Raw genomic sequence first — 67,090 nt, 5'->3', positions numbered from 1 at the left:
ATTTTTTTGCCCCTCCAGGTTTTAGCTACTGAAAGTTCGTATCGACAAGGATTCTTGGCGAATCTCAGTATGGGTGGCTACCTCTGAGGGTTTGATCCTTACCCACACTACTGTACTTTACTTAGCTCTGACGTCGCGCGTGAAATGGGTTCATTCCTGCTCACAGCGCACTCTGGTCTTTACGTACTTTTAGGTTCAAATTTATTCACATTTTCCACATCATTATACTTTATAGCTTCATCACCTTCCAGGTGTCAGCCAGCACAGGTCGACTTGGAGTCCCAGTGGACATTTCGGTTGGGGTGTGTCAAATCATCCTCCAAGGTCACTCATCTCTTCTTCAAATCCCTCATTGGTGTGGAAACTTAAAGGTTCCCCTTCTTGGGAACTTGGAGAATCCATTCAACCATCATCCTCCAAGAAATCTATGGAGCTAAGAAGTAAAGAATGAAGGCCCTCTCTCTTAGGTGATTAGTCTTTGCTTATGCAAAGAGGATTCAACAAAGGTATAATATTTCTCAACTCACGTTGTTCTTGAGTTGAGTCTTGGTTCACCACAACTACTAGGCCTTGAATTTCATGGGTAAAGTTTTATTTTTGAGTGCCTACAAGCATGATTCCACTTTTAATTGTTAATTGCATGCATAGATGTTGCTCAAATGAACTTGTTTTTCACAAATTATTTCTTCAAGTGGTATCAGAGCCTAGGTCTAGTAGTTGGTGAATCCTTTTAAGCATGTGTAGAAGTTAGTAATAGAATATTAGGATAAACTTCTTTTTTTATTTTCATAACCAGGACAAAAGCCAAGAGTACAAAGGAAACCCACAAAGAAAGTAAGCAACAAATAAACTAAGGACATAAATAAGGTAATGAAGGGGGGTACAAAGGGATAAGACGCCGCAACAAATGCTATAACGTTGCCTCCTTCACTACCGATTTCAAGGAATTAAGGAGGGCAAGGTAAACCGTCATTGTTTAGAACATGAACGAATGAAGATGGGAATCGATTAACCCTAGTGAAGTTGCACATCTCTGAATTTCTTTTCGACACTAAACGGTCCGCCGCCATGTTGGCCAATCTTAGAACCCAAGACCAACGATAAGCATGAAAAGACTTCCAAAGCAGCATGATTTTCACCAAGGTAGGAAAGGCCTCCCAACTGCCTATCATTAAACAGTCCAGCAAGCAAGAAATATTTTCCTTTAAGTCGGACTTAGCAATAATCATATCCATGCCTAGAGAAATGGCAAACTCAAGCCATATAAAATTGCTAACACCTCCGCCGTTACAACACTCGGCTCCTTAATCTTCAGCTTTCTTGCTGCAACAAATAGGCCATCATTGTTTCTTGCGAGCATGCCCAATACCAATGGTAGTAGTCCAACTTGTATCCACGTTTAATTTTGTAAAAAGGGAGCAAGGAGGAGACCAACGTACCAACGTAGAGTGCACTATTTGTTCCATCCGAGGGTTCACACTAGGTCCACAAGAGGCCTCCAAAAATGCTCTAGTCGTAGAAAAGATAGATATAAGAACTTGTTGAAGTGTTATGACCTTCTAATTGAAGATGTAATTACATCTGGCCTTTCAGATATGCCAACATGTAAAGTAGCATGTGATAGTATCCTTCTAATTTCCACATTCGAGCCAATATTAGAGCTTATGAGGAAGGACAACCAATTTGCCAAGGTGGAGATACCAGCCCGATTAATTTTGTAATTTAGAGGACCACCAAACCAAATGGTCTCCACCCACGAGCACAAGAGGAAAAGATGCTCCATGGATCCATCATGGGCATTGCAAAGAGGGCACAATAGAGAGGGAGAACACCGCCGCTTAAAGAGATCATCCATGGTTTGCCATAGCTCGATTCAAAGCCCTAAAGGAAAAATATTGACTATGTAGAGATCATTTGAGCAACGCATGCATATATTAACAATTAAAAGTAAAGCAAGAACTAAAAAACAAATCTAAATCCCATGACATTCATGGCCTAGTGAGTGGTGAACCAAGACTCTTTTCATAAAAGGTAAGATGAAAGTTTAAGCATTCATACCCTTGAAGCTCTTCCTTGTTTTCACAAGGTTATTACCCATGTGAGGACCTTCATTCCTCTTCATATGCTCCATGTATTTGGCTCATTTGCTTCTTGTGAAAAGATTCTCCAAGTTCCAAAAGAATGGAACCTCTTACTCACCACACCAATGATGGAGATGTGAAGGTGAGATGAATGACCTAGGAGAGATTTGATGCTAGTGAAATCTCTCTAACATGGCCGGCTATAAGGAGAGGAAGGGGTGATTGTTGTTCCTCTAAAATTCCTTTCTTACAACCCTAATAAGGTTTGAGTTATAACTACCCTTTTAGACCCACTCAAATTTGAGTGGCATGATGGAAATTAAAAACTTTTCCCTTGTTTGCCGGGCCATCTAAAGTCAATGGGCTATTTGCCCCATTTAGTTTAAGTTGTTACACAATCTTAAGCTTAATAGGCTATATGGATCAAAAAAATTTTGGGCCTCGAACCCTGAAACTAACTCAAAGCCCAATATGAACCTTTTGTATAATTAATTAATATTCGACTGTTATCAATTAAACTATTTAATTGCTTATCCATCTCATTGATATTTCTTCACACTTATCCTTACACGGTGTATGATCTATTAGGTTCTAATTAGCGAGGCAGTAGGTGATCGTACTCTTACTAATTGATTGTGAATTGAAACTTACTTTCAGTTCTCCCTATGATGAAGATTAGTGATTGTTAATCTTCAGGGTTTCCACAAACCATGAGTGACACCTAGCAATATGTCATGGCTACCCAAGCTAAGTAGAAGTGGTTGGAGAACCTATTCAGTTACAACTACAATACAATACAGTCATTCTCTAATCAGCCCAATAAGAAGTGCCATATACCCAGGTGACCCACACACAATTTTGCAAGCCCACAAATCTAATTCGTGCGTCAATGATGTGTTTTGAGGAGAAACAAACTTCCACCTCTAGAGGGTCATCCCACCACATGCTTAAACCACCAGCTTTCTCGATTAGGGAAACATTAAATCCCTCGAGTAAACCATACGTCATCTAACATCTTCAATTCTATGATCGTTCATTTTTGTTTCAGTGAGAAATATCATAGATGGTCTATACTTTTGAATTGGCCCATGTAAGGCCCTAATTACTGTGACCAAACCAAGACCACGGCAGTTCCACAGTAGGTGTATCATGGTGACATTGCAGCTGTTGAATGTTATCCACAACCGCACTAAGAACCTTCCTCTGTTTTCACAATCATTATTTTTTTCTCCGCCTCAGAGATCTCTTCCATGTAGTCCCAGAACTCCTGATAGGCAATAGGAACTTCATGCATCTTTTCCTTAGCATATATTGTCCTTTTAGCCTCCAGGCACCTCTCCCTCAAGCTCATATTCCGGAGTCTTGCCACTGCCTTCTTCTTGCCCTTAGAGCTACTCTCTCCCATTTTCACCTTTTTTGGGGTGATTGTGCAGCCTCATGTTCCTCCCAGACCAAGCCCATTTTAGAGTTGTAATACCTACCACCAGGTTAAGGATAAGGATTTGAAGTTTGTACAACCCCCCTTCATCCTAAGGAAATGTTCATCCAAGTATCCAATAAGTCTCTTAAAACTTATTGAAAATATAAAATGAAAAAAGGAACTATAAATCTATTTTATGTCTAAGTGAGAGTCGCGCCTTAGGCAATCGACGAGTGCTAGGTAAGTCTAGGCGGGCAAGGTGGTGCCTGGGAATGTCTAGGTGTCCTTTCTTATTTTTTTAAATGTCTAGAGATTAATTGAGGTGATGATCAACTGCCTAGCTTAGGCGGAGACTTTTAGAAGATTGGTATAAATTCAAACTCAACAAAGTCTCTTTGAAGATAAAGCCTTAGAAACAAGAACTCATAATTTTTTTTTCAAACACCCTCAATATTAATCAGAAATTAAAATAACATTTGTAGAGAAGGGAAGGAGAAAGATGAGTTGAAGTAGGGAACAGATTAATTATTGTTTCTTTTGGCTAAAAAAAAAAAAATTAGTTGAAGTAGTGCTTCCTGTTCAACCACATAACAGAAAGTACAATCGATTTTAGTCGAGGTAATGTTTAATAAATCTCATATTCGGGTTTTTAAGCTTGGTGGAGAACTTGATTGAATCAATGAGCTCAGAGTCGCTTTATGAGATTTTCTATTCGCTGACGGGGATTTCCATGCCAACGGATTTAGGGTAGTCTAATGGGATAAGAGAGCATGGGAAAGGAGAAAACAAGGGTGATGTGGATGCCATAGATGCACTTTTTAATTCGAAAACTTCATTTTAATCCTAAAAAAAAGATGAGTTTTGGATTATAACGTTGTGTAATTATATATTGATGCTTTATTTCTTTCTTTTTATTTTTTCCCCACTTTTTAATGTATTAATTACATTTCATTTATCAGAATATATTTTGATGTCTACAATTAGGTAAACTAATTATATATATATATATATATATATATATATATATATATAAAATAGGAATATACCATTAGTATAATGTTCATTTAGGTACATTAATTCATTTGATGCATTTCAGTATATCCATTGATACAAATATGTAGGTACATTAATTCAATATAATACATTTTAGTACAAACATTTCAGTACGTACATTTCGGTACATATATTTTAGTATTCGGTATTGACATTTTGGTACATACATTTAGATTCATTATAATATATGTTGGTGCAAACATTTTGGTACAACCATTTTTGTACAGTTATGTATTTACATATTTATGTGTCACTAATTTCTTTTAATATTTTCTTATTTATGGTCATTTATTATTGAAAGCACTAATCATGTGCATATAATAAATTTTCATAAAAGTACACTTTAAGGGATTAAATTGAATATATAATCTAAAGTTAGGTTTTTTTTTTTTTTTTTTTAATTTATTTATTTAAATTCTAATCTTTTGCAAGGACTAATATTCAAAAACCCCTTAATCCATGTTAGTCAGTGTTGGACGGAATTAATAGAAACAAGGAAATGAGAGCGAACTCTGCTGTCAGTATTTGTAGGGAGGAAATAGCTAGTTGTCAGGAGAATAATGTAAGCACGTACTGATCATATCAAAACATTGTGTAGAACTGAAGTTTGCTGTCTGCTATTTGTCCCCCTTCCTGCAAAATTGCACACGGGAATTAAATTTAGATGAGTGCCTATATTTTCTTTGAGTATATTAATTTAAACAAAAATGCTTCCTAGAGGCAACGCGTGGACTTTTATTTAAGAAAGACAAGACTACCCTTATTAAATGGGTAGGGCTCTTAAATATCCCCACGTGCAGCTCAGTATCCCTGGAAGTCTAAGCAACTGATTGCAACTACCCATAGCTCCCCTGTTCATGGCAATGAAAAGTCAAAAACATTAAAGATAGAGATTAATCACCAAATCACATATTTTATGCATTCCCAATTGAAAATTGACTCTATCAAGTAAGTAATCGCTATCTCAATCAATTAGGGAGACTTCCATCATTATCCCAAGATATTATTTCTTAATTAATATCTTGGGAATATTCTTTCCATACGCTTTGGCCAATAGGATGCCGCCATGTGTAGGGCAAAACCCTAACACTATGGCCGGCCCCTTCTTATCTATAAATACCTCTATCTCTACCAAATTTCAGTAAGCTTTACACTCACTCTTTTAAAAGAAACTAACTTAGGCATCATAGATTCATTGGTTTAACCTCCCCATCTTGTGGACGCATGAGGCTTAGATTTTTTTTTTATCAAATGTGCTGATTATTTTGTAGGTACATTTTCGTCAAGATCAAAGACGGCGGAATTTGCTACCACAAATTGGTATTTCTATTGAGAGCTTGATTGAAATACTTGAAAAAGAATCTCTCAATTGGTTTTTGGAAATTTCTACGTTGAATTTCTCATATGCAACATCATTTAATTTTTCTTAGAAAATTTTCTTGATCAGTCCCTAGAGAAAAGATACAATGGTTGAAAATTCCGAAACCACGATGAGCAGAACCCCATACGTTCAAGGAGTTGGACCAAAGTATGGAGATAAGGATGTGGCCCCACGACGACAATCATCGAGGCTTAACACGACGACATAAGAAGCCTAACCGCTCTAGAACACCATCATTGTTGTGGCCACTAATAGAACAAATTTTGCACTCCTCTATGAGGGCAATCGAGTACCAATCTGACCAGCCTGGAAAATAGTAAAACTACCGTTAGCAAGCCTAGGGCCATGAGGGAGGGGGTATGTGCTGGCAAAGGTTCTCCGACGGTCAAGTTAGTGAATGATTTTAGACTTAAGCAGTGTGTAAGAGAATTTTAATGTGTTACCATAGATGACCCTAAATGGGTGTATTTATATTGTAGGGAGAGAAATCTTTCAGGATAGAGTCCTCGTTCTAAGTCGGGAGAATCCTAGAAGATATCTAGAAGTAAATATTGCATCCTGTTAGGAGTTGTGATTACTTGCGGCGCATGCCAATTCCTAGATTGTAGGAACTCCAAGACTTATATAATTTGATTGTGTCTATATCTGGATAAGATCATGTGCCTTGCAGAGCAAGCATGGTTATCCAGCAAAGTCGCTAGGACTTCGGCTAGTGCCCTTGAGTTAAGTGATGATGGCACCGCTATTCTGTCTGATATAGCTCTGCCCGAAGCTGGTGAGTCCATGATCAGACTTCTAAAGTAATTGTATTTGGATAACCTTATTACGACTCTGGAAAATCATAGTCCCACAGCCACTATTGAGCAGCCCACAACAATGACGATTGCAGTAGTAGCAGCAGCCCAAGTCGAGGCTTATGCGCATGGTGCAGTAGCGGAGCATCAAGGGCAGGAGGCCCAAACTCGAGCAGATGCCTTAATAGGCCCAGGGCAGGAAGCCCATCCCACTTGCTGCAAAAGCAGCCCAAGCCTAGAAGGGGCATGCGACAGCTGAACACGTAGCACATGCCAATGGGCAACGGCTCACGCGTAAGCCTAGCAAGTCCCAGCTCACGGCCTAGCCAGCTAAGCAAGTTGGCCTGCCTCATGACCCACTCCAATGATTTACCTCGCGACCTAAACCGGTCGAAGACCATTTCAAACGATTTGGATTCTAACGACCAGACCATCATCTGAGTTATTCCATCCCAAATGGCTAACAACACTTATCCCGGCAGGTTGTTGACTTAACCAGCGCCTTCGTGCAGTAGACGACCTTGGTGAATCAGCTTATTGAGCTTATCGAGACACAACGCACCCCACACGAGGTGTCTAGAAACAGGACAAGGCCGAAAGGTCCTTACTTTTTCCATCAGCGTCCCAGCAAGTAGTCGTTCAACCCGTCACGAACCGAGTGTTCGGGTAGTGTATTATCTCAGCATAGCCCTCGGGAAAGCGTCTTATTCTGCCTTAGTGTATAGTGAAGCGTTCATTCCCCGTTTGCCCTATGAGTCAGTGTACATTCGAGGTTGAGTCCGTATTTTGACAAGCATTCCAGACATTTTCAGTGAAGCGTCCATTCGCAACTAGGCCTTTAAGGGGATCATCCTATGAAACACCAGTGTAAGTAGTAACACAACAGACAGAAAGAAACACGAAAGTAGTTCGGCTCGAGTTCAACTAGCAACCTACGCTAAGTGCAACATCGAGCAGCTCTTCACCAGCTAGAGACGAACCACATGCATTGCAACCACGGCACAGATGAACAGAACAAGCAGAAAAGTAGCACAAGCCAGTAGGTTAGCAAAGGAAAATCCAAGAGGAATTACAAAAGCTCATAGTATAGCAGCTGCACAGATTCCAGCGTTTTGAAACCACTGACGATGCGATTCGAAGAGATGTGGCAAATATAAACAGGTCACCATTCACAGATGAGATTGAGCATACAGAGCCACCACAGAAGTTTGGCCTACCATATTTCACCCTTTTCAAATGAGATGAAGATTCATATAAGCACTTGAAGCACTAACGCAATACCATGATTCTTTACGGCAACGACGACGCTCTCATGTGCAAGATTTTCACCACAAAGTTGCAGGGCGAGGCACAAGAATGGTTTCATATCCTACGGTCGTGCTCAATCCGGAACTTCCACAAACTTTTGTTGGTTTTCACTAGAGAATATTCATCCTATCGCCCGATCAAGAAGAAGTTTCACCACTTATTCAACATGAAGAAGGTTCCGAAAGAGTCGATTTGCACGTATGTCAAGAAGTTTAAGACGGAGAAGGCAAAAATCGTCAGATGTGACAATACCATGCAAGCTTAGCTTTTAGGAAGGGGCTCCCAGCAGATTACCCCTTTTTTGGAGAGCTAATCATGGGCGAGGACTTTACTCGGCAAACTTTTATGCTTTAGTAGAAAAGAACTCTGGGATGAAGCCAAGCGCGCCCAGAAGCCACCTGAACAGCCACGGAAAGACTCAAAGCCAGTTCTAGAAAAAGATGAGTGAGAAGTAGCTCAATGACAAAAGCAAGCCAAAAAGCAATGGCGACCTAAGGTGTTCACCAAGTTCTCAATCCCGATCAACTAGACCCTCTATGAACTCAATGGCGAGCCATGGTTCAAGATGTCACAACCTATGAAGAGAGATACTTCTAAGCTGGACCAGTTGAAGTATTACGCATTTCATGGGGGGTCCAGGACGCACAACCAAGGACTGCCTCACTTGGAAAAGGTATCTTGAGAGGTTGGTGAAGGAAGGTAGATGTGATAAGTATGTCAACAAGCTAGCAATATAGCCAAGGAGAGGCATAAATATCGATGCCGAACTCCCGACCAAGACAATCTAAACCAACAACATCTTTGTTGAATCTAAATATCTGGGGGCCACCAACAATTTCAAGAAGAGGAAGATCCAGCAGGTGAGATCGGTCATCCAAGTTCAAGCCATAGATGCTGTACCTGGACCGATCATTGGTTTCACTGAGCAGGACGCTGAAGGAGTAGACTTTCTTCACGAAGACGACCAGGGAGGAGTTTGTTGCAGAAGCAGGTAGTCTTTGTGTTGAAGACATTAACTGATAAGAAGCATGTTATGGAATCGCATGGGTCTATTTAGACTTGATTTCGTGTCATAATTTAGATTTTCACATAGGATTAACAAACTAAACCTTTTTTGTATTGTTGAAGCGCATACTACTCTTGATAAGGTCTCTTCTACTTGTTATAATGCTTTTTATTTTATTTATTGTAGTTTTAATGGAGTAGGTGTTGGAAAGGCTGGTGGCCTTCGTTTTTTCTGGAAATCGAATGCCTTGAATATCAATATAATCTACTCCTTTGATCGTTTTATACAGGCTATTGTGCATGATCTTGTTTGTGATACAAGTTATCTAATTACTTTAGTGTATGCTTACCCTAAAAAAGAATTACAATATGAGTTATGGAGTAAAATTCTTACACTGAACCCAAATAACAATCCTTTGTTACTCTTGGGAGATTTTAACAATATCCTAAACGCCGAAGAAAATTTGGGAGGGAATAGAACAATAACTAAGTGCATGATTGATTTCAATAATTTTACAATGGTGGTAATCTGGTCTCTATACCTGCTTCCGGAGTTCCTTTCAGTTGGACAAATGGACATAAAGATAAATCGGTAGTCTTTGAAAGGTTATACCGTGCGTTTGCTAATTTCGAGTGGCTAAATATGTTTGAACATGTTCATGTACACAACTTGCCAATATTTGGCTCGGACCTTAGTCCTACCATATTTCAATGTAATAATATTGGCCATAAAAGGAAGAACTCTTTAAAGTTTGAGGTAATGTGGCTTAATCACTCTGAATTCAACCAATTTGTTATAGACAATTGGCAATGTAATATCTCTAGACACCCAAATGATATGTTTAGAGCGTACGCTGAAAGATTTAAATTCGATGTGAAACGGTGAAGCAAAGATGTCTTTGGTAATGTGCAAAAGCAAATTAAACACTTCATGACTAAGCTTACAACATATTGTTTATTCCACACATTGATACAAATCTACTCCAAATAAATGAGGATCTATAAATCGACGGGTACTGCATCAGAATTACTGACTACAAAGGGTAATATGCAAACCACCTACTAATCATAGCAAGACACTCTTCAGGTTTGTACTCTGGAGCTGTGTGACCGGCTCCCTGCATGAAGAGAAAATTTTAGTCGGCTTTTGCTCTAGCAAACTCTAGTATCTATGAAAAATTAAGTTCATAAGGGTTCTTGGCTTCTTGCCTTTATAGTCGTAAATGTCAACTTGTAATTAGTTATGTGTGAGTACTGCACACTGTATCTAAAAGTAAAAACATTATATGTGGTAAGCATGTGATAATTGTAATCTAAATTTATAATTAAACTCAGTATGAACGGGGGAACAAAGATTATGTCTTAAGCGAAAATGTAGCACCAACCCTGCAATCTGCCCACTGACGAACCATGGCCTCCAACGACTGTCAACAGTCAAGTTAAGCGACTCTATCCAAGCAAGAGTACCCACATATGGAACTACCATATCATGATCACCACTGTTAACAGAAATTTTGAGTGCCGAAGCAACGATCATGCGATATATACGGAAACACATTGTGTCAGATTCTGTTAGAAAACTTCCCTAACGAAAGAAAATTGGACAGATATATTACCTGTAAATAAGAACTCTATAGCCTTGTTTTATGAGGTTCTCATGATATACAAGACTAGAGGAAACATCATTTATATTTGAATCTTCTAAGCTTTTATTGCATCTCACCCATTCTTCAATGCTTCCCTAATTGTCATTTAAAATCGGAAAATTAAAGTTCCCTGAAATGTCATGAGAACCTGAAATGGATTTTTTTAAATTTAACCTTTGATTACCTCCTGAACATGAAGAGCATCTTGAACAGTTCTGTCATTTGCCCAAATTTCAGAGAAGATATAATTGTAGTCCTAGATTAAAACAAGGAAGATATGATTAGAGTTCACTTGTGTTTGTTTGTGTGTGCGTACGGAGAGATATATACCCGACACCATGGCCTCAGAAGTTTAGAAGAAGTTAAGAGGATATTTAGAGAGTCCTTATCACTGAGATGGTTCGGATTCCATATTGATCCTCTTGATTTTGGCAAAGTTACTGTAGTACACGTAGATTCCAGTATCTGTTTAAGGTGTATATCTTCCGTGCACTGTGAATTCAAATGTAAAGTCAGTATAATGATTCCAGATTACATAAAAATGAGAAGTACTTGCAGAAACCAAGGACCTTATTGTGTTTCCACCCACCTCGTTGTAAATTTCAAGATCAACCACACATAATGTGTTGTATGGATCCACATTGATATAATCGCCGTTGCAATTTGTTTGAAGTGACTAGCAAAAATGTGAAAATTTGTAACTTGAGAGACGTTGTTGTTTTATTGAGAACTATACATATAACTTAAGAGCTAAGATCCAACAGTTTGATTAAAATATAGTTCAGATTAATCTGAGTAGCCACAGTCCAATCTCAACTTGAAAACAACAGGAGGCTATTTCACCTGGTACAGTTCATCTGATATAAGTGCTTTTAGGTAAGCAAATAAAATTCTGGAATTTTCATCTTTTTTTGGATCTGTCGCTGGATTGCCAAGCACATATCCCTGCATCCAACATATGGTCAGGAATTAATTAACTAAAACATAACAGCAATCATTCATATTCTAATTGAAGAAGATGTACTTTGATATTCATTGGCGGCATATTGTCATCATGATTACCTACAAAGAAACAAAGAAAACAACTGCGGATCAATACCCAATGTGTTCATCTGCCACATATTGAGCATGAAGACTTGATGAATGAAATGCTAATATATACTTGCGACACTGAATTAAGTAAAGGTTGAATGTAAGAGGAAGAACTATGCCCAATGGGGTGATGAAAATAGCTTACCATCGGATATTTCTTGAACGATAAGAGGAATAACTATCCCCGAGTAAGAATCGCCAGCAATATAGAGTGGATTGTTGAAGAACTTAGGGTGGTCCATAAGCCACTGCACCAATACACGAATGTAGCTAAAAACCTTGTATGTGCTCAGACAGATTAATGAATACATTTACCATGTTGGTAGCTAAATATATCCTCACCTTTCTTAGAAATTCATATGTTTGTGCTGCTGATAAAGTGTCACTCATATTAGCGTATCCTCTCCAAGTTTTTGCGTATGAGAATCCGGTGCCGACAGGCGCATCCACAAATATTATGTTGGCAACCTGAAATTCTTGGGTTATTGACAATATTTGTATGAAATCCAGAATAACTCAAAGCTGCAGCAATTGATCTCACATACGAAAACACAAACACTTCGAAGGCAATTGAATTAGTGTCACGCACCTTTGTCCATGAGTATGGATTCAACTTTAACTTTGGCTTGTTGCCAATGGAATCTGCATAGTCAAAGGATAGTGGACCTACAACAAAGTAAGGGTTATATAATAAAGATGGTTACAATAATTAAGTTTTGAATAAAATGACTTGCAGCAGACTACTAATGTTCATAAATTGTTCAAAATTGTTTCAATTGGAAATTTGGGAGTAATATATGTTCACTAGACACCTCGTAAAAACTTTTGAATTATAAACTCGTACTTATAGACGTCTACTACACAGTACAAGAAAATAAAATTCATCCATCAAACTCTAAAGAATTGGATTAAATAATGAAATTACACATTTCAATTGTTGAGATGGTCTGTTTTTAGAATTTTTGTTGGTAAGTTGTTGATATTTGATCCATAATTTCATCAATGTTTGATCAGCATGCCATTTTTATTTGATTTTGATCAGTTTGACATTTAGAATTTGTAAAATTCTCATTCATGTCAATTTTCCCAAACTATATGGGGCTCATAAGAGGCTTGTAAATATAACTCAGTACTACGGTCTAGTGGTATTCCTCTTCTTTTATAAGTGAGAGGTCTTAGCTTCGGTTCTCATCAAATGCGAATTTGAACCACATTATTACTAGCCAATTGTAAGACATAGCTCACTTCTTTAGTGTAGATAATATCGTTTGTTCCAAAAAAAAAAAAAAAAAAAAAAAAAGAACAACAACAACATTGAACCTTACACTAGAGATCTCATGTTTGATTTTCTTTCTCCACTATTGCTTGCAATTGAGATGTATTGCATTTAATGCCCCCTCAACCCCTCCTGAAACTATAATTCACTCTTGGATTAAAATTAACACGCATGTTCATGTTTCTTCGTGATTGTGGGATCCATTACCAAAATGTCAGCAGAAAAAAATTAACGTCACATACAACTTTAGTTTTATTTCACCAATGTATTATAATATAAATAATAGTGAGAAAAAATTGGAGAAATGGTCCTTGAGTTATGATCAAACTGTAGCTTTGGTCCTTAAACTAAAAGTTCATTAGATTAGTCCTTGAACTTAACAGAACGTGGAGCATTAGTCCCTTCATACTAACACCATGAGATTTTCTGTTAATTTGATGACGTGGTCTATGTGGGCTCCATATTTTCTGTTAACTCTCTCTCTCTCTCTCCCATCTTCCCTTCCGCCTCGCCTACTCCAAACCCCATCCACACCATTGTAGCACTCTCCCAACAACCAAAACAAAAGAAAGTTTCTAATCCAAATTTGGAACACATCTCCCCTTGCAAACGAATTCACAATGACATCCATCCACGCTGTCTAGACAGGTAAGATTCAAGAATTTGTGGGATGCGGGTTGGGGTGAAGGCGGTGGTCCGTGGGCTACAGGTTGGGGTCGGCTGGGGAGTGGGGATTAGCGATTGGGGGTTGGAAGTGCGAAGTTGGGGGGGAGTGTATCAAAGATTAAAGTTGAAGGGTGGGCTGCGAGAGTTGGTTGGGTGAGGTAGGCCTGCAATTTTTGTTTAACACTTTTCACTAACATGTAACCACGTTTAACTAAAATTTAACGGAATTGGTAACGAAGGACTTTTATTAAGTTCAAAGACCAAATAATGAATTTTTAGTTTAGGGACCAAAGCTACAATTCGATCATAGTTCAGGAACCATTTCTCTCATTTCCTCTAATAGTGAATTATATCCTCAGAAATGATGCAGACAGTGAATAAATTAGCAAGTACCAAAATCCTCTGTAAAGAAGCATAAGCTGGACTACATAAGTACCTATTTCATATATGAGTGCAGAAAACGCAGAACAACCAGGACCTCCGGCGAGCCAAAGCACAAGAGGGTCATTTTCTGGACTCCCTTCAGACTCAATGAAGTAATAAAATAGCTGCACATCATCCATGTCGCCTACTCCCACGTACCTTTTGTATAATAAATTCAAATTCATGTAATTTCATAGTCATCTTCCGTATTAAACTAGTTTTGAAAAGAAACAAGAAGTACCTACCCAGTGTCAAGTTTGAAGGGGAGGTTACCCGGAAAGCCGGGTAGGGCGGGGATGATATTTGACGTTGAAGCAACATTGGTGCTCAAAAGAACCACCAGAAGAAGTGCTTGTGGCAACATGGTGACGACGCTTTACTTGCCGCTAGTTTAATCATATATACACGATGGCATGTACTTTCTCTGTATTGTTTAACACATTTAGATGGACTTACATACAAGATTAGGTGGAACCTTTGTGATCATGAGAGAGAGAGAGAGAGAGCCTCTTTGATTCGGGTTAGTTTGAACATGCTTTTAAAATAATTGAAAGCGTTTTTAAAGAAAATGTTTTTAGGTTTCAAAATCACTTAAAAGTGCTTCCTGAAAGAAGCACATAAATGGTGCTTCTTGCAAAAAGCACTTTAAGTGCTTTTCTAGAATTTAATTGCATTTTCACTAAGGATTAGTTCTAAAAACATTTTCATCAAAAACGCTTTCGGTTATTTTAAAAATAGGGTGCTTTAGATTTTAGTCCTTACAATTCATTATTTCTAGATAAAAACCCATCTATCTTTAAAGATCCAATTTAAGCCCAAATTTAAAATTTGCAAACATATAGGAACACTATTGACCTATTAATACAATTTATTTACACTCATGCCACTCATACTTTATGGTCCCCTTTCCAAATTCCTAAATTTATGCCAAATTAAAAGTAGTAGAAAAAGTGAAATAAAATGAAAAAAGTGTTTGCATTAACCGTATCTTTGTCAAACTAGAAAAGTAGTTTTTTTTTTTTTTTTCGTGAAATATTTTGTAGCAATTTTATCCATATTAATTGGTAGGTAAATTAGTTTGTTCCAATTATTTAAAAAAAAAAAATACTACACCTATATTATATATTTTGAATCAAATAACATCCCTCTAACTTGTAGGTAAATTATTTTCTATGTATTGTTATATATGTTAGACACGTTTTGTTGTTGTATAAACATGAGTGGAATATAATATTGTTGATTTTATACATCAAACTGCATTTCTTTTGTTATAGGTAAATTATTTTCCATGTACAAGTACTTATGTTAGGCAAGTTTTGCTGTTGGTACATACAATATTTTGTATCATTGTAAAGAAAGATGTTACATTACACCCATGGTATAATTGTTGTAGGTAAATGATTGGAAATTAATTTGTAGTTAGGTAATGAACATTTTGCATCATTGGAAATGAACATTTCAAAGAGTAGGTAGGTAAATTAATTTGTTCTAATTATATAAAAAAAATTACACTGCACCTAGCTATATTTAATTTTTCCAATTATTAAAAAAATTTATACTACACCCAACCAAATAACATTTCTCTAACTTGTAGGTAAATTATTTTTCATGTATTGTTAGATATGTTAGGCACGTTTTATTGTTGTATAATTGTCACATCCCGGCCCGCGGCGGATTACTTCCCGGGCCCGCTCCACCACCTTAGCAGGATATTGTCCGTTTTGGACTTACCATTCCCTCACGGTTTTGTTTTTGGGAACTCACGAGCAACTTCCCAGTGGGTCACCCATCATGGGATTGCTCTAGCCCCCTTCTCGCTTAACTTAGGAGTTCCGATAGAACCCGAAGCCAGTGAGCTCCCAAAAGGCCTCATGCTACGTAGGGTTGGGAATATACATTTAAGGATCACTCCCCTAGGCGATGTGGGATGTCACAATCCACCCCCCTTAGGGGCCCGACGTCCTCGTCGGCACACACGCGACCAGGGTTAGGCTCTGATACCAAATTGTCACATCCTGGCCCGGGTGGGACCACTTCCCTGGCCCGCTCCACCACCATAACACGATATTGTCCGCTTTGGGCTTACCATTCCCTCACGGTTTTGTTTTTGGGAACTCACGAGCAATTTCCCAGTGGGTCACTCATCATGGGATTGCTCTAGCCCCCTTCTCGCTTAACTTAGGAGTTCCGATAGAACCCGAAGCCAGTGAGTTTCCAAAAGGCCTCATGCTAGGTAGGGATGAGAATATACATTTAAGGATCACTCCCCTGTGCGATGTGGGATGTCACAATAAACATGGGTGTAACATAGTATTTTTAATACTATACATCGAACTACATTTCTTCTTAATATAGGTAAATTATTTTCCATGTATTAGTAAATGTGTTAGGCACGTTTTGTTGTTGGTATAAACATTATTTTGCATCATTGTAAAAAAGAGATATTATATTACATGCATGGTATAATTGTTCGTAGGCAAAGTAATGTGCATGTAGATAATGAAATACAATGTTCTAATATATTAATAAAAAAGGGATAAATTCAAAAGTATTCAAGAGTAGGGTGAAAAAAAAGAATCAAATAGTTTTATGAAAATTCAAAACCTTTCTAAAAAATTAATATGCAATAAATTTTTAACATTAATGTCTTTTTTTTTTTCCTTGTTGCAAAATCATTTACTATTTCCTTACAATTAATTGTCTACATCAAGTATGTAATGGGGTATTTTAGGCATGTGAAAAATGTAAAATGTGTGAATTAATATGAAGTTAATGAATTTGCTTATGTGGATCCTAGTCATTGGGTTTTCTTTGAGTAAAAAAGTTATGTAGGGTTTTATATGAAGAAAATTGAGTTTGAAGAGCTAAAGTCGTATTTTCACTTAAAAATACATCCAAACGAGCTCTCAATTATTGCTAGTTTTATAATATTAGGTGATGATGACAATGTTTTATTTGCTGCTAGTCTCATTTCATCATACATATATAGGATGTCATTATCTGTGTGCCGTTGCACATAATAAGGTTTAGTTTGGGATTGTTGTGTTTTTTGAAAAAAATTTGATTTTGTTGTGCTGTGAATAAACTGGTGTAAAATAAAACAAGTGAGTGTTTGGTAAATTTTTTTTGTTGAAATTTTTTTTGTAGAAGTGTTTTCAACAAAAAAAAAAAAAAAAACAATGTTAAACACGTAAAAATGTACAATAATCCAATATAATCTTTTTGTTTTCCTTAAAGGGCGGATAATCTAATATAATCTTTTATTTGTAACATTTTTCTTTATCTCTACTAATTAATAAAACACTTTTTGTTAATCAAAATACTATGAAATTACTAGTTTAATTCTCTAATTAAAACAAAACATAAATAAGAAATATGAGGCATAAATGCAATTTTACACAACCAAATTTTGCTTTTTTTTTTTCAAAATTTTACCTACATGTGATCTTAACATATCTCTAATTATAAAAATAAAAATAAAATAAAAATAAAATAAAATTTGCCACTCCCACATTCTCTATCACTCTCTTCCTCTCTCCTTCTATTTCAAAAATAAAAATAAAAAAAATTTCTCACATACTATGTGTGCGCCCATGTGCTGGTAATTTTTATTATAACTTTTATTATATAAACTTTTATATATAACTTTTATATTTATAATCCTTCTATAATTTCTAGAGAAATTGATCAGCATCTTTCTTTCCTTTTCGTCCCCCTTGTTTTCTCCGTCTAACCTATCTTCTTCCTCACTGGGTTTTTCTGTCTCGTTTTCTCCGTCTAACCTCTCTTCTTTCTCAGGGAGAGGGGGAGAGAAAGAAGCGAACCTGCAATTTGAAAGGTTGGGATTCTGGAAGACTAGTTCAACAAGAATAAGAAGACAAGGATCAGATTAGTCACCTGGGCTCTCCTAATTTGCGAAATATGAAGAAGCATAGCATTTTATGTGGATCCAAATGGCCGAAGCTTCGAATTTGGGGGCAAAAACCGAATCCAAATCCAAATCCTAATCTGGTCTCGTCGGAAAATATGGTGGTGTTTCTCGGCGTGGTTTTGTCAGCGTGGGAGTGAGAGAAGATTGGAAGGATGTCGACGTCATTGAATCCGAATCCTAATCTGGTCTCGCCGGAAAATATGTTGGTGTTTCTCGACGTGGTTTTGTCGACATTGGAGTGAGAGAGGACGGAAGAGAGACCTGGGGGAGTCGGCGACGACGTCGATGTCTTTCCAGTTGGTTAATGTGTAATTTACTTAATTGTTTAAGGTCATTTTGCGTATTTGACAGAACATTAGTTGGAACCACGTGATAATCAGATAAGATGACCCTCAATAGGTCCAGTTGTCCTCTGTCCTCTAAAAGTCCAATTGTATGTTACCTGATCAGCATAACGCATGGCATAGTCAAAGTTTTACAAGGACCACGCGTTTGTGTAGCCATCAAAACATGTCACAAAATTGAACTGTTATCGGTCCCAATTAATGGTCATCAACAACCGGTTAGCCCAGGCCACTGGCTTTGCGAATACGTGTAACCAGCCTTGAGAAGTTAAGGTTAAAAAATGTAGAACTTAAAAAGCTTTTTCTTAGTTATGTTTCTTGAAACTCTATTTTGATCATATTTTGTTTTTTAAAAAATTAAAAGCCGTCACATTATTTCTTGATATTCAAAATTCGCTTCACATTGCCTTATTTCTATTAAATTCGTTTCATATCCGTTAAATTTAAATTTTTGTTTTTGACAAGCAAAGATAGATTGGCATTTCATTAATCATTTTAGAAACAATACATAAATGTCAATTGGGTACAATACTTCAATGACCAAGAAATGATCTTAAGGTGAATTTGCTCAAGCAAGACAATAATAGTAAACCCCTAGACACCTACCACATGTACCCGACTTCACACGTCACCATACAAAACTATCACAAAATGATAGATATAACAGCTTATACCAACTACAAAGGGTCACCGCCGAATGGCGAGACCATATAAAATCATCACGGGAGTGAGACCACGTAAAGTCAGATGTGACAACATAACCCATCGCTCAGAGCGAAAACCATATTCAGCCAACGTTATAGTGTGACCACAACACTCGCTAGGTGAGAACAATATGACTAAACTAATTTAAACTAACTTAAAATAAACTAAACCAAACTAAGCAAAATAACTCCGCGAAAGGAACCACAAATTAGCACATTCCGATGGAAGGATTGGACAATTTAGAGAAAACCACTGCACATGGACAGTCCTATCAGCAAGTCAAAAGCAAGGTAGCAGAGCTGCACGTTGAGCCACAGCGATGGAGATTACAGATCTGGAAAGCCGCAAGCGGCGGGACAACCAAAACAGGCGGCCCAGACAGGGCAACGCCAGATTAACCATCCAAGGCAGTGCAACTATATCGAGCATGATAGAAGGCGACGGGACCGCCAAAACAGGCGGCCTAGACGGCGCAAAAGGCGGTGCATCCACAGAGATGGGGGTTTCACAACACAGGGAAAAGACACCGGAAGTGGCTCCGACCCACCAAGCAGCCCCAATCCAAACCTAAACCCCAAATCGAACCCAAACAAAGAGAAGACCTTGAGATGGTATGACCCGGATCTGGAAAGGAGACCTGAGATCATGGAAACAACCGTGCATAAAAAGGTGGGGAAGAAGAAAAGGGGGTGGGGGAAGCTAATGGAGGGTGGAAAGAGGCGCGGGGTAGGGGCCGGCAGAGGGAGAGGGAGGGAGCGGAACGGGAAGAGAACAAAGGCGGAAAGGTTGGCAGAGGCTTAAGAGATGAAAGAGAGACTAGGAGGAGGGTGAGGAGTGGCTACCGCCGACCTCAAGCCGATGCAAGAGGCCGGTGGCTAGTGTTGTACTTAAGAGAATTCCGTTAAATTTACTTAATTGTCTTTAAAGCTGTGTATATGCCAATACGTAATTGATTACTGAAAATTTCGAGGACGAAATTTTTATAGAGGGAAAGAGTGAAATCTCATTTCTGAATTTTACATTTGTAATTTACATATTTCGTATTTGTGAGATTTTATATTATTCTCGTGAATTTGATTTAATTTAATTTAATTTGGTTAAATTTTATAATTTGTGTACTTAGTTACAAAGTTTGAGTAAAAAATAATCACTTAAAAACCGTACACCTTTCGGGGTCACAATTAATGTTTCTGAATAGATTTTCCCGAGCATATAAGCGAAAATCGTTCACGAATCATAGCGACAATGAAGAAGTTAAGAACGTTAGAACTTTGTTTAAATAGTAAAATATGGTTTTAATATATATAAAAGTTTCCATTAAAGTGGGGGAAGGGACCAATTAGGAGAGGAGAAAGTGGGCAGCTGCCCAAGTAGTAGGAGTGGGCATAGTTTGGTTTGGTACGGTTTAGAGTGAAATCGAAACTGAAACCGAAATTTTTTGCGGTTCAGTTCGGTGCGGTTTTGAAGCCAAAACCGGAATGAAACCAAACCGTTTGGTTCAGTTCGGTGTAGTTTCAAATGGTTTTGGTTTGGTTTTTAAGAAAAAATGTACAATTGCAATTTAACATATTAATAAGCATTTCTCAATAGTAATAGGAAAAAGACATTTGTTATGTAAACAATTAGCATGTTGCATGCAGTTGTGATGTTAAAACATGTTTGTGCAATAAAGGGGTGTCTTTTACAATGATTATCATAAAACAAGTTGAATAAATTTGAATTCATTAAACGTGAGCGAAACTTTCATACTAGAATATGTGATATCATGCTTCAACTGAGTGGATTTCATTAGATCATTGTTCGACCCTTGATAGCAAGATTAGTCCACCCTTGTACATATATGTGTGTGTGATGGTATAAAATAACAAAGGTCCTTCAAGTTAAAGAAGGAAAGAAAGTGATGAATGATGATATTCTAGTGTGGTTGAGTCCATACTAAGTGTATAGATTCTAACAAACAACCAATTAAAACATGAAATCTAATATGGACATTTAATTAAATATTTATTAATATTTGTGGTGCCGTTCGGCTTCGGTGCGGTTTTCAAAAGCCAAAACCGAAACCAAATTGTTTTCTATATTGCGGTTTGGTTTCAAAACTGAAATCATTTCAAAACCGCAAAACCAAACCGTTAGGTGCGGTTCGATTTGCTTCGTGTTTCGGTTTCTGTTTTCGATTCTAAGTGCCCACCCCTACCAATTAGAAGAAGAGAAAATAGGAACCCAGCAACAAAGCTGGATCCCCTCGACCCGTTTCTCTCTCATGCTAAATTGATTAACTTTTAGCTTCCACACCATTTTTTTTTAAATAATTTGTAGAGACGGATTAGGCGAGATTAGCTATTCGTCAATAGTCGTGTGCGAGGCACCAACCCTCTCCCAAAGGAGAAAGGACCGTTGCACCTAGAAACCCCCCGCCCGTCCCCTTTCTACTAGATTTTATTAAGAAGAGAAAACGAAAAGTAATACAAGCGGGGGAACTAGATCAATACCCGCTAAAAACAACTTTTGAAGCCAAACCCTAACAAGAAGTAGAAAACTGCTTGAGACACGAAAACCCAATTACAAAACAAAAATAAAAAAATAAAAAAAAATAAATAAAAAAACATGGTAAAACCCATCCGAATAAAATCAATAATTGGGTTGAAGAGAAAGATTATGATGATACGCAACAATAGCACAAGAAGGACCAGAGTCCCACCAATAAACCCCAGGATGGTCCACTCCAAAATTTGCTAAACAGTTAGCCACCTAATTCCCTTCGTGAAAATATGTGTAACTCATATGCACATCGAAGAGAGCAATGCTCTACAATTCAACCAACGAACCCTCAAATGCCAGGGAACACGATTATGAGAAGCAGAAGTGAAAAGAACAGCCAAGGATGAATTACACTCAATCCAAAGGGAACGCCAACCCTTCTCCCAAGCTAAGTTTACCGCATGAATTACAGCATGAACCAAAATGATCACGAAAGATACCGCCAGTACCAGCCAATCCTGGTGATCCATGAGTTGCACCATCGGTATTCACTTTGACCCAATGTAAAGAAGGTGGTTTTCATAAAACTTCAATAACACGAGGTGACTTAGATAAACCATTATTTGCTTAATTATACTAATCTTTGAATCATTGATCTAACCGTAATATTTCTTAAGACAAGCTAATACTTCATTCTAAGCATGTGTTGAAGTTACTAGTAGAATAATAGGTGAAACCTTTGCGATCATGAGAGAGAGAGAGAGAGATTTTGTGAGCCTAAGTATAACCAAAAAAATTTATTAATTTATGTGTGTTATAGATGAGACTTAGATCAGAAGTGGTTTCATTGGACATTAGAGAGAGCGAAAGAGACTTTGTGAGCTAAAGTAAACCATAAAATATTATTAATTTATGCGTGTTACAAAGTAGATGCGATATAGATAAGAAGTGATTTCATTGGACGTTGCTGCAAAATTAACGTTCAAAAGGATCGTCAGAAGAAGTGATTGTGGCAACATGGTGATCATCATGTATTCTATCTGCTAGTGCGATTTGCCAAAAGTTTTTCTTTGTTTCCAACTTTCGTACAAAAAATATATTGAGAAATTTGTTAGGAGAAAATTTCTGAAGCATGTGGGTACGAATACGTAGATGATGAAAACTTGCTCCAAGCCAAGTATAAATATGATATCTTTCAAATTTTATTAGCCCATACAATTAGATCATCTCTAACTGAAGGGTCCAGAAGGCCGAAAACAGCTTGAAAACCGTCTCCAATCGAGGGTTAGGTCAGAGAGCTCATGAGCCCCATGGAATCTGAAAGGGCCAAAGGGCCAACCAGCTAGCCCAATCCAGCTAGCCACCCAGCCCCGGGCTGGGCCAGAAATTTGAGTATTCATGTCGGATATAATCGACAACAATATATTATATTGTTGTTGGTTATATCTGATAGGAATCCTGGGCCAAATTTTCAAATGCAACGGCAAGCTGACGTCAGCTAGCCGTTATTTTAATTTTTAAATTTTTTTTTTACAGTTTTATTTTATTTCTATAACTTTTATTTTTAAAATTTTATTTTTTTCGATAACTTCCTATAACTTTTATTTTACAAAATTTGTTTCATATTTTTTTTAAAATTCTATTTTGTTTCGAATAACTTCTATTTTACAAAATTTGTTTTATATTTTTTTTCCTATAACTTCCTAAGCCATTATACAACATTAAATTAAATTATGTTTGACCTTTTGACCATCGGTTGGAGACAACTTTTTGTGACATGGCTAAAACGAGCCTTATGGCCCTCGGTTGGAGATGGAGGCAAAATATGATCTTGTATTGTTTATTAAAATATTAATATCTTGGAGGTCCAGAGGGCTAAAACGAGTCATCTGGTCAGCCTTCGGTTGGAGATGGCCGTAGTGTGCAAAAGAGACATGCAAATAAGTCATATGTGGTTACAATGAAGCGTGGGCTTACGCCTATTGTCTGTTAAAGTTTTGTACACTCCTAAAAAAAACTCCAAACACACGAGATAACAAGTAATACTCTAGTTTAGACAGAAAACAAAATATGCGGAAACTTGTTCTTAATGCTTTGGTTTTTCAATGAAAATGTTGATACTGTAGAACGATGTTTCTTCGGGTACCTTTATAGGATTTTGAAGGGGTAGTTAGTCCTCTTTCCTTCCAGAGTTTGCTCACTAAATATAGTGGTTCAAGTGTCCCTTTATGATTTAGTTTAAAAACATTCAAAACCATGCAACTTTTGATTTGGTCATCGAAGTTTGCCGGCCGGTCGCCCCTGTTTTATTGTTGAAAAGTATCGAACAAAATCTTGAGCAATGAAATAACTGGTCTGTAGAGACGTGGTCAGATTGACATAGAACATTAGTTGGAACCTCGTGACCATCAAACAAGATGACCCTTTCAGTTGTCCTGATCAGTATGTCGTAAGACATATAATCAAAGTTTTACAAGGACCATGCGTTTGTGTGGCCATCAAAACATGTCACAAAATTGAACTGTTATCGGATCCAACTATTGGTCATCGACAGCCAGTTAGCCCAAGCCATCGGCCTTGAGATCACGTGTAACTACCCTTCAAAAGTTAAGGTTTAAAAAGTTTTTTTCAGTTCCACTCTTTTGCTTATGTGTCTTTAAAGCTGTATATATGCCGAGATCTGTATGCTCACCAATCAATAAAACTATGCTATATATCTAGGACAACTAATTATCAATTTTTATTTTTTATTTCTTTTTTTACTCAAATCATTGTATCTTACCCCTCCTTTGTCCTATTCATTCGCATTCCTTCTCTCTCTATGGACCATTTTGTCCGTAGAAATCAAGGTTTAAAAGGAGCTAGGCGATAGTCGGGCCGCGAGCAGGGGTTCAGTGTTTAGGATTCTAGGCGGGGGCCATAACTGGTTTTCTCTAACTTTAATTAAATTTATTATATAACATATAAATAATTGTCTACTAATACTTAAAATATATATATAATTGTATTGGAATACATAAATTGGAAAATAGTTAGACATATAAATTATAAAATGCTAGAACATATTGAAAATATGAGGAACAAACATATAATGAGTGTTCATCTCTTACAATATATTGAAAATATAAAATGCAAAATAGAAATTTTCTATTTTCTATCTAAGTGAGAGTTGCGACCCGTCTTAGGGTGCCGGTGATCAGACGCCTAGAACCTAGGTGAAACTTTTAGAACACTGGTGTAGATGCAAATTTTCATCGTCTCTAGCTTTGACGAAAATGCACCTACAAACAATCAACACATTTGATCAAAGACCTAAGCCTTACGCGCCCGCGAGGTTGGTGGGGGGGGGGGGGGGGCGGGGGAGTGGTTAAGCCAATGGATCTTCGATGCCTAAGTTAGTTTCTCTGAAAAAGAGTAAGTATTTAGGGCTTTTAGGGGTAGCAACAGCTTACCAAAATTTGGTAGAATTGGGGATATATATAGGGGAGAGGCCGGCGATAGTGTGTTAGAGTTTTGCCCTACACATGGCGGTGTCCTAATGGCCAAGGTTTATGGAGAAATACTCTCAAGATATTAAATAGGAAATAATATCTTGAGATAATGGAGTAATTATCCCTAATTGATTTAAATAGGAATTACTTAATTGAATGGAGGTAATATTCAATTGGGAATGTATTAAAGATAGGATTTGGGTAATTAATCCTAATCTTTAATGCTTTGACTTTTCCTTGCCAAGGGCAAGTGAGCTGTGGGCAATCGTATTCAGTTGCAGAGACCTTCAGGGGTATGAGCTCCACGTGTGAGTATCTAAGTAGTCTGCCCATTTAATGAGGGCAATCTTGTATTTCTTGAGCAAAAGTCCACATGTTGCCTCTAGAATTTTTGGGATTATTTTTGGCTCCACAAATGCCCCCACACCTACTGTGATGGATATATGAAAAAGGCAGTAGGTGTGGAAATCCCAAGCGGCATAGGCATGTAGAGTTGTTTCCCAATTTGAACTAGATCTCTTTCCTTGATTTGGAGATAGACTTCTTTTAGGAAAAGGAAACCAATTGCTTCCAATACCTATTTAATTCTACCTTAAGTAGAGAATTAAATAAATCTGAGACCAATCATCATTCCAACAAGGAAGAGAAAAGCCAGAGGAAATTTGTTCCCCCTCCCCTAACTTTCTACTTCTCTTGCCTTTGCAAAGAGTCATCTCTCGTTGTTGTTCTTCTTTTCCGTTCCGCACCAAGGTAAGAAAAATTTGAATTTTTCCTTCTTCTTAATTTTTAGAACTTCGGGGCTTGAACACTTGGCTCGGCAAGGGGCCGAGGAGGTGTGGAAATCATGGCATTGGTGCCACGGTGTCACTGTGCATAGGTGGTGCAGCGGCTGAGCTCAACCGGAGTGGGCCGGATGCTCGGCTTTGCTTGGGCTGAGGTGATAGGTGCGTGGGGCGCAGAGAGGCTAGCTCGGGCTTGGCCTCCAAGGCTATTGCGCATAGGCCCTTGCAGGCTAGATGAAAGAGGGTGAGACCGGCGTGGGCCGTATGCTGGAGGGACCGTGGGCTTTTGGGCCATACTGCTCAAGAGAGAAATGAGGGTCCGAGTTGTAGGGCTTGGCATGGCTGCTAGGCTCATACGGCTCAAGCCTATTTTAGAGGAGATAGAGTGTGAGGAAATGACCCTCTTGTGGCCCGACCGTGTAAGTGAGCTCGGCCGTGGGGCCTAGCATATATATATATATATATATATTTTTTTTTTCTTCTCACAAGTTGCCTTCTAAATATATTTCTTTGTGCTTTTTGCAAGAATTTTGAGATGTTTTCCTCCGATTGCAAAAGTGAAAAGTATCATCCACCTTTGTACCGTTAAGGTGGTTCTTCTGGCAAGGTGGGCTACTTCAAGGATGCACATGTCAAGATTAATTCCAATTAGTTGTTTCAGGATTTTCTCAAGACGTACAAGCGTGCAATTCTGTCAGAGGCTCGCGTCAAGCGGGTGAAGGATGATAACAGCCATGAACCGTGCGGCAAGGGTGTCATTACTAAGAAGAGAGCTATCAAATTCTATTCGTATTACTTCATGTTGGGATTTACTTTTCCTTCATGTTGGGATTTACTTTTTCCATGTCGTGTCTTTTCCAGAATATGATTTGCTCCATGAAATGTACGTCTGCTTAGTGCTTCCCTAATGCAGTTCATGTGATGGTGGGGCTTTTGAACTTGAGTAGGTTCTTTAATCTTATCTTGACCATTAATGAGTTCCGGTACTTCTTTGAAATTGACCATAAGGAAGGTGTAGGGCAGTTGAGGTCTCGTCATAGGTTGTTTGATACCTCCTACAAAGGTGATCAAAAGTGGGCGAAAGATACCTTGGAGGTAAGTGGAGAGTGGAGAGTTTGACTCATTTACTGAGTTGCGTGTTCTAACTGTGTCTATTAATGGTAAGTGAACAGGCTAATTCCTGGCCTGCTTGAATTTTAGCTCATCTCCAAGAACTATGAGACTTACTCTATTTCTCCAATTGATCTGCTTAACTTCTCGTTTGAGGCTGCCTTTGGTGGAGCAGCTGAGGGTCAGTTTGTTAAGGTAGGGGCGGCTGAGGATGAGCTAATGGGAGCTTTGGCTGCTAAGAGCGATGTGGCTGCTAAAGGCGTGGTAGTCGAGGAACCAGTGGTCGCGCAGGCTACCGATGAATAGTATTTTTTCTTAAACTTAGGAATTTTCTTATTTTCCTTTTCATTCTACTTTATTTGAACTTTGTTGGCCTTCGAGCTGGTTTATCAATTTGCTAGAAATTTAATAAACAACTTTCCATGCTTTGCTTCATCCTTGTTATTTCGCCATGTCTTTTGCAAAACTTTACTGTTGAACGAGCATTTGGGTGAGTTGCTTCGATGAAGTAGTCAATCCCAAGTCGTCACATAGGTTTTATTTTTGGCTTTGAGAACCTTTCCTGCTCGAGGCAACTTGCAAAACTTTGCCATAGGATGGGCGGCTAGGTTGGCTACTTCAATGAAGCAGTCAATCCCACATCATCACTTTAAACTTTGCCATAGGATGAGCGACTTGCAAAGCTTTGTTGCTGAAGGATCTTTACCTACATGAGGAAAAATATATAATTTCTAACTTATAAAGCCAGTGCCAAATTCATGGCTTTCGTAGCAAGCAAGCAAGTTCGTGTAGCTATTACAATCGTGAATCTCGACTTTAGTGGCTTCATGAGCCTTGGCCATCCCGAGCATGTTACGAGATTTCTAACTTATAGAGCCAGCGACTGGATATATGCTTCTTGTAGAAAACAGAGGAATCTGTGTAGCTGCTATAGTTGTGAACTTTGGCCTTAACGGTTGCACAAGCCCTTGCCCTCTCCAGGTATGTTGCAAAAATTTTAACTCATAGAGCTGGCGGCCAGACACGTGTTTCTCGTAGAAAGCAGAGAAGTCTACGTAGCCATTATAGTTGTACATTTCGGCTTTAGCTCTTGCAAAACTTGAGCCATATACCATTGGTCGAAAACCCTGCTTTTGAACAAGTAGACGGGTCTGCATAGTCGTAATAGGTGTAAGTCTCGGCTTATAGATTGCCTAGGTCTGCTCACCATTGGGTCGTCAGTCGGGCGTCTTACTTATAGAAGTAAACAACCCGCGTGACCACTTTAGGTGTTGGCCCTGGCTTACAGAGGCATTTTAGGCTTAATTTGTATGCAAAATCGTGACTAAATGGCCATATCTTTCCAAGCTATTGGTCCCTTGATCTTCTAAGCTACACGCAGCTCGATATGGATATCTTGGGCATCAATTATAATTGATTCTATAGGTCCCTCGACTAGTATTGCAACATTTTAGAGCTGAGTTACATTCATAAATATTGCACGTTGTGGGTGGACCATCTAGTTAAGCAAATTTTTCATGGGTAGGGATCCTGCACTTATCGTCTCTTCCTGTTAGAGACCTAGACCTTTGCAAAATTGAATCCTTCAGTCTGCTAAGTTTTTTTTAGAAAAAAAATTATTATGGCCAATTTTGGAAGCTTTTCGGCCCAAGTAGTCGAATCATTCAGGAAAACTAAGCAGTCGAACAACTCATCCACGTCTGGATATCCTAGATCAGCTTACCCTCTCATGATGAGAGAGCACACACCATGTCTGTTAGGGTAGGGGCATTTTCTGCTTTGGCAGGGGTGGTTAGTTGGGATGTTTATGCATTCGGCCCAAGCTTGCGAATAATTCCTTCGATCTTCATTTAAAATAGAGAAATGCATTAACTCTGCTTGTAGGTAGAAATAACATAACAACTGATAATCTTCGGCATGTGAGGTCTTGTTTGTCGAGCTACTTGAATCTTCGAACTTTATTTGTCTTTAACAAGGTCTAAGGAATGGTGGTAGGTCACACGTAGCACTTTCTTAGGTTGTAGACATTCCACTGCTTTTCGATCTCTTTGTCGCTTATAGTGGTGAGGGTGTAGCTGCCATTCCCACATACTCGACTGATTTTGCATGAACCTTTCCAGATAGGAGCCATCTTTTTGGAGCCTTTCTGGCAAGAGGTTATGAATGCTTTTCTGAGGATTATTCTCATGGCTGGAACTGTTGAATCTTTGCCCTCTTGTTGTAGCTGAAGATGAGTTACTGCTGATAGGCCGCAATGCGGGCGATAACCTTTTTGCACTCTTCCTCTGCCAAGTCTAAGTTAATGGCCACATTCTGCTCGAAATTAGCAGTATAGTGCTGATGCTGGGCACCATGATGTTGGGATAACTGATCTTCTTTTAAAAAAAAACACCAAGGAGAATAAAGTTCAGTTGGTCATCATTTGGTGGTGCGATACACCCACAGAACTTCGGGGAGCGCGTCTGGCCACTTGCCATTCTTATCTGTAAGGGATTTCTTGAGGCAATCGAGAATGGTCTTGTTAGATGCTTCGGCCTGCTCATTGCCCTGCGAATATTAGGGCGTGGACATGTGCTGTTTAATGCCATATTTCTTGAAGAACTTCACCGAGTCTTTGCCCACGAATTGTGAGCCATTGTTTGTGACAATGGAATGAGTGATGCCGAAGTGACGGATGATGTTTTTCCATATGAAACACTGGTATTTGTGGTCATGGGTTCAGCTTCGACCCATTTTATGAAGTAGTCGGTCGCTACAATCATCATGCTTTTACCCTGAATGGTAGGCGGCATAGGTCCCACCAAATCAATCACCCACTGCATGAATAGCCAAGGGCTCGTATATGGGTGGAGTTCACTTGCAGGTAGTGCAAGCACGGGCTTGAAGCCCTGGCAGCTATTGCACCTTTGTACATACTACTTGGCATCTTGATCTATGGTTGGCCAGTAGTAGCATGCACTAAGAGTTTTTTGGGCCAGGAAGCAGCTCCACAGTGATTTCCATAACTCCTTCGTGGATTGAGCTAAGAATCTTCAGATCGTCGACAGGCGATAACAGTGGAGATGTGGTCTTGAAAAGAATCTACAAACGAGTATGTCATTCCACATGTAATAACGTGTTGCCTTCATTTGGAGCTTCCTAAACCCAGTCTATTTGTGGGGAATATTTCATTGATTATGTAGTCGATGATGAGATCTTGCCAACTTAGAGTTGTGTTGATCTGCGCCACCTCCACTGCTGGTTCTGCATCTACGCTTGGCTTCTCTAAGTACTCGATTGGGATGAAGTTTTTGAGCTGATGGTTTAGGGCAGAGCTTAAGCTTGCTAATGCATCTATGTGGGCATTTTTTGCTCATGAAACCTGAGCAAATGTGTATGCTTAAAAAGTCGATGGCTGCTCTCATAGCTTCTCGAGGTATCGAGCCATCCTTAAATGTTTCACAGCATACTCCCTTGAGGTTTGGTTGGTGATCGGCTAGGAATCAAAATATATCGCATGCTTCTTCACCGTCAGGCTTTTCTCTAATCGGAAACCTGTTATTAGGGCTTCATTCTCTGTTTCGTTATTTGACACTTTGAAGCTTAAAGTGATCACTTGCTCGAGCATCGAACCGCTTGACGTAGTAAGAACTAGGCTTGCTCCTTATCCTTTGTAGTTAGATGATATGTTGATGTGTAAGCGTTAGAAATCTCCTGCATATGGGACTAGTGCGGCTACGATGTGCTTGGCTGCCTCTGGGCATTTTTGTGTTAAGTTGCAGCGTTATTCAGGCTTGGGGTGAATTCTGCTATAAAGTCCGCTAATGCCTGGGCCTTTATTGCCGTGTAAGGTTGGTATGTTAACCCGTGTTAGCCAAGTTCCAACACCTACTTTATCACTCGTTGAGAAGCGTATGGACTATTCAAAACTGACCGTAGTGGGTATTGTGTCATGACGATGACCAGATATCCTTGAAAGTAAGGTCTGAGTTTCCAAGTTTTAACAACTAGCGCCAAAATTATCTTTTTAATCTTCGGGTTTCTAGTTTTTGCATCGATGAAAGCTTTGGATGTGTAGAATATAAGCAGTTGGGCCTCCAGCTCTTCTTATATAAGGGTAAATCTCATTGCTACCTCTGATACCGCCAGATATATGTATAGGTTCTTTGCTACTTCCGGCTTAGATAGTAATGAAGGCGATGTCAAGTACTACTTCAGGTCCTGAAATGCTTTCTCGTACTTGTCGTTCCATTTATCTTTATGCACCCTCTTGATTGCCTTAAAGAAGGGCTTGCATCAGTCGATGGATTAAGAAAGGAAATGATTAAGTGTAGTTGCTTGGGAAATTTCATGTATAAGATTGCTCTAATTTACCTTGGATGAGCTTTGATTCCTCGCTGGGTTACAAGGTACCCTAAGAACTAATCTGAGGAGATTCTGAATGTGTCTTTGGCTTGGTTGAGCTTCATTTTTTATTCTCGGATGATGCCAAAATTCTCTTCCAAGTTGCCAATGTGGTAGACCGTTGCTTGCCTTTCACTATGATATCGTCGATGTAAACCTCCGTGGTTAATCTAATGTAATGTGCTTCTCAAACATCATAATGAGGAGTCGTTGGTAGGTAGCTCCTGCATTCTTGAGGACAAAGGGCATGACCTTGTAACAGTATATGCCTCACTCGATCACGAATGTTATTTTGTCCTTGTTAGACTCATGCATAACAATCTGATTAGCTTAAGTATGCATCTAAGAAGCTAAGCAGTTGGTTCCCGGATGTTAAGTCAACGAATAGGTCGATTCGGGAAATTGGATAGTTGTCTTTTAGGCATACCTTTTTGAGGTATGTGTAATCCATGCATACTTTCCATTTGTCCTTTCTTTCTTTCTTTTTTTTTTTTTTTTTTTTTTTTGTCACTAGCACGACGTTGGCCAGCCATGCTAATTGGGCTACTTCCTCAATGAATCAGGCCTTTAGTAGCTTGTTGATCTCCGCCTCAATAATTGCTACTCGTTAGGGTACGAAGTGTCACTTTTTCTGGATTATAGGTTTAGCAGCAGGGTTGACATGCAGCTTGTGGCAAATTATCGCTGGATTAATGTTAGGCATGTTAAAGGGTGACCATGCGAAAATATCATGATTTTCCTTAAGGAAAGCTGTGAGTTCCTCATTCTTCATCGAGCCCAGACATGAGCCAATCCTAGCCGACTTCTCTAGCTAGTGGGGGTCTAGAATGATATACTCCGCATATTCTTCGGGTTTTCAACTTGATTCATCTACTAGGGCATTGTAACCTTGATGCCATCTTCTTGACCCGTTTGCTGTGATTGTTATTTGGTAAAGGTAGAATCGTCTTTCTGAACTTCAGCTGATATTGCTGGGGTGAAAGACTATTTCTTCGTCTCCTTAAGAACTAGTACAATACATCGTCAAGACATGGTCTAGTCGCCTTTGATCTCACCGACCGTTCCTTCCAGGATGTAAAATCGAATTTTCTGATACTCGATCGAGGTCACAGCTCTAATCTTCACAAGCTAAGGTCGGCCCAAAATCTTGTTATTGGGGGATGGGTAGTTAACGATCATAAAGGTCTACGATGAGACAATTGAAGGGCTGGTTACATCTAGCATGATTGTGCCAATGATAGTTGAGCTATGTATGTTGAATTTGGTCAAGACCTCTGCTTTGCGTTTGATTGTGCTTTCCAGGCCTATCTTCTGGATAACTAACAGTTGTAGGATATTAACTGAGCTACCATTGTCCACCATAATTAAGTCAACGATGGCATGAGTTACTTGAACAGAAATCACCAAGGCGCCATCGTGGGGAAAATCTACTTCCTCAGCTTCCTGCTCGGTGAAGCCAACGATTAATCTAGATGCTTGGATTTAGCGAAGATGTTATTAATTTGAATTGTCTTGGCTAAGGGTTTGGCATTAGCGTCTGTTTCTCGCCTCAGCCAGGCAGCTGGTCTGTCGACATACTGGTTGCATTTACCTTCTTTCACGAGCTTCTCAAGGTACCTCATCCATGTGATGCAATCATTGATTGCATGCCTTGGACCTCTGTGGAATGCGCATTACTTTTTCTAGTCCATCTTAGATGTATCTTCCTTCATGGGCTGCAACATTTTGAACTATGGCTTGTCCTTGAGGTCGCGAATGATTTGGTTGATTGAGACTGAGAACTTAGTGTACACTTTAGGTGCAGAACCTTCTTTTACTAGGGATTGGTCCCTACATATGCTTAATGTTGAAGAGGTGGTCAGACTTCTTCTTGATCGAGCGGTATGATGAATATTCCTTAATGAAAACTAGGGAAAGTTCACTGAAGTTTTGGATTAAGCATGGTGGCAGGGTGTGGAACCACTCTTGCACTTTACCTTGGAGCGTTGTGGCAAAGATTTTGCACATGAGAGCGTCATTGTTGTTGTAAAGGGTCATAGCATTTCGGTAGTACATCAGGTGCCTGTCTAGATCTTCATCTCTTTTGAACAAGGTGAATTATGGTGAGCTAAACTTCCATGGTGGCTCCATTTGCTCGATCTCATCTGCAAATGGTGACCTGCTCATGTTGGCTACGTTTATTCGAAGGACATTGTCGGTGGTCTCAATGCGCTCGAATTCACATAGCTACCCTGCTACGAGCCTTTATACTTCATCCATGATTTTTCTTTGGTAGGGCAGCGGAGTCTTCGGCCCATTGGGGTTCGATGCACGGAGTTAATTCTATACTGCTCACTGCTGCGCTTGGCGAGGGCTACCAATGAAACTCAAGCTGGACTGCTTTTGTGCTTTCCTTGGTCCTTCATATGGCTGCTTACTCTGGTGCGTCACAAGAGGATCTCCTTATAGGCTTAGCCTCACGTGGATTCTTTGCTTGGAATGTTCAGAGTGTGAACCTAACCTCAAATGTACACTGACTCCTGAGCCAAGTCAGGAATGAAAGTGTCTTTGTGCACTGAGGTGGGAGAAGACGTTTTCTCAAGGGCCCAAATAAGAGTACACATTACTTGAGCGCGCTGTTCTTCATGGAGGTTGCTTGAATGAATCAGAATCATTCGCCCTTGTTCTGCTTTAGGACACCTCATTTGGGGTGCGTTACGTTTTGATGCACTCAATGAGCTTGTTTACAAAGGTAGTCTACTGTGCGAGGGCACTGGTCAAGTCAGCGACCTACTTGGACAAGTGATGCTCGTCATTTGGATTAGAGTGGTCTAGATAGTGGGCATCTCCATGTGTGGTGGAAGTGTAGTGGACTGCAGGTACAAAACTTAGGCCTAGAGCAAGATTTCTGCATAAAAGTGCGGTGAAAATATCCCTGGGTTGATCACGATGTCGGTGGCTTGAATCAAAATCTCCAGGGGTGGCCTCGGATTATATTGGACCTCAGGCTAAGTCATCGAAGTGGGTCGCAGGGTGGGCTAACCTACCTGGGTCGTCAAAGCGTGTGCGAGCATACATTAGGCTCATGCATGTGGCGACTGACCTTGGGCTTGTGTTGTGTGTTGGGCCGACACTGACTCATCGCGGGTTTGGGCTTACCTGGTAGTGAGCTGGGCTTAGTTGACAACGAATTGGACCTAGGCTACTTGCCCATGGGCTGCTCCTACTAGTTGGGCCATCTTTGTTGGGTTCCTATGGACCTGGGCTTGGGCCTGGAGCGCCTAGTCTCGCTGGATAGCAGCTAGGGCTTTAGTAGGTTTGGCATCTAGCCCTGAGCCTGCTATGGCAGCTGCCACGTCTGGGGACTCCTACCCTTGGGCCGTGGGCTCATGTTCAATGCGGTGGGCAATTGCAACATGTAGCTGGGTTCCGGCTTGGGCAGCTACTTTGTGGTGGTCCTTACTGTGGGCTACAAATGATGGTCGCAGCAGTGGTGTGGCTCCGTGGCGATGAAGCTATTCCCGCCATCGCGTTGAGGCTTAAAGATTGCAGTCATGGGGCTATGTCCTTCCCTGTTGAGCCATCTCTCTTTGCTATTCGAAGTACTACCTTTGTCTTTGTCTCCACTTTCCTGTTCAAATCCTTGTACGTACGGGGTTTCATTCGTCGTGGTTTCTGAATTTCCTACCATTGTATCATTTCTCTAGGGATTGATCAATTAATTTTTCTAGGAAAGATTATTTGATATAATGTGTGAGAAATTCAATGTAACAGAAATTCAACAAACCAAATGTTGGAAATGTGCCCTAAAACCAATCATATGATGATACTTTACGAACATTACACATGTTAAACTAATCTAGTTTAATATAAGGGCAAAAATTATTGTTTTAAGCCATCTCATATAAATGTTATATACTTAAACAATAAGTCCAAGGAATATGCAATTGGGAGTATCCTAAACATTCCTGATCATAGGATTGCCAATTGGGCATTGACAGTCCGTTAAGATTAGTACGTGCTATGTCTTTTCTTAGGGAGAGTGACTGGTCTCGAGTCATTGGTGTGACTGAGACCAAGACAAGCATGTAGGTGCTCAATAGAGAATGAGTCCGCTAAACACGATCAACAAGGAGTTCTCATACTTATGTCACATGAGAACTCATGGTTGGGATAATGCAAAGTAGTCCTTTGACCTGAGGCATCATAGTTGTCTTATGGTTAGGTCCTTGATCTTTGACTATGTCAAAGTCACTTCATCAGAGGGTGTCCATGGCATAGTTGTGGTTAAGTCACTTAACCATAAAGGCATGTGAATGCACAACAAGGGATCTCTAACCTTCAAACCGTTTGAGGGAGAATACTCTATGATATGATTAAGAATCTATGGCCAGAGTATGAATGAGATTTAGGAAGTCGTTCCAAATCACATTCAAGGTAATCATATAAGTAAATGAATCACATTGGATAGTAGACATAAATAAACTATCAAACCAAACAACGTGGTCAGGAGTATTGTACTAGAGAAAGACCGTATTGCTTTGTAATCCTAAACTGAATAGGTTCTCCACCTCTTCTGATTAGCTTGCGTAGCCATGACATACTATTAGGTGTCATTCATGGTTTGTGGAAGCCCTAAAGGTGTATAATCACTAAAGGGAGAATTGAAAGTATGTTTCAATTTATAATCGATTTGAAGAGTTCTAGTCACCCACTGCCTTGCTAAAAGGAACCTAATGGATCATACACCATGTAAGGTAGAGATTGAAGAAACAACGGAGATGAGTAAGGATAATTAAATGGTTTAATTATTTATGGCTAGGATTAATTAATATGTTAATTAATCAAACGAATAAGTTCATTTTAGACCTCAGGTGAGTTTGGGCCTCAAGGCCCGATGGGCTTTGAACGTCAAGCCCATTGACTTAAGTTGTATGACAACTTAATGACTAATGATTCACAGAGGCCCAAACAGCCCAAAACCTTTAAGAAGGCTGGCTATATTTGGATGGAAGGGTTTTTGGTTCTTTTTGTCACTTTATTGAAGTGACTATGTAAAGGACTTTATAGCCAAAAGTCATTAGGGTTCTCTTTTGAGAAAATTAGAGAGAACACATGCTCTCCTTTTCTCTCTAAGAGGCCGTCCACCCTAGAGGAGCTTAATTAGCAATCTTCCTTCCTCTAGGTCACTCATCTCTTCATCAATGCTCTCCTTGGTGTGAAGAATACTAGAGGTTCTCTATTTTGGGAACTTGGAGAATCCATTCTATCATCATCATCCAAGAAATCCATGGAGCTAAGAAGTAAAGAATGAAGGCCCTATCTCTTGGGTGATTAGCCTTTGCTTATGCAAAGAGGAATCAACAAAGGTATAATATTTCTCAACTCACTTTGTTCTTGAGTTGAGTCTTGGCTCACCATAACTACTAGGCTTTGAATTTCATGGGTAAAGTTTTGTTTATTGAGTGCATAGAAGCATGATTCCGCCTTTTAATTGTTAATTGCATGCATAGATGTTGCTCAAATGAACTTGTTTTTCACAAATATTTTCTTCACCAAATGTATTAGGCTTCTTTGAGTATTTGAATCAGCTCTCAATGAAAGCACCAATTTGTTAATGCAAATTTCCACTGTCTCTAGCTTTGACAAAAATGCACTTGCAAAACAATCAACACCTTTGATCAAAGACCTAAGCCTCTTGCGCCCATGAGGTAGGGAAGGGGGGGAGAGGGGATTAGGTCAATGGATCTCCGATGTCTAAGTTAGTTTCTCTGAAAAAAAAAGTAAGTGTTTAGGGCTTTTAGGGGTAGCAATAGCTTACTAAAACTTGGTAGAATTGGGGATATATATAGGGGAGATGACCTACCATGGTGTTAGGGTTTTGCCCTACACATGGCGACATCCTATTGGCTAAGGTTTATGGGGAGATATTCTCAAGATCTTAAATAGGAAATAATATCTTGAGATAATGGAGTAATTATTACTAATTGATTTAAATAGGGATTACTTACTTGAATAGAGTCAATCTTCAATTGGGAATGTATTAAAGATAAGATTTGGGTAATTAATCCTAATCTTTAATGCCTTTACTTTTCCTTAGCAAGGGCAGGCGAGCTGTGGACAGTTGTATTCAGCTGCAGGTAGACTTGTAAACGGGTCGGGTTTCACCCAACTCGTTAAGTTAACATGTCACCCGAACCCAATCTGTTAATCTAACAGGTCACCTGAACCCAACCCGTTAAGCTCATTGATCACCCGTTTCATCTATTTCACCCGTTACCCATTAACAATTTTTTTGGTTTTTTGTTTAATTTGCATTCCAATTCAAATTACTCATTTTAATGTACAAACAAGATCTCACATTCAGATTTCATTTACAATAGTTGGTAATTCATTTATGTCCATCCATTTCAAGAATCCAACATGTAATGCCAATATGCAAAACCAATGGAATCAATCCATTATGAGAGTTACCTCCATTATCAATCCTTTTCGCCGTTTGACAAAGGCGTGCCATGACCTTCTTCTTCAAGTCCGAGATAGAGAAGCACTTGAATGAAGGATCCTGATCGGGCAAGCTAGAGGACGAGTTGCCGCTATTGGAGGAGAGAAGCTTGACTTGCTCTCGAGAAAGCAGCTAAGACGAAATGTCAGAGTCACCGGAGAAGTAGGAAAAGTCGACTGTAGCCATTTTGAGCTAGGAATATAATCTTGGAGCATATCAGCGACGTCCTTAAAGTGCAAAGATAGGGTTTGAGTTTGAGGGCTTCTTATTATAACTATTGAAATTACACAAAAGCCCTCAATAACGGGTGATAATGGGTGCTAACAGGTTTCGCAGGTTGATCCGAAATGACCCGTTATTTAACGAGTGATTAACGAGTTGCCTATTAACAACCTGATCCGTTAAATACTCACCCGAGTACTAATTTTAACGAGTTGGGTCAGGTCGAATTTAAAATGCCAAGTCTAGCTATAGGGACCTTCAGGGGTGTGAGCTGCGTATGAGAGTATCTGAGGAGTTTGCCCATTTAACAAGGGCAATCTTGTGTTTCTTGAGCAAAAGTTCACATGTCACCTCTAAAATTTTTGAGATTATTTTTAGCTCCATAACTAATACAAACTCAAACTCAACAAGACTCTTTGAAGTTGGAGCCCAGGAACAAGAATTCATAATTTTTTTTTTTTCAAACGCCCTCAATATTTGATCAAATGTTTAATAAATCTCAGAATCAGCTTTGGTGGAGAATTTCTTGCTTGAATCGATGAACTTGGAGTTGCTTTATGAGATTTTCGATCTGCCGATAGGGATTTCCCTGCCAATAGATTTGGGTCATCAAATTTGGGCTTCAAATTGTTACAAATTGATTGGGTAGACCTGGCATTCATGTCATGTTTTTTGTTTTCATGTCGATTTCGTGTCATACCAGATATCTTAACGGGTCGTGTTGTGTAACACCTGTTAAAATAAGCAGGTAATATGACCTAACTCGAAATCGATCTATTTATATTAATGAGTAATATGATCCACCTGTTACCTATTAAAGAAAATATATTTTAAACCAATAAATAATCAAATGAAAAACATAATACTAAATTAGTATATTACATACCCAAAATAAGAGCGTAATAAAAGAAACATTAGTTCATTACAAAATATCACAATGTTCAAAGGATTTGCAAAATGAAAGGAGTTATGTTTCAAGGTTGGGCATTCGTGGCTTTGTGTGTATGATCATGGATCGTAAGAGGAGGATAGGATGTGAGCCAAAGGTTATGACCAACACGGAACGAAGTCATCTGGTGAAGCCAAACAAGGTAATTGGTTTTGGTGAGTTTGACAAAGTGAGTGGTGTTGGGGCTGGGAAGGGAAGAGGAGGAGGTAGACATGGCAGGACAAGGAAAGAAACCGTAAACCTAGACGGTGGAGGAAGAGGAAAAGCAACCGGAGAAGGTAACGTTTCAGGAGAGAAAAAAGGGAAACCTTGGACCTAGTTAGGCGAATACCATGTAGAAATATAATTCCTTAATCAATTGTGTATACAATAGTTATAATATATAGGGTATTAGGTAACGCATATGTGGTATGAATCTACAATTTAATTATAAGAGTAAATTGTAGCAATGGTCCCTCAACTTTAATCAAATTGGAGCAATGGCCCCTCAACTAAAAATCCATTACCACTAGTCCCTCAACTCATCAAAATGTGTAGCTATGGTCATTTTTGTCAACTTCGTCAGAATTTTGACAAAATAAATTATGTTGGAAATATCATTGCTACAATTGGGGTCCCTCAATTCATCAAAACATGTAACTATGGTCCTTTTCGTCAACTTCATCACAATTTTGTCAAAATGAGTTATGTTGAAAGGATCATTGCTACAATTGGGTTAAAGTTGAGGGACCATCGCTCCGATCGGGTTAAAGTTAAAAAATCATTTCTCTAGTTGGATTAAAGTTGATGGATCATAGCTAGACGTTTTGATAAGTTGAGGGACCAATGATAATGAATCTTTTGTTAAAGAACTATTGCTACAATTTATTCTAATTATAATTGAGTTGACCTAGAATATTAGGAAACGTATATTAAAGAAAAGAAGCCGGAGATGATGATTCTTCTTTAATAGAAAGCTTCCAACTCTTAATTTTGCTTGAAACGGTATATCGGTGTTTAGGTTATTTTTAATTTGGGGTTCAGTTATTTTTGTGAGTTGTCGTAGTCGTTTCTGTTTGTATTGTTTCTACTTGTTTTGTCAAACATAAAATTCTAAGATGTTTTTTTAGGCGAAACGATAACTTTTTGTAGAAAAGAGTAGAATACGATAAGATGTGTGCAGAGATGGTATCAAAGGAATATGATCTACACATTCAATCGTTAAACGTTATAATGTGACCCAAGATAAAATATACAGTTCATTTACAAATCAAAACGAAGTGCTATCAAAGGAAAATGATTAAGACATTGAAAATGCAAAACTGAATTGAGCAACCATATCTTTTATTAGTATATAGTTCATTTACAAATCAAAACGAAGTGCTATCAAAGGAAAATAATTAAGACATTGAAAATGCAAAACTGAATTGGGCAACCATATCTTTTATTGGCATCTAAACGAATAATTTAGAACGGTACAAACCCAATTCTAGCTCATCTGACTCCTCTCTCATCTGCAGCTCTGTATTTGAAAGGCTGAGTAGCCAAGTTTAGAGAAGTCGTCAAATACTCACTATCTAAAGATCAAGAATAACCTACATTTACATTGCACATTCTATAGAAAATGAGACAAATTAACATATTTGAGATAAGTATTAAGATGCAAACATTCTCAAGATAAATTAAGCAGAAAAACGAAACGAATCCAATGACAATACAAAAGGATAAGGAATTAAAGAAAAGTTACACTTAAAATATTTCAAATTATTGATTAATCAACCAGACAATAAGTCTCAATGATCCAATAATACCAAGGACATCATACATAAATTAAAGTGAACCTCGTAAACTCTCAACTCAACTCCATGCCTCTCCAACCATTGTTTCTAATTCATCTCTCCTTCGAGCTTTTATATTACAAATTTATATACAACAAATTGAACTGTCCATTTCAAAACATACATACATAGGCAGCAAAGCAAAAACTAAACTCCCACCACATGAATTAATCAGTAACTAAACAAGGAAAAATTCTTGGAGGCCAGAACAAACCCAATTGAATTTTCATGCGAGTGATTGTAATTGAAAAAAAAAAAAACATATATTTAAGTGCCCAAAATTTAAGCTTATGTTCTTTTAACACAAACAGTTTCGCGGTCGTTAAGTAGTTTCTGTGGCTTTCTATCAATAGTTGTACTTACATAAAGAAAAAAAAAGTAAAATAGTCAAACACAAAAGAAAGAAAGACGGATCAAATTATCAATAAATCTAAGTTAGAGTTGTTAAAATTCACTTTAATCTGTACAATTTAAACTTCTACACATTTATTCACACTTTACCAATTGTCAGACCCTACTAATTGCCTATAGCAAGATAATGAATTATGTGAGCGAAAAAAATGATATGCAGCTTCAACTTACCATGCCAAATAAGCTCCATAAGAATAGTAGCTTCCTCCTTACTTCATGAATCAAAAGCATTGCAACTGTAGATTCTGAAAATTATAAAAATCCATCCAATCAAGAGGCAATGTAATAGTCGTGGGAAGGTGATTATGCAATCAAGAATCTAAGGTATACCTGACAAATTTGCGATTCCATTATAATTTCACACAAAAAAAAAGATCAAATTTTGATTCAAACAAAACAATCTCATCTATTACAGATCGAACCAACCAAAAAAAAAAAAATCTATTAACATGATCTTCAACCTAACTATAAAGAGGAGCTTTATAACATCAACATGTCAAAACAACCAAGCCCAACAAATTAACAAACTAATTTTTCTTGATCAATAATAGCATACATATTATCAAATTATCAATCAATAATTCACATTGTTAAGGTTAAACAAATAGATGAAGACTGAAAATTTACTCAATCACATCAACATCAAAGCCCTAAATTTTTATCATCCTGAACTGAAAAAAATCTGTAAAATCTAAAACTTTTGACTGAAACTTTACTCAAACATCTAATATATCATTGCATTTCTATTTGAATTCAAAGTACGTAGAAATCACATCAACAAATCAAAGCCCTAAATTTTTATTATCCTGAACTAGAAAAATCTGTAAAATCTAAAAATTTTTGTTGCATCAAAATAATTACAAATTAAACCCCCTATTCTGATAATAAAAACCAAATTAGTAAATTACTCACCTAAAAGCCTTTTTTCAAAAGGCAAGCCTGAGTCCCTAATAATCTAAAATCACGTCAAATGGAGGAAAATGTTATATCAGAATGGTTACTCATATACTAATAGAAAATTTTATCCTTAATTTGTCTAATTATAAAAATGAAAAAAAAATTAAATCAAGAAAACCAAGAGCCAGATTATGCTATTAAATCAGACAAAACTGAGATGCAATGGAACATATACAAATCTAACCAAGGATACAAACCAAAACTCTTACTTTCTGAGAGAAATTGGGAAAGAACATCGTAAAAAGAAAGCAAGAGGAGAGATATACCTGGGGCTGGTTGGAATTGTTGACAATGAATGTTTGAGAGAAAAGCTTTACCTTTCACTCGCTTTTGATTCCTATAGCCACAATAGACACTTCGCTTGTGACAGTTTCCGAAAGGAATTCCAAATTCAAAATTCAATAATCTAAACCATAATTAACTCACAATTTAGTTCCATCAACATGATAGACATACCAACTGTCAACAGACTAACAAAATAAACATACAGCCTTCCTAGAAATAGCCCAATAATAGGATTATGTAGTCTGACCGTGCTGAACTAAATAAGACATTCAAGCGATCAAAGCTAATCCAGAGCTTTCTCCGCTCCCAAACACAGCAAGAATAGTACATTTCAAGAAATTCAGAGACAGAGAGAAAGAAAGGGATAGAGTAGTACAAACCTAAGATCGACTGGCCTCGATCCTCTGGATTCGATCATTATCGTAGCAGAAATCAGACAAAAGCATATATCCACAAACTGCATAATCAAAACCAAAATTTTAAAATTTAAATTTAAATTTAAGGAAAAAATGCAGTAGAATTGTATAATGAGAAATTCTCGAACGTGGATAAATTAATCATGTGGGATGCGATCAATTGCATTGGGCTGACGGCAGGCCTCGAAAGTACCTCAAGAGGAAACAAATCAAACACACTGCATTAGCAATTTGATTTACGAAGCAGAATGACATAATTCATATACTATTACATCATTATACCGTGAGTTATTTACTACTGGTTCTCTGCAATTAAGCTTTTATATGCAACTTAAGAATATATATCGACCGAAAAAATCCCCACGAACCCCAAACAAAACAACTAAACATGCCAATCCTAAGAACACAAACCATATCAAAAACAGTTAACCACACACATAAACACAATTGTGTCTACACAGTGGCACTTAATTAAGTTATAATACGCATGAGTAAACCATAAAAACAAAAATCAAAGTTACAAACTTTGAGTACAAATCAATCCAGCATGAATTTATACCACACATTCTGGCATAAAAGAAAAAAAAAATCACAACTAATATTTGAAATTAAATTCATCAAAAGCACACAAATTCAGTGAGAAGAGAGAGAGAGAGAGAGAGAGAGAGAGAGAGAGATTACTCGGATAGTTCTTTGAAGTAAGGGACGCGTGAGCGCATAACACTCTTAATCTAGGACTGGATACCGTGCGCCTCCTTCAGAGAGAGAGAGAGAGATTACTCGGATGGCTCTCACTATCTTGCGCATCCTCCACCATTACCATGAACTCCCTCTCTCTCTCTCTCCCCCTCCCTAAAATCGGAGACTCTTTGTCCGCAAATCCCATGGATTCAAAAATCTAACCCCAAAAACTGTTATTCAGACCCTTCATGAATCACTTCCACAGTAACACACCGATCATAGTAATTTATTGATCAATTACACCAGTGCATTCATCAAATAAACATTTCCAAAATACACATTTAGCAGATAAATGTAACCTAAGGCACAAATTCACACGGATAGAGAAAATCAAGTTCCACAACCTACGAAAACAAAGTGGCAACTGAGAGATCGTTCGAGGGATTTGAGACTGAGCTTCTTCCATAAACAACATACCTAGAACTCCCCAAGTTTTCAAATGGAAATCAAACACTTAAATGACTTATAGTAATTTAACAAATTCTTTATTAGTGGAGTAAATAATTTGTGGACTAAAATTAAGATTAACTAATACATCCAATCAACTGCAACTAAACAACTTATAGTAATTTAATCTGTGTTTGTGGATATGAGAGAGAGAGAGAGAGAGAGAGAGAGAGAGAGAGAGAGAGAGTTATCTATTATAAAGCCAACCTTCTTTGAATTCACTTCTTGGCCCTCTTGTGGCTTATTACCAAAACTCTCCACTGCATTTGCAGTAATGCCCTCTGCTTCTCCTCCTGCGATAATTATCATTCCGTAAGTAAAAGGTACAAAAATATCAATTATTTAATGGTAGATATATACTTTAGACTTTTGTAGATCCAATTCATCCTGCATCTTCTCACACTCATATTCATGCTGAAGCCGCAAACCTATCAGCTCAGCTTCATGTTCACTCCTCATTGAAGTTATTTTCTATGAAAATGATAAACTGGTTTGTAACGTAAGCATATAACACTCTACTTAAATTAGCAGTTCCAACTTAATTCAAAGCTATTTATTTGAACCTCTCTCAGTTTGTTTTCAGCTTGCAGTTGGATATGCTTTAGCTCTTCACTGTGTTCAGATTTTAGACTGAGTATCACGTTCTTGGTGCTCCAACCTATAAAAATACAAAAAATATTTTACGAAATTCCAAAACAACTAATGTAATTAAAAGCTTGCATACGGTTTGCTTAATTAACAAACTAGTATTTGCCTACACACTTTGTGTGTATGAACACATTTTTTTAGAAAATGAGAAGGAGAGAGGGAGAGAGAGAGAGAGAACATGGAGGGAGTGGAAGGTTTTTTTATTTTATTTTATTTTTTTAATATTGGAGGTATTTTAACATCACCTATAGGTGAAGCTTCAATAAAAAACAGTAAAATTTGGACCTGTGAAATTACATTATTACCCATCATTTTTTTTTGTGTGATAGAAGACTAAGTAGTCTTTTCACCTTCTTTTGATTGACAAAGAAGGTTTTATTAATTAATAGAGATAATGCAGGGCAATTTTCATTTCCAACCAACTGTACGAACACAAAGATGTCTGCTTTAACTACTGCTCTATTGAACAGTAAAAAACCCAAAAACTCTAAACTAAATCAAAATAAAAAAATTGGGTACATTTAACATCACATTATATCAGTGTTTTAAAAAACTTGCCTTGGGGCGCGCCTAGGCGGCCTTGGAGGCGGGACGGCAACAATTTCACCTCTGTTTTCTGGGAGTGGGCAGAAACTCGCCTAGGCTTCGTCATAGCGCGCCTAGGAAGCCAAGGCATGCCTGAGGCATTTGATTGGGCGTTCAAGTATCCTTCATCGACCCAAATCTTAACTTGGCCCTAAACGACGCTGTTTTGGCCAAGCCTTTTAATGTTTTTAATGATTTGGCCCAAAACAACGTTATTTTGGCCAGGTCTCTCTGTTTTTTATTCTTCTTTATTTTTTTTTTATTTTTTTTTAATATAGGAACATTTGGTCCCCATATATCAGCAACAAGCAACCCAATCACAGGAGGTCTCCTCCTCCTTCCCCACCCAATACCCAGTGCACAATTTTCTCTATTTCACCCAATCCCTCGCTGTAAATTCTCAATACCAATCCTATATTAAAATTTTACTCCAATCTCATACCTCAATTTGTTTCAAAATTCTCCACACCACCAAGTAAGTTTTTTCGTATTCTAATTAATTGATCACTAGTAGTTTGGCTACTTGTTTGATTGTTGAAGTTGATTAATTTGTTTTACAAGTATTGTAATATATATATAATTTTAGGTCCCATGAGGTTTCGCCTCACACCTCACGCCTAGGAAGGGCTATCCATGGAACACCTCGTAGATTTACGAACTCGTAGAGTCATTGGTGAGTCGACTCAGTCATGTAGACTCGTCGTCCCTGCGAATTGCAAAGCTCAAGTCACCGAATCAATAGGCGCAAATATATATGGGAAGAGGCATACGTTGAAACATGTGCAACATAGATATATTAAATAAACGCAAAAACAACCATTAATACACCTACCTTTCCACAATTATCAACACGCGGCTTGAAGATCAGTGACGGAGAAAGTCAGTGGCAGCCTTGTAAATAATATCACTTGTTAAAAAAAATAATAAAAAAAAAACTCACATCTACTAGTTATCATAATCTTTAATCAAGTACGAAAAACTATGATATGGGAAAACATAATGTACCAAAATTATGAATGACGTTACGGTTAAGTAAATGTACTCGTAGTTACATAGTAATAGTCATGCTTAACTCAATCCTCTCTATCAAACGAGGCCTTAGTGTGCTAGAACAGATTAAATAGGAGAATGCCCTAGCCACCTATTGAACATATCAAAACACTCCTTAGGATTGTACTCTGGAGCTGTATGCCCTCCTCCCTGCACAATTGCAAGTTGGAATCAATTCTAAGATCAGGAATGGTTATTGATTTTAATTAGTACATTAATGTACGGATGTTATCGGACATGCCTTTATGGTGGCATATGTCAAATTATACTCTTTATTCGAATAGTAAATTGTGTATCTGCCAAATGAATCAGTGACAAAATAAATGAGAACAAAGGATCAAGAGTTAGTATTAAATATTGGAACTTGTCAACCCGAAAAATCACGAAAACAATAAAAACTGAGCTTTATAGGTATAATATACTAACCCGGCAACTTGATCATCAGAAAACCATGGTTTCCAATCATCTTCAAGTGTCAAGTTCAAGGATTCTATCCACGCCAGTGTACTTATATATGGTATGTCCATATCATGATCACCACTGTAGATAAATACATGTAACTATGCTGCCTCTTCAATTTTTTTTTTTCTTTTCTAATTGGTAAAACATGAAGAACGTATCATATTTAACAATTACCTGTAGACCAAAGCACGAAGGGACTTTTTGCTAAGGTTTCGATGATATTCAAAACTACTTGGGATATCAAATGTATAAGGTGTTGTTCTATTGCATTTAGCCCATTCACCTTTTGTTCCCTGTTTGTCGTTAATTGTAAATATTTTTGTTTGAAATTAAATGGCTGCAAGTTCGTATCTACTATTTAATTGATTAGAGATAGCATTAGGATACATATACCTCTCGAATGTTGAGAGCTTTACGGACATTTATATCATTTGCCCAAAGAACAGAGTAGCGGATCCTATCTTCCTGCAACACCTCTGTCAGTTTGTTACTACCCAATAAAATGAGTCATTTCGCAGTTAACAGAGAGGGGGTATTCGTATTTGTGACCTCTTCTAGCATTGAAAAGAAGTAAAATGCTAAACTACGAGCAAATTACCATACGATGAATATCAGAGAGAGAGAGAGCGAGAGAGATACCCGACACAACTGCAGAGGAGAGGGGAAATCTTTCAAAGTATCCTCAACAGGGAGTGAGATACCCGCCTTCCAATTCCAGTTTTTTTCTAACACTGTTAATTCGTCATAGTCGTTTGCCCTGGGGCACAAAGGTGCTAATATGTGTTCGGAATCAAGTCTTCCAGTGCACTGCATACTCAATGATCAAGTGATTTTATATAACAGAAGATTAAAACCATGCAGGGTGTTAGGATTGTGTGTGTGTACACATTTGACACTTTACATGATCAGATTGAAAATCAAGAATGTCCATAGGGTGTCAAGTTCCGGTCCACTTTTTAGATTTTCCCTTGAAGATTGTCGTTATAAAAACATGAACTAAATATGAAATTATTTAGTCATATACCTAAGAGAGAATAAATAAGACAATCCTTTATTGACAAACAATGAAATCTTGATAAACATAATCAAATGATCAACGATTTCTGATTTCTTAAAAAATTTCGCACAGATATTCTGAAATGAGTATCTACATATTAGAAAGCTTGAATCATCGAACCACACTTTGAGATGACCCCCAAAATACTTTAATTCTTTGGATATGCAACCATGGTGATACGTACCTCCTGGAAAGCTTGAAGACTGTTGAGGCATAGTTGATTGTTTGGATCTACATCTACGTATTCGCCATTGCAATTCCTTGTAGTTGACTAAAAATAAAGCAATTAAAACTGTTAATTTGTGGAGTGCAACTTGAGTGCACTACTGCATCCGAATCTTATAAGAATGTAGCGACACATTGCACTCAACATTTGTATAATTGTTATCTATGAGGGTTTATTCCTTTGCTTTTCATAAGCATATTTTTTTTATTCAAACTTTAGATGTGATATTGCCATATGCTTCTTAGAAGTTACAAAGGGAGACCTTAAAACTTAGCACTTGAAACAAAACCAACGGCGATATGCATACCTCATATATTCTATCTGATATAAGCGCCATACGATGAGCATACTCAATTCTCGAGTTAACATCCCCCTTAATGTTTGTAGCTGGATTGCCAATTATGTATCCCTGAAAATCCATTATAGATGAAATCAATTTCTAGCACAATGATGTCATGAAATTTGACAGTATAAGAAGGAATCTTTTCGGTATGTCAATTTCCTACTTTGAGATTCAAAGGTGGCTCGGTTCCTGCTTCAATATCTGCAGCACTCAACAACAGAGATACAAACACATGCGTCCTTAATCCTTAATGCTTTCGAGATACAAACACATTTTGTTATGCAGTTCTAAAATTTATGCGGAATTAATTGAATATGAGTTGGAGGACTCATTTGTCGTGTGAATAAAGTTACCATCGGTTATATGCTGAACAATGATGGGAACAATTTTTCCTGAGAAGGAATCTCCAGAAATGTAGAGAGGATTTGCAAGAAACTGGGGATGAGTCACAAGCCACTGCATAGGTGCATGATTTTAAGCAATAATGAAAATTAAATCAATATATCAACAATTATAAACAACCACCTTTTTTTTTTTTTTTTTTTTGTACTGTTGAACTAATTTCTTAATTACGAATTATTTATGCAAAATCTTGACTTACCCTTTTGAGAAACTCGTAAGCTCTTGTGGCATGCAGGGTATCACTACTGATATACCCTTCCAGAGTTGTTGAGTATGAAAATCCAGTACCAGCAGGGGCATCTAAAAATATTATGTTTGCTAGCTGAAAACAAAAGAACCACTCTCACCGCTCACCCTCAACTGGTCACGCACTCATCTGTTTTATTAACTATTGTGGAATTCCGATAACATTTTTTTCAATTATTAGAGAGAAGTATCACTAAACTGAGAGTTAGGTAGTGGTCTCATAATTATTAATGGAAGCTAAAAGTGGGGACGAAAAAATTCCACACACCTTGGTCCATGCGTATGGATTCGTAACAAGTGTTAATGGGTCCTTGTTCAAGTCTCCAAATTGGAAAGATATTGGACCTGGAATGAATCACGATTAAAGAACTTATTAAGTGTGCTTTGTATTTGTGACCTAATAAACAAAATTATTTTCAAACGTTTTCCTAAGGAGTAAGGTTTATGTGCGGCGGACCAGGTGTAACTTTTAATTTTCCAAATCAACGGAAAAAAAATGTACTGTCGAGGTTTTTTTAAAACAATATATTTTCAGGGGTTTTTGCTTATCTCTTGAAAAAAGTACTAGTTACTGTAGCAATCGGTGGAAATCAAAACTGATAATTGCCTTCAAACAATTAATGATACTAATTAGACAGTAAAAGTAATGAATTACTTAATAATTAATGATACAAATTAGTAGGATAAGTTTATGAAATACCAATTTCATAAACGAGGCCACAAAAAGAAGAACATCGAGGGCCTCCTGTTATCCAAAGAAGCAGAGGATCGTTTTCTGGACTCCTCTCTGACTCAATGAAGTAGTAGAACATTTGCAGTTCATCAAATTTGCCAACGCTCACATACCTTGGAAGTGGACACAAATTAAAACCCATAATTCAGTACTATAAAACAGATAATTAAACATAGGCTCCTATAAGAGTTCAAATTTAGATGTTAATCAAAAAATTGTAAGTACCCTGTTTCAAGCTTGAAGGGGAGGTCACCGGAAAAGCCCGGCAAGTTCTTGATGATCGACTGTGATTAGACCTGGCAATTTCTGACACGACCCGATAACCCGACACGACACGACACGAAATTAACAGGTGTTTGGGTCGACACGATAATGAATCGGGTCTTATCGGGTAACCCGATAAGCACCTGTTAAGATAACGGGTTGGGTCGGGTATACACGTGGGTAAACACGATACACGATAAGCAGAATATTATTTTTATAATTTTATAACCCTAAAAAAATACTGTAATAATTATATACATTAATTTTACAATTTTATACCCCTAAAAATTATAATAAATATATATATATATATATATATTAAATTAACTATAAAATTTATAATAATTATAATAATTATATATACTATAATAATTATACCCCCAAAATATTAAGTCTATCTATACTAATTATATATATATATATATATATTAAATTTTATAAAAACTATAATGCATATTAATTAATAATTTAATATGCATGATCATGCATTTGCCAACTTGCCGCCCTTTTTGAAAAAAAAAATGGAGGGAAAATGAAAATGTTAAGAAAAGTTGACAATAAAACAAAAAAGTGAGGGAATTAGGGAAAGATGTTGGAGGGAAAAGTGAAAATGATAAGAAAAAGTTGAAAAGGAAACAAAAAAGAGAGGGAAAAATGAAAATTAATAGAAGTGGTGAGAAATTTTTTTTTTTTTTTAAGTTATTAACTTTTTATCACACACATGACTGTCATGACATATCTCACTATTTTTATAATGAACACGTGACACGTGATGTATGTACTATTCCATGTACCAGTCAATTATAATTTATACGTACAAAATAAATAGATTTAAATCTACTTAATAAATATATATATATATACACACACACACACGGAACTTGATTGATGGCATACGAATTCTCCAAAACTAATTTCAACGATCCAAACCGTCAAAATTGTTTGTATATGCTTGGAGATCACATCAGCAAAAAATCACAAAAAAAAAAACATTCAGAGGTTAAGTAACGGGACAAAGTTTTTCAACGGTTATAAACGAAAAATCACGATTTAACGGTTATTTTAACTCCGATTTTGATGATTTTTTATAACTACACTCCTTGACCCTATATGAATACAATGAATGAATTCGATCTTCAATTTAAAATATTTACACAAGTGGATACCACAAAATCTTATGTTATACTTAATAAAAGTATAAATAAACTCTAAGTGTTAGTCAATCTACCGTTTTACGAATTCTCCAAAACTAATTTCAAAGATCCAAACCGTCAAAATTGTTTGTATATGCTTGGAGATCACATCAGCAAAAAATCACAAAAAAAAAACATTCAAAGATCAAGTAACGGGACAAAGCTTTTCAACGGTTATAAACGAAAAATCAAGATTTAACGGTTATTTTAACTCCGATTTTGATGATTTTTTATAACTACACTCCTTGACCCTATGTGAATACAATGAATGAATTCGATCTTCAATTTAAAATATTTACACAAGTGGATACCACAAAATCTTATGTTATACTTAATAAAAGTATAAATAAACTCTAAGTGTTAGTCAATCTATCGTTTTACGAATTCTCCAAAACTAATTTCAACGATCCAAACCGTCAAAATTGTTTGTATATGCTTGGAGATCACATCAGCAAAAAATCACAAAAAAAAAATATTCAAAGATCAAGTAACGGGACAAAGCTTTTCAACGGTTATAAACGAAAAATCACGATTTAACGGTTATTTTAACTCCAATTCTGATGATTTTTTATAACTACACTCCTTGACCCTATATGAATACAATGAATGAATTCGATCTTCAATTTAAAATATTTACACAAGTGGATACCACAAAATCTTATGTTATACTTAATAAAAGTATAAATAAACTCTAAGTGTTAGTCAATCTATCGTTTTACGAATTCTCCAAAACTAATTTCAACGATCCAAACCGTCAAAATTGTTTGTATATACTTGGAGATCACATCAGCAAAAAATCACAAAAAAAAAACATTCAAAGATCAAGTAACGGGACAAAGCTTTTCAACGGTTATAAACGAAAAATCACGATTTAACGGTTATTTTAACTCCGATTTTGATGATTTTTTATAACTACACTCCTTGATCCTATATGAATACAATGAATGAATTCGATCTTCAATTTAAAATATTTACACAAGTGGATACCACAAAATCTTATGTTATACTTAATAAAAGTATAAATAAACTCTAAGTGTTAGTCAATCTATCGTTTTACGAATTCTCCAAAACTAATTTCAACGATCCAAACCGTCAAAATTGTTTGTATATGCTTGGAGATCACATCAGCAAAAAATCACAAAAAAAAAACATTCAGAGATCAAGTAACGGGACAAAGCTTTTCAACGGTTATAAACGAAAAATCACGATTTAACGGTTATTTTAACTCCGATTTTGATGATTTTTTATAACTACACTCCTTGATCCTATATGAATACAATGAATGAATTCGATCTTCAATTTAAAATATTTACACAAGTGGATACCACAAAATCTTATGTTATACTTAATAAAAGTATAAATAAACTCTAAGTGTTAGTCAATCTATCGTTTTACGAATTCTCCAAAACTAATTTCAACGATCCAAACCGTCAAAATTGTTTGTATATGCTTGGAGATCACATCAGCAAAAAATCACAAAAAAAAAACATTCAGAGATCAAGTAACGGGACAAAGCTTTTCGACGGTTATAAATGAAAAATCAAGATTTAACGGTTATTTTAACTCCGATTTTGATGATTTTTTATAACTACACTCCTTGACCCTATATGAATACAATGAATGAATTCGATCTTCAATTTAAAATATTTACACAAGTGGATACCACAAAATCTTATGTTATACTTAATAAAAGTATAAATAAACTCTAAGTGTTAGTCAATCTATCGTTTTACAAATTCTCCAAAACTAATTTCAACGATCCAAATCGTCAAAATTGTTTGTATATGCTTGGAGATCACATCAGCAAAAAATCACAAAAAAAAAACATTCAGAGATCAAGTAACGGGACCAAGCTTTTCGACGGTTATAAACGAAAAATCAAGATTTAACGGTTATTTTAACTCCGATTTTGATGAATTTTAACAGCTACACTCCTTGACCCTATATGAATACAAAGAATGAATTTGATCTTCAATTTAAAATATTTACACTAGTGGAATTTCATGATGTTCGATGTAAATTGAAGATTTTGTAAATGGAGGTGTAAACTTTTAAGAAAGACTTACAATCTTAAAAACAAAAACTCTTTATCCTTGCACATTTAATATTTGTAATAGATTAGTAGTGTATGTATTATTTTTTTTATTAGGCTTTCATTTTCGAGTGTAGATATAGTACTTGAACGAGAAATGTTTTAATGTTTTCAAGTAATATTTATGTCGCAATGTGTGGTATGTGCAAATTGTAAAAAAATATATTTTTTTCTTAACGGGTCATAACGGGTCATAACGGGTCGGGTCACTTTACCCGTTGGGTAAAGTGACACGACCTGTTAAGGACCCGTTAAGATAACGGGTGTGACACGACACGACCCGTTAAGATAACAGGTGTTACACGAAAACGACACGAACATGACAGACACGACCCGTTTGCCAGGTCTAACTGTGATGCACCATTGTTGGTAAGCAGCAGCAGAAAAGATGCTTGCCACGCCCAGAATTTAGCAGATGTGCAGATGCTGGAACTGAACGTCATTTTTGCTTCTTCTGTTTCTCTTGTTGCAAATCTCTGCCAGTAATGAACTAAAGCTTGGAATTTGACCTCTTACTATTAACAGTATTATCTCAACTGCTATTGCTGGCAAAGTCCAAAATAGCCTACGTATAACATGTTATAGTCTAACACCCCACATGATTTGGATTCTTGCTAAAAAGAAAAATGAATAACTTCACTAAAAATAAAAAATTAAAGAATAAACAATAATTCTCATTTTACTATTTTGACGCAACGTGATTTTCAAACTTTAATACATTATATTTTTTTCATTCTAGTTTCATACTCGTTAGTGAGGATTGCCGGACACTTTCATACTTCTGTTAACATTTATGCTTTTTGAGTTTTTGATTAAGCTTTTGAAACATTTGATCAAGATACTCAAACTTGAACTACTTTAGATTAATTGAAATTAATTTACATTTAAATATCTGCTATATATTTTAAATAATTTCAACTATATTTAAATCTAAAAATTTAAACTTTTCGAATCTAAATGTACACCTGTTTGGACCCGATTTTACATCATCGGCCCGTGCAAATAAAGCGGTTGAGTGAGCATAACTCCCAATTGTCGGATGGAAAATGAGGATAATTTTGTTATTAAAAGATAATATTATGTTTTTATCATAGTAATTATATTTTTAATATGAATTATCTTGGCATATTCTAAAATGGGATAGATAAGATGCAAATTATATCTCTAAGCAAGCGGTACAGTTCAAGTTGAGTTGGGATGTGTGTGGACGTGTGGATATGCTGCAAAGCTGGTATTCAAGAAAGAAGGGTCAGGATGCATGCACGGATGGATGAGTTTAAAGGTGATAAGATAGGAAGCCTAGGTAGCCTAGGCTTGGTGACATTAATGGGATGAAATTATGAGATGGTGATAATTAAAAATGAATTTAATATTCATTGAGATGGGATGAAATTATCATTCAAGCATCGGTATGGCACCTTATGAGGCTCTGTATGGAAAAGTGTCTCGGATGCCGTTGTGTTGGACAGAGGTCGACGAACGGGTGTTAATGGGACCAGAGATTGTGGATACCACAAATGCTAATATCCAGCTGATTAAAAGAAATCTAAAGACAGCGCAGGATCGACAGAAAAACATTGCGGACAAACATTCCAGGGATCGTGAGTACAAGGTTGGGGATTTTGTGTTTTTGAAGTTGTCTCCCTGGAAGGTGTTGTTCGTTTTAGTAAGCGAGGAAAGCTGAGTCCTCGATATGTCAGTCCCTATCAGATTACTGAGAGAATTGGTGTAGTTGCCTACCGTTTGGAGCTACCATCGGAGTTGTCGATGATTCACACCGTTTTCCATGTTTCTATGCTTCGTAAATATGTACCAGATCCCTCACATATCATTCAATTGGAGCCGCTAGAGGTAAATCAGGACGTTAGCTACGTGGAAGAACCAGTGGCTATCCTTGACCGGCAGGATAAGGTGTTGAGGAACAAGGTTATTTCGTTGGTGAAAGTGCTCTGGAGGAACCACGCTGTTGAGGAAGCGATGTGGAAAACGAAGGATTTGATGAGAAGTCAGTATCCATTTTTATTTGCTTAAGGTTGTAAATTTCGAGGACAAAATTTTTATAAGGGGGGTAGATTGTTACACCCGCCCCTACTTATAAGTGTAATTCTGTAATTCTCCCTAAAAATTTATAGAATTATCACTTTAGTCCTTAAATTTTCACCCAATCAAGATCTGGAAAAGAGATTTGTCCCTATCCCTAAGCTGCCACGTAGCAGTACCCCAACACACCTCTCTCTTTTCTCTTTCTATCCCCTACCTGCCGTGACCCTTCTCTTTCTTTCTCTTTCTCTTTTTCTTTCTTCTCTCTTTTTCTGCACTCTTTCTTCCCTCTCTGGAAACTCTCTCGTCTCTCTCCCTCTCCTACACTGTGACCATGCACACGCATCCATAGCTGCACCTGCTCAGGGAGATCGTCATCATCATCACCATCAAACCTCATCTCTCTCTCCCTTGCTCTCGTCGCCATGAGGACGTAGGAACCGAGAACTCTCCAGCGAGTTTCCTTTGTTTTTCCGGTTTGGTAAGCTTTGATTCTTCCCTTTATCCATGTTAGTCGTTGCCTGGATGTGTTTTACTGAGTTTGAACTCGTCATTTCCAAGGTTTTAGAGTGAGATCGGCATGGGTGAAGGCGCACCCATCTCCGGCGAGTTTCGTGGTTGTCGAGGAGTTTTCCGACACCGTATGCCGTTTTACGGCGAACCAAAGGTATAAAAATACTCCTCTTGCCTAGTGCTTCATTTTGATACCTAGATCGGGGTCTAGAGTGCATGTTTGCAATTGGCCGGAGCTGTAGAAGCTCCGGTGTCCTTCTCCGGTTCGCACCAGGCCTTTCAGGCCGTTTCTCCACCCATGGGCCTTAGGCCTGTTTTAGTTTCAGCCCAAAACCCTAACCTTTTTCTTTTTTATTTTTATTTTATTTCTTTAAGACCCAAAGGCCTTAGGGCCGTATTAGCAAACCCAAAACCCTTTCTATTTGGGCCTTTGGGCCTTGTGGTTTAAACTCTAAATTAGCCCACCTAAAATCTAAACCCATTTTCCTAACCCAAACCCGGATCCAATACCCAAACCCTAAACCGGGTTGACCCATAACCCATTGACCTTGACCCGTTGACCTTTGACTGGGTCAACGGTCAGCGTTGACTTTTGACTTTGACCAGTCAATGGTCAATGTTGACTTTGACCTCGAGGTTGACTTTTTGGGTTTTCGTGCGGGACCCCTCCTAGGCTAATTTCAACGTTCTAAACCCGTTTCCGATGTCCGTTTTCCAAAATTCAATCGTTTGAGTAAAGTTTGACTGAAGGTACCATTTGTGTGAATAGGTGCGATTCATAGCAGTGTTTCCGTTATTCCTGTTTGGTATGGCTTGCACCAACGGTGCACGGTGAATGGACCCCTTCTAAAAATACATGTTTTGATAGTAGAAATGCATACATGAAAAGCATGATTTGATGATTGTGTTTTATGAAACGTTTTACGAGATAACATGCTTACTGAGGCTAGTTTGAATTAGTACTATTTTTCCTATAACCCATGTTCTTATAGAATATCTGATGGATGACGATATGATATTTAGAACATGTTTAGAACACCTCTTTATAGTATAGATGATGGATGACTTTATACTATGAAGTTGTTTTTCAATGTATGTATGTTCACTGGTTTTGCACTTACCTAGTGGTCATTTTCGCTACAGGACGTAAGGATAGATTCGGTCCATCCCGAGCGACGGTTTGGTGTTGGCATAGGGCTGAAGTGTGTTTCCTCTGGCTATTTAGCACAGGGACGGGGAGCCGGCATGGGGCCTGTAGTGTGTGTTCCTCCGACTGTCTGCTCAGAGACGGGGAGCCGGCATGGGGCCTGAAGAGTTATCGGACATTCACTAGTGTTTATTATTTATACAAATTACGATTTGAGACATTACATGGCATGTTAGATTTCGGAAAACCTATGTTTATCATTATATTTGTGTTTTCATAAAACCTGGGGGTTAGTACGTTGATAACTGTTTTATTATGTATATATATCAACTTGGTCCACTCATGTTTGTTTTGCGCCCCCTTCAGGACCTATGAACGAGGAATACGATCTTAGCTACGAGGCATTTCCCTACTAGTGATATTGTGCTATATTCACTCCATTTCGCCATCTATTGTAATAGCACTTCTCTATCTTAGTTTCTGCTTGTACTCTGTGATAGACTTATGCTCTGGACGTGTTATGTATTTACCTAATTTCAATACTTAGTAGTTGAACTTTTATTTTGTGTAATTAGCCCCTATTGTATATTTTAGTTTTTTTTCTCAGCTTTTGTTTAAATTAAATGGTTTTCGTCACCTTTCGGGTGTTGGCCAGCACTTGACCATCTCGATGTCCCCAAGTCCTCGGGGTCGGGGCGTGTCACAATGGCAACGAAAGGAGGACCTCGAATTCAACACACAACTGGGCGCAAACCTCTTAAACATCTTGAGATTTTTTATTTTCTTTTTCCGCCGACACATTTTCAATTTGGATAAACAGTATTGTGAAGGCAACCAGCGAACACCTTCAGTTTGGATAAACAGCACTGTTGCCGTAGAATCAGTCGATCGAGAAGCACCTTTAGTTTGGATAAACAGCACTGCGTCGAGGCCAACTGGTTATCTATCCAAGTCTCGGTCGAGAAGAGTTTCTGAATCCTTATTACCAGAAGTCATCTTATTAGCCTTCCCGGTGAAGTAAGGTGTTGCAGCACATTGAACGCCAAGTGGTTTTATGATTGGATATTCACAAGTGAATTTCAGAGTTCGGCATTCTGACGGTCGAACCACATTTACGACCAAGACATACATCTCCTTTGAGTACTTGTGTCCATATAGTCTGGTGCTGATTCGACGTGCTTATACTCTTACGAATATAATAACTATGACCGAGTCCGACGCAGACGATTCGTGAACTTCGTAGAACTAATAGCCTTGTCTTCAGGCTCAAGAACCTAAAGGTCGAGACTTGTTCCTTCCTCGGCCGCAATTGCAAGATTAAGAAGTCAGCAGCGCGCTCAACGCAACATCAACAAATTTTACTCCTCGGCCTAGCTCGGCCAACAAGTTGGCACGCCCCGCATCAAGTGAATGACATAGTTAACTCATTAGTTACTCGGCCTGCATGCCATGTAGGTTTTGCAATTTTTAGGGTCAACAACACCCACGCCAAATGGAAACGTACCAACATTAAATGAAAACGTACCAACGTCAAACAAAAACGTACCAACCCCGAATTAAAACGTACCCAATTATAAACTGTATTAAAATGAATATTCATCTTTTTGGAATGTTTAAAAATATGTTTGATTCATACACAATGCTATAGTCTTGTTTTTTTGGTAGATAAGTCTCTGGAATAACTTTTAGTTGATCAGAGATAAATTCTTATTATTGTAGATAATGCTAAATAATAACAATAAATCATATAATTTTGAATTAACAAAAAGGCTATTGTCCGTTAATTAATGACTCTTTATATAAAGAAAAATAATAATAATAATTAATTAAAGTAATTTAAACTTTTACATTGTTAACAACTCTTTCTATAAAAAAAAAAATAATAATTAATTAAAGTAATTCCTCATTATTAGGACAAAAGGTAATAAAACTTATGTTTTGAAAACAAACGTACCAAAAATTCAAATGTACCAAGTAAATAAATGTACCATTATAATCAAACGTACCGATACAACCAAACGTTCCTAACAATGAGTTTTGTTATATTCTATTTGATTTACTAAAATAAATATTTTAATAAAAAATAAAAAAAAATCTTAAATCATCATAATAAGAGATGCATAAAAATAGGAAGAAAAAGGGGAATACTAACATGAATAGACTTCTAATGAAATAAAATTAAAGTACCAAAATTGTAGGGAAAATGTTTAATCAAATTTGCAAAAGGAATAGATGTTTAGTTTATGATATTTAAAAACGAGGTGTTTATATCAAAACGATAGTAGGATATTTGAAATGGAAATAAGTAATATTTTTGGAACCTTTTCAATCACCTTGTTAATTAGGTGAACAAAAACATTAGAATAGTCCAAACTTCAACACATGGGCATGCAACTCTTTGCCACATTCCAGCACAAATTCGCGTGTAAATCCCCAACCAGCAGCCGTGAGGGCCCTCTTCTCCTCAAATCCAGGCCCAAAACTCAGAAATCTCCAACCTCAGCCACGGTTTTGCTTCTGCGAAGCCTTTCCGCAACTCACAACTCCGGTTATACAGACCCGCGCCGCCGGCCTCTGTGTCACGTGCATTTATAAAGATTTTTGTGGTGAAATTTTGTCTAATAATAAGATTAAATATAAAACCAGTTTGATATATATTCAAAAAGTGAGGTGTTATTGACATTCTAAAAATCTCATTTTACACTTCTCACAGGTGTATTTTTCTTTCCTAATATAAAAAGTTTGGAGTGTAGAATAAGATTTTTTGAGTGCTAATAACAATTAACAAATATATATTTATATAAAATTAAATATGAAATCACAATTGTATAATATACAATATATCATATATTATATATGAATGCATGCGTAGGACCCAGTCTGTGTTGAGAGTTGTCTCACATCGGTGAGGGAAAATATTTGCTATGTGCTTATAAAGTCTTGGATTACTCCTTATATAGCCAATTAATTTTATGGTGGAATCTCAATTTCATCAGTATACACATAAGAAGTAATATGTGTGCGATAACTAAATATTTTGTGGGCGCGCTGGGACACGCTTTTGTTAGTTTTTTTATTTTATTTTTGTTGTATTTCCCTTGCTCTGTGATTACTGCAAATTTTGTTGAGTTTTATCCTATTGATTCATGCAGTATTCTTATGTTGAATTAAAACTTTCAAACCAGCTGCACTCTAGAAAGTTGTAGTTCAGAAATCTGTTTTGATAGCAATTCAACATTCTGATGCTGTAGACCTTGTTTAGGCCCGCGAGAAGGATGATGCAGATGGTTCTCTTAAATTCATCTATGCTTGAAAGGGTGACTGTTAAGCCTGTTTCAGTAGATGGTTCTTCGGAATTATTAAAAAAGTTGCTCCACTTCAGGCGTGCCTCAGCACATGCTGAGATAATCTACTTGGACCCGTTATTAGAACATCAGTTCCTGCAGCTAACAGGACTTTAATGAGGAAATATGGGTAGGGTAAAAGTATTTTTGGTGTTTTTCTGTTTGTTTTTCTTAACAATGATTAATAACAGCGGTACTTGCAATTATCCTTTTTTCTTGATACAAGTTTTGATCATTTTTATATAAATTTCCGAATATCGGCTGGTCATGAAAAAAACAAACAATGGGCTAGACTATCAAGAACTTAATCCTTCACAATTTATGCAAGCCCAACAGTTCTTCTCTTGACTGCATAACTTCTTCTTCTTGGATACAAATCAGTCTTCACATTCACTTCATCTTCCCGAAAAGAACAAGCGGTCTCCTCATCAATCCTTCCCATCGTCAACCCAACACTGTAACTCCGCACCCCCATTCCATTCATAGTGTTATTGGGTTGTCTAACAATTGGTTGAGCAATTGGTCTTCTATGCATATCTGAATTACTTGCTGACTTGTTCTTATTATATTTCTCTACACTGTTATTCCTATTTGACGTCGATGTTCTAAGAAGCTGCCTCACGTCCTCATCATTGCTAGAACTCGAAGGATTGATACTGAAGCTTCTGGGAACGTGCGGAACTTGTGAGGCAGTGTAACCGCTCACACTACCACCACCATGACCCATCTTGCCGGCACAATCCTGCACACTCCTCATGTAAAAATTCCTGGCCTTGGTCAAGGTCCTTATGGGTGCACAAATAATGTACATCAGCATGCTTTGCTTGGTTGCTTTGGTAGAGCTCCTCATTTTTGGTAAAATGGTTAAGGGTTGAAAACAAGAGAAGTGATTGGAAAATATTTGTACCGTAGTGAGCGGATCTGAATAATGAAGATGAGTTAGTGATGTGTGTTTATAAAGTTTCGGGAGATTTGGGGTTTGGACTTGACTTTTAGAAGTAGGCATTTAGAAGTAGTCTAATTGGGACGGCAATCCATGAAAAAAAAATTTCATTTACTATGACGTGTGGACTAAATCAAATTTCTTGAATCAAATGGGACATGTGAAAGGTTCAAATGTGTAAATATTATAATATAACAGAATGGACCCAAAAAAAAAAAAAAAACAACGTGACAAAAGCATATAATGAAATTACAGTGAACCATTGAAGATATCAGTGGCTGACATCCATATTTGATTCCAATTCATGTCCACAAGGAAGCGAAACTTTTGGCGGACACAATTGCTAATACTGATTTCAGTTCATAATTTTGATGTGTGGAATAGGTCTGTGTCATCTGAGGCAAGAATGGCCATCTTTTTCACTATATTGAGACTGGAAGTGACCGCAGTCAATCTCTTTAAGCTTTTTATTTTCTCATAAAAAAATATGCATACACACAGAGTATATATGCACGTATACATATAGCCTTTATTCAAATGAATCTCTAATCTCGTAAAAATGAGAACTAAGTTAGGCCATTATATATCCAATCTCAACGATACAAACCGTCTATTTATTAAGAGGAAAAATAATGAAAGGAACTTCAATAATTTGAATTTTAACCAAAAATCATATAATAACTTTATTTAATGGTTAGGACAAAGCTTAACATTAAACTAATCGGATTAAAATGACCCAAATAATGAGTTTCCAATTCTACCCCTAACGGTAAGTCTTTTGTCAGTCTAAGATCCCTAATCTCTCGACTATGCTCTGTCTCCCCTCTCTGTCTTCTCTTCAGTTGCTCCGTCGCCCCAACAATGACCACCTTCGTCATCTCAACCGCTCTCGATATCATCAGGTACTACTCTCACTCATCTCCTCATTGTCTCCGTCCACTGATGTCTGCATCAGCATCTACAACAACAACGCTGGAGTTCCCTGTCGAGATTCACCAGGAAGAGAGGTCTATGTCCCGTAGTTGATCTTCGGACACCTCCTGACGAGTAGCAACTATTATAATACGGTGAAGAAAACCACCGGTGGACACAAAGGCTACGGCGCTAAGCTTAAGAACATCTTCTCCAGTGAATTCATCATCGAGACGGCGGACGGAATGCGACAGAAGAAATATAAGCAGGTACAAAATTGTGGATTCTCTAATTTACGTGATGTTTAATTTGTATTTTAGGATTTTACTGTTTTGTGGAATTTAGGAATTAGGATTTGGTCTTCTATTTTAGGGTTTGGTGTGTATAAAATTGTGTATTTTATTTAGGGTTTCAATGTTTGGTGGAAATGCAGAATTAGGATTTGGTCTTCTATTTGTGATTGTTCATTTGAAATTTGATGTAATTTCGTTTTGTAATCTGTGATTTATTGGGGAATTGAAGAATTAGGGTTTCAATATTTGAGTAATTTGTGATTGTTCGTTTTATGTATTTAAAAAGTATGTTTATCTTGTACACCTTAGGCCATCTCTAACGAGGCTCGTGGGCCCCACCAGGCCAAAAATGGGAAAGCAGGCCAACCAGTTGGCCAAGAGCAGCTCACCAACCAGCCTTGGGGCGATCCAATTGTTTGAATGCAACGGCTACCTAGCGTCTAGCTGGCGTCATGCTGATGCTAGGTGACCGTTGAATTTGAATTTTTTTTTTTTTGGGACAAAATTTAAAAATAAAATAAAAAAATTCTAATTTTTTTTCCTATAACTACCTTAGCCATCAAACAACATTAAACAACACTAAACAACAGTAAACAACGTTATCCAATATTAAATAACATTAAATTTAAACAACACAATCTCCACTCTAGTACTATTTGGGGGAGTTATTCAAACTTAAACAACATTAAAAAAATATTTAACAACATACAAATTAAATGCCTACTTCATGCTTCTTTTGGCCCAAAGATGTGCAACAAGATCCTATTGTAGGTACTTATTTGTGGCACGTGAACATATCATCATATGGTGCCTCATGTACTCATTTAAAAAGATATTACCAGTTCTTGGATCCAAAGGCAAATTAGGTCCATCATATATTTTTGCACGAGCCCTCATTGACCTATTTGGATCATCTTGGTCGTCATCAGACTCTCTATTAATATAGCCATCTCGTTCATCCTCCATAATCATGTTGTGTAATATGATGCACAACATCATGATGGAGTTCAATTTATGACACGCCCCAACCCCAATATCCCAAAATATCAAGGTAGGTACGTGTTGGCCAACACCTAAGGGTGACGAAGCCATTAAAAACATGCGTACCGATAAAATATGTAATTAGAAAGAGATACACTAGTGTAGAATCATGTTCAAATCATACAACTAACCAAGAATCAAGTGAAAGAATTATGATAGAAAGGTATGAACCAAGGAATGGGTCTTACCCAGAGAAGACTCGAATATGCCTAAGCAGAGGTGTCTCGACGCCGAGATTGTGTGCCTCGACTCTAAGTCCTGAGGGGGCGCAAAACAAAAAAGGTGAGTGGACCAAAGTTTATAATAATAATACTAATAACAGGAAAACAATTTTATTTTAGAATATAGTAACCCCCTGTTTTGAAAACATATATAATACTATATAGTAGACTTTATGAAAACCCTAGCATGCCACGCCAAAACCTTCGTAATCATGTACATGTAAAACCATACCCAGTAATGCTGAAAACACCGCCCGAAGGCAAATCCACAAATCTCCTCAATACTATACTCTTTAGGGGTATCATAGTCGCCCGAAGGCAATACCTATCCATCACCCGAAGGTGAAGTTGAATAACATGTCCATCATCCAAAGGTGAAGCTGAATAACCTATCCATCACCTGAAGGTGAAGCTGTATAAAATAGCATACATTCACACCGACACTAGCCGTGGCTAGTGAAGCTATCCAACACTGCTTTAGGCAGTGAAGTTGGGGGTATATCATATATCATATCTAACTCCTCCTCATCAACTATGTCCTATGGCCACAGACATCTATACTTGTGGTGTACGGATGTGGCGTATGATAACCCACTAGATAAGCACCGAAAGCATACCTCAAAATCTCATATCTAAACCAGAACTCAAAAGCTCCAAAACTCAACTCACAAATCCATGGTAAATCATATTCGTAAATCCATATTAAGTCATATTTGAAATCCATATAAATTCACATAAGAAAATCCAATAATTCAATACCTTTGATAAAACGTGTTTTCGATAAATCAAACTATTTCGTAAACCATAATTATAAAAGTCCATAAAGCATATTATAAATCATATTCAAGTCATGAAATATGGAATGCATGCTAGGCTAATATTTAATAAAAACAAGTAAGTTAAGAAGGGGTCCACTCACATATTTTATTGCCTGAGAACTGCTCGAACTAGCAAGGATGACGTCGCTTCCCGCCAACGCACCTAAACACAATTAGAGACCTTTTAGTAAAACTATACCTAAACGATAGAATTTGGGAAAATGGATGGCAGATTTAAAATCAGCACGTCGGAAAACCTAGGGGAGGACCTTAGGTTCCCCCCACACGCCGCCACATGAACCTTCACGAGGCAGTGGCCCGGAAAGACACGCACCGCCGTAGGTGACAGTTTTCGATGAACGGAAACCCAAATTTCCTACTAACTCTAAAAATTCCCAAATTTTATAGGCAAGTATATCTCAATAAGAGGAACAACTTTCATACCTGAGCCAAAGTCCAATTCGGCTTAAAAACACCTCGATTCGCCCTCAAACCTGTCGGAACCCTAGAAATGGGTGACTATCAATTCGTCTTTTCCGATGCTCCGCCACCCCTAAACTTGTTTGGGGTTTGTTCCTGGCCTGTAGAGGAGTGGTTTGGTAGTGGTAGTGGTGGTCAAAACCTACAGGATTGGCTGTTCTCGCCGTGGCCCTTTCAGAACCCACAAGTTTCATTCTCCTCAAATCGGGGGTTAAAGGAACTGGGTTTTGGGTGGAAATGGAAGAAGGAAGGCCAGGGAGTTTTTTGGTAAGGGTAAGGCTGTAAATCAGCGAAAAAATGGACAGAAAGCCATCAGGAAAAGTAGTCGGAACACGGGTCAGGTCGTTATGTAACTGGTCAAGGGGAAAGGGTCTGGTTAGCTGCCCCCTCAACTCTCTCCTTTTTCTCTTTTCTCTACTTTCTGATTGGTCACCATTTCCCTTATTTGCTCTCCCGCGCCTCTCATTTTCTTCCTCTCTCTCCTTATCTCTCCATCCTAGCCACACTCATGGCACCAAATTAATGCTCCAACATAATCTAGAGCCTTCCAGATTTATGGTCAAATGACCATTTTGGCCTTAACTTCATTCATTGTAGCTACAAGTTATGTTCCATTTGTGCCCACGCGCTCGTAGCGACGAGTACTACGATGATATGCCAAGAAAACGAATTTTATGTGACATGATAAAACCGTCAACAAAAGTTAATGCATTTGCCTCGGAGGGAATTTTTGAAATTTCACATTTTAAAATTATAAAATTCGTAATAATTGGGGACGGGTCGTTACCATCTACCCCCTTAAGAAAATTTCATCCCCGAAATTTTGAAATAACTAGTTATATGTAAAATACTTGAAATTAGGTAGAAAATATGTGTATAAATATACATACAAGAAAAAATAAAGTTAGTGCAGCTGCACAAAAGAGAATACCATTCCGTCGCGATTAGCTTGCAATTATTCCTCTTTCATGGCTCCAAGCTCATACCTTCTTCCTTCCTCGATAATATAGTAGTCTAATACTCGAATAAAAATATAAAGTTGCAAATACATATAATTATGCAATAGCATAAATTCAAAAATATATATACGTATAATAAAACAACGTCTAAAATAGATATATAGCATAGAATTAAAATGCTTGTACTAAGTTTAAAACAGAAAGTGGAAATAACTCACCCAAAATTTGTAATGGCAAAATTACCTATATAAATAAAATAATGTAGTTTCAAAATGTTTGTACGGAAAATCAAAACCAAAAATGAAAATAGGCCTTGCCCAAGCATTCATCATGTCACGTACTCCGAGAATGAGTACATTGAGTCGAGTCTTAATCATAGCTAACTCATAACTCCTACCATAGATGGGCCGACTTGCCCACTTGCTTAGCGAACCCAACAATTAAGCCATCGATATTACAATCTGCAGCTTGTAATGCCAATAACTAATCGTTGTCTCGATAAGCAAATGAGAAGTTCCCAAAGTTGCCAAAACGCTATTGCGCTCCTCAATGTGAAATGTGCCTAGATAGTCCAATTCACGCCTCGATTGTGCTCCCGCACTATCCCAACACGCACCATTCAAAACTGCTAGAAGTGCCTTGACATCCACGTTCCCATGAACAATAAGATCCTAGAGTGAAGTAGTTGAAAGATGTGTAGAGACGAACACATATCGTATAACATTTCCTTTGTGATTAACCACAACCGTCGCTCTCCTGGTCGAAAGGTATTAAACTCGAAACCTATAATAGAAGAACCATAAATATGCCCACTTTCTCTAAATAATGGTTACCGCTTCAAACTATTCACAGAACTAGCCTTACCATCACCATACTCGAAACCCAAGATGGAATTTAATCTCCATCGATGCATATAAAAGGTGTTTTAGGGTTGGACGAGAAATACCCTTAAAATATTTGGGCAAAATCGTTGGAAA

The 67,090-nt window shown here is 37.5% G+C and overlaps 3 protein-coding genes, 1 long non-coding RNA gene and 1 pseudogene across 13 annotated transcripts; 1 reads left to right on the top strand and 4 right to left on the bottom strand.

Annotated features, from left to right (window-relative positions):
- Window positions 1–9,940: 9,940 nt before the first annotated feature.
- On the bottom strand, window positions 9,941–14,651 carry LOC137726077 (serine carboxypeptidase-like 1). 2 transcript variants are annotated; one of them, XM_068464940.2, is made up of 14 exons: window positions 14,391–14,651; window positions 14,159–14,304; window positions 12,370–12,446; window positions 12,123–12,248; window positions 11,926–12,028; window positions 11,713–11,750; window positions 11,532–11,633; window positions 11,278–11,364; window positions 11,019–11,180; window positions 10,873–10,944; window positions 10,659–10,783; window positions 10,428–10,541; window positions 10,252–10,309; window positions 9,941–10,160 (listed from the first exon to the last, which is right to left on the bottom strand). In XM_068464940.2, the coding sequence occupies exons 1-14, from the start codon at window positions 14,507–14,509 to the stop codon at window positions 10,077–10,079; spliced, it is 1,413 nt and encodes a 470-aa protein (XP_068321041.2). In that variant the 5' UTR covers window positions 14,510–14,651; the 3' UTR covers window positions 9,941–10,076. The 2 variants fall into 2 exon arrangements, with proteins under 2 accessions (XP_068321041.2, XP_088550798.1); XM_088694672.1 differs by lacking the exon at window positions 10,252–10,309 and having other exon boundaries at window positions 14,391–14,645.
- A 25,682-nt stretch (window positions 14,652–40,333) lies between these two features.
- On the bottom strand, window positions 40,334–44,830 carry LOC148696918 (uncharacterized). Of its 7 annotated transcripts, XR_015962885.1 has the most exons (7): window positions 44,665–44,828; window positions 44,462–44,572; window positions 44,309–44,394; window positions 42,878–43,765; window positions 42,168–42,549; window positions 41,427–41,585; window positions 40,334–40,601 (listed from the first exon to the last, which is right to left on the bottom strand). It is a non-coding gene; the product is annotated as an uncharacterized LOC148696918 (long non-coding RNA). The 7 variants fall into 7 exon arrangements; XR_015962886.1 differs by having other exon boundaries at window positions 42,878–42,954; window positions 43,042–44,572; window positions 44,665–44,830; XR_015962884.1 differs by having other exon boundaries at window positions 42,878–42,954; window positions 43,595–44,572; window positions 44,665–44,830.
- Window positions 44,831–46,321: 1,491 nt separating this feature from the next.
- LOC137726023 (serine carboxypeptidase-like 7) lies at window positions 46,322–53,939 on the bottom strand. Of its 3 annotated transcripts, none has more exons than XM_068464880.2 (15): window positions 53,760–53,939; window positions 50,079–50,144; window positions 49,821–49,966; window positions 49,389–49,465; window positions 49,074–49,196; window positions 48,826–48,928; window positions 48,636–48,673; window positions 48,437–48,538; window positions 48,088–48,174; window positions 47,486–47,653; window positions 47,240–47,311; window positions 47,021–47,139; window positions 46,811–46,924; window positions 46,626–46,680; window positions 46,322–46,534 (listed from the first exon to the last, which is right to left on the bottom strand). In XM_068464880.2, the coding sequence occupies exons 1-15, from the start codon at window positions 53,843–53,845 to the stop codon at window positions 46,451–46,453; spliced, it is 1,440 nt and encodes a 479-aa protein (XP_068320981.2). In that variant the 5' UTR covers window positions 53,846–53,939; the 3' UTR covers window positions 46,322–46,450. The 3 variants fall into 3 exon arrangements, with proteins under 3 accessions (XP_068320981.2, XP_088550797.1, XP_088550796.1); XM_088694671.1 differs by having other exon boundaries at window positions 50,079–50,137; window positions 53,754–53,931; XM_088694670.1 differs by having other exon boundaries at window positions 47,234–47,311; window positions 50,079–50,137; window positions 53,754–53,901.
- Window positions 53,940–54,813: 874 nt separating this feature from the next.
- On the top strand, window positions 54,814–55,433 carry LOC137724910 (uncharacterized; annotated as a pseudogene).
- Window positions 55,434–60,765: 5,332 nt separating this feature from the next.
- LOC137724909 (uncharacterized) lies at window positions 60,766–61,296 on the bottom strand. The gene has a single exon (XM_068463555.2). The coding sequence runs from the start codon at window positions 61,294–61,296 to the stop codon at window positions 60,766–60,768; it is 531 nt and encodes a 176-aa protein (XP_068319656.2).
- Between the last annotated feature and the right edge of the window lie 5,794 nt (window positions 61,297–67,090).

The sequence above is a fragment of the Pyrus communis genome, chromosome 5 (assembly GCF_041283825.1).
Source record: "Pyrus communis isolate YQ-2024b chromosome 5, ASM4128382v1, whole genome shotgun sequence".
Classification (NCBI taxonomy): Eukaryota; Viridiplantae; Streptophyta; class Magnoliopsida; order Rosales; family Rosaceae; genus Pyrus; species Pyrus communis.
The sequence above is the reverse complement of the archived record's forward strand: the minus strand, read 5'-3'. Positions and strand labels throughout refer to the sequence as shown.

Bases quoted from the DNA above. Each gene is read 5' to 3' on its own strand.
- LOC137726077 (XM_068464940.2), bottom strand. From the start codon at position 14,509: ATGTTGCCACAAGCACTTCTTCTGGTGGTTCTTTTGAGCACCAATGTT. The intron at 11,181-11,277 runs GTGGGTGGAAAC...TTGAATTCACAG, and splicing joins ATCTTGAAATTTACAACGAG to TGCACGGAAGATATACACCT. The intron at 10,542-10,658 runs GTAATATATCTG...TTCTGTTAACAG, and splicing joins TATAGAGTTCTTATTTACAG to TGGTGATCATGATATGGTAG.
- LOC137726023 (XM_068464880.2), bottom strand. From the start codon at position 53,845: ATGACGTTCAGTTCCAGCATCTGCACATCTGCTAAATTCTGGGCGTGG. The intron at 49,967-50,078 runs GTACTTACAATT...TCCACTTCCAAG, and splicing joins CCCTTCAAGCTTGAAACAGG to GTATGTGAGCGTTGGCAAAT. The intron at 47,140-47,239 runs GTATATGTATCC...AACGACAAACAG, and splicing joins AAGCTCTCAACATTCGAGAG to GGAACAAAAGGTGAATGGGC.
- LOC137724909 (XM_068463555.2), bottom strand. From the start codon at position 61,296: ATGAGGAGCTCTACCAAAGCAACCAAGCAAAGCATGCTGATGTACATT.